Source organism: Babylonia areolata, chromosome 15 (genome assembly GCF_041734735.1).
Source record: "Babylonia areolata isolate BAREFJ2019XMU chromosome 15, ASM4173473v1, whole genome shotgun sequence".
Taxonomy (NCBI): Eukaryota; Metazoa; Mollusca; class Gastropoda; order Neogastropoda; family Buccinidae; genus Babylonia; species Babylonia areolata.
Window position 1 is genome coordinate 26,520,470 of NC_134890.1, and position 70,000 is coordinate 26,590,469.

General features: G+C 40.5%; 1 protein-coding gene across 1 annotated transcript; it reads right to left on the reverse strand.

Annotated features, from left to right (window-relative positions):
• Nucleotides 1–12,763: 12,763 nt before the first annotated feature.
• Nucleotides 12,764–59,219, reverse strand: LOC143290514 (low-density lipoprotein receptor-related protein 5-like protein). Its single transcript, XM_076600021.1, has 8 exons — nucleotides 59,028–59,219; nucleotides 50,543–50,715; nucleotides 47,325–47,400; nucleotides 45,211–45,379; nucleotides 44,326–44,453; nucleotides 18,032–18,194; nucleotides 17,328–17,440; nucleotides 12,764–15,812 (listed from the first exon to the last, which is right to left on the reverse strand). The coding sequence occupies exons 1-8, from the start codon at nucleotides 59,101–59,103 to the stop codon at nucleotides 15,727–15,729; spliced, it is 984 nt and encodes a 327-aa protein (XP_076456136.1). The 5' UTR covers nucleotides 59,104–59,219; the 3' UTR covers nucleotides 12,764–15,726.
• Between the last annotated feature and the right edge of the window lie 10,781 nt (nucleotides 59,220–70,000).

Here is a 70,000-nt window from a genome sequence, read left to right on the forward strand (position 1 = left end):
AGTATTTGCAGAGAAAATGTCAATGTTAAAGTTTACCACGGACACACAGACACACAGACACACGGACACACACATACACACACACACACACACACAACCGAACACCGGGTTAAAACATAGACTCACTTTGTTTACACAAGTGAGTCAAACAACACCTTGGCATTGCAAAGATCGCAAATATAACCCAGTCCCGATAACTCCGTGCCCATACACAACAACGGCAGACGATGACGTCACTGACTTGTTATCTTCCCATGTCCAGGTGTCGTGCTGTTGTTATCCGCTGACAGTCCGCAAACCGCAAGAAATTCCTCGCGGAATAGCCTAATGATTCTCTCACGTGCTCGCTACCGCAGGATCCATATCGTTTTCACCCGTCTTGACAAAAGTTGTTGTGGTTGTTTGGCTAATTTGCTTTGACGGTTTTTGTTTCTTTGTTTGTTTGGGGGGGGGGGGGGGGGGGGGTCTCTCTCTCTCAAGGCCTGACTAAGTGCGTTGGGTTACGTTGCTGGTCAGGCATCTGCTTGGCAGATGTGGTGTAGCGTATATGAATTTGTTCGAACGCAGTGACGCCTCCTTGAGCTACTGAAACTGAAACTGCTTTGACGGTGTTTGCATATCTGTTTACATTTTTTAATTCCGATGTGACAGGGGATTTGTTGCAAGTGTGTGAGATGTGTTATGTATTTAAGCAATTTGAATAAGGTCATCCGCATTGAGGAATGGACGCTGATTTCTATTTTCTGCTTTGTGTTTCAGTCATAAGAGAACGAGAGAGAGACAGAGAGAGAGAGAAGAGGGAGACAGAGGGCGGGGAATTGTGGGGGTGGGGTGGGGGGGGGGGGGGGCTGACAGACAGACAAGAACAAAAAGACAGAGACAGGGGCAGGCACAGAGAGTGAAGGTCGAGAGGTATCATTACATGAAATGATTGCAAGGAAGCCTCTCTCTCTCTCTCTCTCTCTCTCTCTCTCTCTCTCTCTCTGTGTCTCTGTCTCTCTCTGTCTCTCTCTCTCCCTATCTATCTGTCTCTCTCTATCTGTCTCTCTGTCTCTGTCTGTCTCTGTCTCTGTCTCTCTCTCTCTCTCTCTCTCTCTGTCTCTCTGTCTCTCTCTATTTATCTATCTATCTATCTCTGTCTCTGTCTCTCTGTCTCTGTCTCTCTCTGTCTCTCTCTCTCTCTATCTATCTCTCTATCTCTCTCTATCTGTCTCTCTGTCTCTGTCTGTCTCTCTCTCTATCTATCTATCTATCTATCTATCTATCTCTCTGTCTCTGTCTGTCTCTCTGTCTCTATCTATCTATCTCTCTCTCTCTCTCTGTCTCTGTCTCTCTGTCTCTGTCTGTCTGTCTGTCTGTCTGTCTGTCTGTCTCTCTCTCTCTCTCTCTCTCTCTCTCTCTCTCTCCATTAATAACAGACCCTTCCTTATAGAGTGGGAATCATTTTCATTGTGCTCCAAATCAGAGAGGAAGGTCGAGAAGTATCATTACAGGAAATGATTGGAAGGAAGCCTCTCTCTCTCTCTCTCTCTCTCCCTCCATTAATAACAAACCCTTTCCTAACCCTTTCAGCGCCAAGCTCGCATCTATGCACAGGCGTGGCAGAGTACCCATGTCACTGAAAGGTGACCATTCATTGGTCTGTTATCCATGAACCTACTGCTCTTAATGTTCAGTAGTAGGATAGTGCCATATTTTCTATACATCGCAGGGGGAATCCCCAGCTATTCTTAGCCACTATCTTTTCTGTGTTTATACCACAAGGGAAATTTTGTACTCTGAATTGACTGGAGGTGAAAGGGTTAAAGAGTGGGAATCATTTTCATTGTGTTCCAAATCTCTCTTTCCAAGTTTCAGTTTCAGTAGCTCAAGGAGGCGTCACTGCGTTCGGACAAATCCATATACGCTACACCACATCTGCCAAGCAGATGCCTGACCAGCGGCATAGCCCAACGCGCTTAGTCAGGCCTTGAGAAAAAAAGAAAAAAAAGGTGAATAAATAATAGATAAGCGTACATAAATAAGTAAATAAATATATAAATAGATAAATAAATAAATAATAATTATAATATGAAAAAAGGTAGTATTAAGCTTTGTATTAATGGAAGAGGGAGGGGGGGTGGGGGGGCAGGTAGGAAGGAGGAGGAGAAGGAGGAGGAGGAAGAGAAGACTGTTTGACTGTCACTGTGCCATCATGGTGAGGTGGAGATAGCATCAGGGATCCAACGCTGTCACCTGTGTCAAGGATCTACCCCTCTACTCTTCCTCCGATAGTCATCGCCAGGCAGCACGGCCACCTTATAGCAGGAAGCTGCCCTCTTGTGATACCGTCACAGTACACACTGTCTCCTTTGTCAGGGACACACACCGCCCTCCCCCATGCCCCTTAATCCCCACGTTCCGCGAATCCCTCTGGCTTGGCGAGGGGGGGGGGGAGTTGCGTACAAAGTGGGGATTAACTCTGTGCGGCTGCCACACACACACACACACACACACACACACACACAGCATATGATTGCAGCTCACGGCATGACGTCACGCGATCGTCACTGGTCAGCGTCTGTGAAGGGAAAAGTAATGTACCTGTACAGGAAGTGGTGTGTGTGTGTGTGTGTGTGTGTGTGTGTGTGTGTGTGTGTGTGTTATAAACCTGTACGGGAAATGATGTGTGTGTGCGTGTGTGTGTGTGTGTGTGTGTGTGTTATAAACCTGTACGGGAAATGATGTGTGTGTGTGTGTGTGTTATAAACCTGTACGGGAAATGATGTGTGTGTGTGTGTGTGTGTGTGTGTGTGTGTGTGTGTGTGTGTGTGTGTGTGTGTGTGTGTGTGTGTTATAAACCTGTACGGGAAATGATGTGTGTGTGTGTGTGTGTGTGCTATATACCTGTACGGAAAGTAGTGTGTGTGTGTGTGTGCGTGTGATATATATATATATATATATATATATATATATATATATATATATATATATATATATATGCATGTATGTATGTATAGGGAGAAAGAGAGACAGAGGGAGAGAATGAATGAATGAATGAATAATCGAATAAATCGTTATTTTCCAACGGTGGAGATATTAGCACACTGGCAGAGACACACAAACATACACACATATAAATGTAATCATACTCAATACATGTATACATGCACAAGGATAACGCACAGAAATGAAACGAAATGGTTTATTCAGATTTAGGCCTGAGCCCCTAACTGAAGGGGAAAGTCATATACCAATCAAACAATTAGTTTACCAAAAGTACACTTCTAAATATAAAAACTTTAGATAATTATTATAATGGACATTTCATATCATTACTGTAATTTCAGTTATAGCAATACGCAATCTTTTTTCAAGGCGTTGTAAATGTATAAAGCCACATTAGAGCAATACAGTTTCATTCCTGGATGACAAAAGCAAGCTGATTCTAAAGCGACATGGGTTATTATAAAAATTAGGCTGGATATATTTCAACTTTGAGTCATAAAGACAAGGACAACAAAACATGAAATGAATTTCATCTTCTTCTGAACCATGGCACAGGTGACACGACACTCTGTCATCTCTTCTTTCACTAAATCTAATAGCGATGGCAGGCAATGTCTGACACACCAAACCTAAATTTTGGTCAAAGCACACTTTACATGTCTGTTCATTTCAATCTGAATGTATGGTTCCATATTGCTTGTCAGTTTAAACATCCTATATTATTCAACACATCTGTCACTATTCTGAATGTGATTGTGCCAGTCTTGCCATCTGCGATCAACTATTCTTTGTTTAGAACACTTTATACACCGTGAAACAGTTTCAACACCCTGATTATCCTAGACATAAGAAAATCCATAACAGCACAAACATTTTCGTATATTTTGTAACCCAATCTTTTTTTTCCGTCAATGTCTAAATTATACGCACAGAGATTACGCAGAGAAAGACAGAGACAGACAGACAGACAGACAAACCGACAGACAGACAGACAGATTGGCAAGCAGGCAGGCATGCAGGCATATAGAGACAACGAGAGAGGTTGTTGTTTTTGTGTGTGTGTGTGTGTTTTGTTTTCGTTTATATATATATATATATATATATATATATATATATATATATATATATAAAACATTTTACGGGACAATACCGAACAATAAAACTGAGCAAAATAGCCCTCCCATACTAGGACTGGATCTGACTCATCATCATTTGTCACCAACATCAGCATGTCAGTCAACATTACACCTGGGCCTTTCGCCAGTACATTAGTATATTGGTTCAATCATTTGAGGCACGGAAGAGAGCCAACTGTGCACGCTGTCAATAACGTAATTTTCACACCTGACTGTTTTTTGTTTTGTTTTGTTTTTTGTTTTTTTTTAAAAGAAGCCTGTATTAGTTTTTATTTGTTTGTTTGTTTTATGGTGGGGTTTTTGTTTGTTGTTGTTGTTGTTTTGTTTTCGTTGTTGTTGTTGTTGTTGGTTTTTTTTGTTTGTTTTTTTTTGTTTTGTTTTTTTTCGTTTGTTTGTTTGTTTTTCCACAAGAAGTGAACATTAATACTCCAGTTGTTTTCAGAGTCTGTTTTTACATAATGACAATTCCAAACTAGGAATTCATCCAATACGACACACTCAAAAAAGGGATTCGGCAAAGGGTAGGTTTGTATTGCACTGCACATTTTTTGAAAGACAATAGAAAGTGTTCAACTGCAGACAAATTCATTGTCAAATGTTACTTCAATGACAATTTCATTCTCTTTCAAGGTTGCGGGGTGTCTTTCAAGAAATACACGAAAAGAGACAACAATCACTTTGCCAAACAACAACTTATATGACATGCCAATATCTTTCACGGTCATTCGTCATTTTTTCGTCAAAAAGACATCTTATCACCAGAACATCTTCAGAATGTCTCTTTCAAATAATCTGACAATCAAAGGCTGTCACATGGAATAATTACATTTCGAAATTTTCACAAAACACGGGAGATAAAACTAAATTGGTTTCATGTCCAATATTGCACGGATATTTTTGGAATTTCAGCAATATGAATTGTAGACAATCACTTTTGGTATTTTCTGTTTGAAAAAGAAAGTATAGATAATGTAAAATTGTGAACATGTATTGACATAATGTAACTTTCAGAAACGTTTACCAAATGCACATTCTTTTGTGCGATATATTCAGTGAACTTATTTATTTATTATTACTACTACTACTACTACTACTACTACTACTACTACTACTACTACTACCTTTTTTCATATTATAATTGTTATTTATTTATTTATCTATTTATGTATTCATTTACTTATTTATGTACGCTTATCTATTATTTATCAACCTTTTTTTTCTTTTCTTTATTTTTCTCAAGGCTGACTAAGCGCGTTGGGCTACGCCGCTGGTCAGGCATCTGCTTGGCAGATGTGGTGTAGCGTATATGGATTTTTCCGAACGCAGTGACGCCTCCTTGAGCTACTGAAACTGAAACAGAAACTAGAAAAGAAGAATGCAAAAATGGTTTTCAAGGGGAATATCTGCCGTGTCTTCTGTCAACTGAAAATAAAACACAACCTTTTTTGTCTGTTTTTTTCTTTGTTTCCCCTTAAACCTTCGTAGGAAATCGTGTAGTGGGTGTCCACGTGGCTTAGTGTTACGTGTGTTGAACTGAGGATGATCTATATTGCCTTGAAGTAAATGGGACATGTCTATGGCGTTGTTGTTTTTCAACTGTGGGCCTTTTCTTTGAGGATTCGTGAAATCTGAATCAGCACAGTGGAGATGACAGTCACGTTGTACACACAACGTTGACAATGTGTACAAGACAATACCAAGTGATTTGTTTGGTTTTTTTTTCTCTCTAGGGGTCAGTATACACATGAGTGCAGTTCAAGACGGTTTCACAGGTCACATGTCCTATCTGAAGAGTGAAAAGTCGCCACTGGTTGTGACAGTAGCCTGCCTTCTGTTTCTTCCAGTGTCGGTGGTTACAAATGGCCTCGTTGGCTACCAGATATGAGACGTGTACTGTTTCTCCCAATGTGGGTGGTTGCAATTGGCCTCGTTGGCTTCCAGACCTGTGCATGTCCTCTGGTCTGCGTGGTTCTGCCACCCCCCTCTCCCTCCTCCCCCTCCACCCACCCATACCATGGCTCCCACAGCTATGCTTCGGAACTGGCGCATTGCCATGGGGTTTGTGGCTTTTTACTGCATATCTGTTATGCATGTGTGGGGGGTATGTGTGAATGTGTGTCTTCATGTTTTACATTTATTTGCTTATTTATCATCATTGCTGTCTTTTTTTTTCTTTTTTTTTTTAATTTATTATTATTATTGTTATTATTATTATTACTACTACTACCTTTTTCTATATTATAATTATTATTTATTTATTTATTTATTTATCTATGTAAGCTTATCTATTATTTATTCCCACTTTTTTTTTCTTTTTCTTTTTTTCTTTTTTCTCAAGGCCTGACTAAGCGCGTTGGGTTACGCTGCTGGTCAGGCGCATCTGCTTGGCAGATGTGGTGTAGCGTATATGGTTTTTGTCCGAACGCAGTGACGCCTCCTTGAGCTACTGAAACTGAAACTGAAACTTGTGTCTTTTTACTGTCCAGTTCTTTGGGGTTGACTCACTTCTTTTCTTTTCTTTTGTAGCATTTCATTTTACTTTCTTATTTCTAGAAAAAAGAATTCTTCATTTGGAGGTTGCTTTAAATTTTTTCATTCTGTTTTTATTTCATTTTAATTAATCCACTGTCAAATGACAGAGTTCATTATAATGATAGCGGTGGTCCTTGCGGAGGTTGTTCTCTGTGTGTGTGTGTGTGTGTGTGTGTGTGTGTGTGTGTGTGTGTGTGTGTGTGTGTCTCTCTCTCTCTCTCTCTCTCTCTCTCTCTCTCTCTCTCTCTCTCTCTCTCTCTCTCTCCCTCTCTCTCTTATCAGATTTTTTTTCTTGGTGGCTTACCTAAGAATAATTTTCCAACTTTTCGTAAAGTTCATACCAGTCCAACTGAATTTTCAAAAGAGCGCAGCATGTATATGTAATGAAATATGACACAGCCATACAAACAAACTGAAGGGGACGGGGACGGACAGGCAATGATTAAGACAGAGATAGACAGACACACAGACATATACACACAGACAGACACACAGACAGATAGATAGGCAGACACACACACACACACACACACACACACACACACACACACACACACTCAAACTGGTTTAATTCAGTTTCCATGACACACACTGAGAGAGACAGACACAGAGAGAGAGGGAGGGAGAGATAGAGATAGACAGACAGACAGACAGAAAAAGTAACAGATTAATATGGAGACTAAAATAAAAGGGAACAAGAGAGGCAAGGCCTTCAAGACTCACTTGTGATACACTTTTTAAAAAAATCCAAGCTTTTTATGTATTGAGTATAATTTCAAAATGTAATGTTTAAGATGAGAAAGTTCAGTTTAAAGCGAATTAAGTCCCCTAGAATTATTACAGAGTAATTTCCCTTTTTTACTATCTGCACCAAAACGTTTGCAAAATAAATAAAACTTCCATGCTTAGCAAAAGAAGTTCCTGTTTGAACAAAAAATGATAATAATGACTGCTCTGGCTGTTGGGTCAGAATATCAGATCAAAGTGCCAAGTTTAGAGAATACAAAAAAATATAAATATAAGAGTAAATTCAGTTTGCATATAATTAGGCTTCATTCTTTATTTTTTGTGCCCATCCCAGAGGTGCAATATTGTTTTAAGCAAGATGACTGGAAAGAACTGAACTTTTCCTATTTTTATGCCAAATTTGGTGTCAACTGACAAAGTAGTTGCAGAGAAAATGTCAATGTTAAAGTTTACCACGGACACACAGACACAGACACACACACACACACACACAACCGAACACCGGGTTAAAACATAGACTCACTTTGTTTGCACAAGTGAGTCAAAAAATGGGGGGGAAAAAAAGGGAAGAGAAGTTAGAGGGAAGCAACTCTGCTTTCAGCGAGTGCATACGTTTCCCTTGAGTGGCATTTCCTTGTTATGAACGTGTGTTGTGTCGTCATTCCTGTCATGCATCTGTGTGTGTGTGTGTGTGTGTGTGTGTGTGACATATTTTCCACAGCCAGAAGCTGAAAGATGAATCAGTGAATTCGATGCTTTGGAAGATCTGGTCGTTCGTTCGTTCTTTAGTTTGACTTCTTTTCACTGTGAGTGATATTAGACGAGAAAATCTGGTCTTATATCTGGTAATACTCATGATTAACACACACACACACACACACACACGCACTCACGCACGCACGCAAGCAAGCACACACACACACACACACACACACACACACACACACACATTTAAATAAAAGTATAAATAATATTCAACAACCGGAATCTATCAATCAATCAAATACATTCAGTAATTTATTCAGATTAAGGCAAATTCGGGCATTATCAAACAGGATAAAGCTGAACGCTTTTATAACAAAGTTCAGCAGAGATGTTAAATGCATATGTGGAGAATCTGTTTCTAGAAAACACATACTCTTTGAATGTCAGAGTCTGAAATCGTTTTTACCAAACTTCTCGGAAAATTCTTTTGAATGTATTTTTGACAATTTCAAGATGCTATCTGCTATTGCAGAAGGTTTGCTGCATAGTCCAATTGGACATTTGTTATAGTTGTTACAGTTGTTTGATGTTAGCGTTTCCTTCTATATTGTGCCTGTTTCCCGTTTTTTAATGCTTTATTTTTTCCAGTGCTCTGTATCTTTCCCCACCACACACATACACACGCCCGCACACACACACACACACACACACACACGCGCGCGCGCGCGCGCGCGCGCACATACACACACACCATTTTTCACCCTCTGCCCAATACCGTTCCCTCCACCACGCCCCGCCCTCCACCCTCCCGCACGCCCGCACCTACCCCCCTTTTTTTTTTCTTTTTTTTTTTCCCCGTCTAATATCTCAGCTGCAGCTGCTGTAGTAATAGTAGTAGTAGTAGTAGTAGCAGCAGCAGCAGCAGCATCAGTAGCAGTAGTCGTAAAATAATGGGAACGGTAGTGAATTATAAGCGAGATAACTCGTCTATTTACACTGTACTTGAAAGATGTGATTATGTACCTTTAGGTGATGGAAACTTCGTCCTCGACCTCTACCTACTACTATTTCAGACGTGTGTGTGTGTGTGTGTGTGTGTGTGTGTGTGTGTGTGTGTGTGAGAGAGAGAGAGAGAGAGAGAGAGAGAGAGAGAGAGAGAGAGAGAAGAGAGAGAGAGCTAGCTCAAGTTCACTGCATTAGTCTTTATTAAAAGCTCATCGTGATGTCTGTGATTCCATTATTATGCCTCGTCTGCATGCCTCCTCTCCGTCTTCCTCTCCATCTGATTTTCGCCCTGTCGTATTTTCGCTCGGCATATTTGTTTCGGGTGAGCTTCCTGAGACTGTTTAGAGATGAACGTCAATGAAAAACAAACACAAAAACTAGTTATTGATTACAGGAAGAAGTGTTTCCAAGTGTCAATCAGATTGTCATCAAAGGAGAGATTTTAGAACAGGTCAAGATAGTGATGAAAATATCTGGGCGTAATTACTGACAACAAACTTTGTTGGAATGAACACTCAAATGCACTTGCAAAACAAACAAAAATAAACAGCTGAATGTGTTATCTCAGGAAAGCTCAACTTTTTCAATACATAGAATCAGCTGTTAGAGAAAAATATTGTTCTGGTGTTTCCAGTGTTCTGTAAAATGGTTCTGTGTGCTGGGTCGCGGCGTATAGATTTTAAACAATTTTAGACAACGAAACTCACCCCTTTTTCTCGGATTCTAACAGCAAACGGGTGGTCAGAAGCGGTAGGTTTAGAGCCCCCCGTGCATGAACATCCCGTTACACCTTGTCTTTCATTCCAACAGCCATTCGAGCACTCAGTTTTGATAGGCAACACACACACTGTTAAAGATATCCACTTCAGCTATATCTCTTCTTACTGTTCTTGTTGGACTTGTGTAAATGTGTGTGGGGCGGGGAGGGGAATGTGTGTGTGTGTGTGCGTGCGTGTGGGCGCGGGTGCGTTTTTGACTCACTTGTGTAAACATAGTGAGTCTATGTTTTAACCCGGTGTTCTGTTGTGTGTGTGTGTGTGTGTGTGTGTGTGTGTGTGTCCGTGGTAAACTTTAACATTGACATTTTCTCTGCAAATACTTTGTCAGTTGACACCAAATTAGGCATAAAAATAGGAAAAATTCAGTTCTTTCCAGTCATCTTGTTTAAAACAATATTGCACCTCTGGGATGGGCACAAAAAAATTAAAAAAAGAAGCCAAATTATATGCAAACTGCATTTACTGTTATATTTATAGTTTTTGTATTCTCTAAACTTGGCACTTTGATCTGGTATTCTGACCCAACAACAAGAGCAGTCATTATCATTTTTTTGTTCAAACAAAAGCATGGAAGTTTTATTTATTTTGCAAACGTTTTGGTGCAATAGTAAAAAAGGGAAATTAATCTGTAATTAATGCTAAGGGACTTAATTTGCTTTAAACTGATCTTTCTCATCTTAAACATTACATTTTGAAATTATACTCAATACATAAAAAGCTTGTGTGTTTTACTCTCGGTGTACAGTGCTTTCACTATGTTCATTCGCCCAAGTGGTCTTTTTTCGGAAAATACTAAAATCAATACAACGTGTGGACTTTACAGATCTATTGGCTGAGCCCTGAAGGTCATGGGCAAAAATCAATTGCGTACACATATTTATACACATTCAAAGCGCGTGCTCATATTCTTCGCGAACGCGAACGACGCCATTTTGTTTCAAGTTGTTGACCTGCCCGTTCAATCCTATATTCAATGGACGATACACGATAACATGTGATGGAAAGTTGGAGAAGGAGACCGTTGAATATTTATTCAGAGAAAGATTTGTGAACGCCTCATCACTTACTGGATTATGCCCCAAACTGCCATAAAAATATCCACAGAATCAGTAGGAATTTACAGTTAAAAATTGTAAACCATGCGAGTTAATACCCTTGAATTGATCACGATGAAACGAAAAAATTTCCAGTCTTGACTTTTCACTTCATACGACGTTTAGAAGTACTTGTACTTGGCTCTACATCTTATTAGTTTAACAAAATACTAAATTTTCATATCAACTTTAAAACTATAAAAATAGAATGAACATAAAAGAGAAATTGAATCGACCGTGTCGTACTACATTCCCGGCGGGTGTAACTAAACTTGTACATCTATCTAGATCTAGAGAAAACGGCCAAATGTTGCAGTGTGATTGCAGCGATAGCCACGTCTCCTTTACCGCGGACTTAAAAAGATTTGTTTATTGGCCTTAAAGATCTTTTGATTGCCCAAGATACACCAGAATAATATGATTGTACAGCGTTCTCATTGCGAATACCGCAACTGATTTATCGCCCTTTAAAAAAGTATGTTCAAATATTAAATTTTAGAACGTCAGTTAAGGAGCCACGATAGTGTAATGAATAAGAAAGTTTCTTCTCACCCGAATACGCGGGGTTCGAATCTGGTTAGGACTTCTTTTTTTTTTTTTTTTACCCGAAGCTTTATAATAACAAATACAGAACACATTTTAACGATTAGATTGTTTTTTTGTTGTTTTTTTAAAGTGTATCACAAGTGAGTCTTGAAGGCCTTGCCTCTCTTGTTTTTATTTATTTTTTATTTTTTTATTTTTTATTTTTTAAATATATTCGAGATGGAATACAAGGCGCGTGCATGTGGGAAAGAAAAAAACAGCATGTCAGAGTGGATGGTAGGTAGAGTGAAGGGTCGGAGTTCGGTGATGGGAATAGGGAGTAGGGGTGATTTTTTTATTTTTTTTTAGAATGTTATGAACAAAATTGTTTAATATTTTTGATAAGAATGGAAGCATGTATTGATATGAAAATGGTGGGTTACTTTTTGAATTTGCTTGCAGCTTATGGTCTTTTTTTTTTTTTTTTTTTTTTTTTTTTTTGCAGTTGATAAGATTATAGGGGTGTGTGTTTTGGGTGAACTCACTGTGCCTGCGGTTTTGAAGAATTTCTAATAATTTGGGGTAGGGGTTGTTTTGTTTTGTTTTTGTTTTTGTTTTTGTTTTTTTGTTGTTTGTTTTCTTTTGTTGTTGTTTTTTTTGTTTTTGTTTTTTTGTTGTTGTTTTTGCGTGTGTTTTTTGTTGTTGTTGTTGTTGTTGGTGTTTTGTTGTTTTTTTTTGTTTTTTTGTTTGTTTGTTTTTTTGGGGGGATGGGGGTGGGGGGTAGATCAACGTTTCTAATTGTATGTGATAAGATCAGAACATATCTTTTTCATGGCATCCATTCATTTTTTCTTTCTTTCTTTCTTTCACAAACTGCCATTGAATAAACTATAATATATAATAATAATTTTATCATAGTGTCTCTTCTTATTTGGAAATAGTGCTTCTTAGTTTTTCTTTAAAATACATATTATGATTTATTTTACTGTGTGATAAATCGCACTGCAAATTTTTGTCACTTTCATGTTTTAATTCAACCTTTTCACTTTGAAGTTAAACATTTGCCATGTTTGTACATAGGCTAGAATGTGGACGTAGAAATTGTGTGGTGTGACTGACAAACCTCTGAATGAACATGCAATTTCAAATCGGATTTATAAATATTATTGGACTGTGTTGCATTGTATTGTATTGTGCTATGGACTATACACAAATTATAACAAAACAAAAACAAAAAAATAAACATGACACAAAAAGCACATACAACTTTAATGTAAACAGAAAATCAATAATGATTACAAAGCATTCCGTATATGTAATAGCTTTATGGGTAAATAAAATCATAATCTGAACACATGCGCACAAAACGGTGTGAAAATAGGCTTTAGAAGCAGAAACGAAAGGTCAGAACCAAAGTACAAACGTACCGTAATTTAGAAAATGGGATAACATTCTAAAGACCACAATAAGACAGAATAAGCAATACAAATTTGCGTAAAAGTAATTTTGTCATGGAGTATCGAGATATTGTCCAATTTTGATATGATTCATAAAGCTAATGAATTTCGTCCAAATTTTTTAACGTATAGTTATACAACTTATGGTATAAAGTACAATCACACGTATAAGCCTCATGAAACAATATAATCACTATATGTATTTCTATTAAAGACAAAAAAGCCAACAACTATGAACAAATAAAATGGACTGATTAAAAAATGATCACTCACTGCTTTTATTTGGTTGGTTATATGAGTTTTAGCAACACCAGCAGTCAGCCCACATTCTGACAGTTGAAGACAGGACAGAACATCAATGAACATGCACGGACTTCGTTTCCGTCAGACAAGCAGCATCACACACGCGGCGTGCTGCTCGTCAGCAGGACTCTGAGCAGAACGAATGAGCACTGACGACAGTGTCGTCTGTCCTGGTTTTCCTGTCACCGTGTCAGCGTGACACAGTCATCTTCTTCTTCTTCTTCTGTGTTCGTGAGCTGCAACTCCCACGTTCACCCGTATGAACACAAGTGGGCTTTTACGTGTATGACCGTTTTTACTCCGCCATGCAGGCAGCCATACTCCGCTTTCCAGGGGTGTATGCTGGGTATGTTCTTGTTTCCATAACCCACCGAACGCTGACATGGATTACAGGATCTTTAATGTGCGTATTTGACCTTCTGCTTGCGTATAAACGCGAAGGGGGTTCAGGCATTAAGCAGGTCTGCACGTTATGTTGACCTGGGAGATCGTAAAAATCTCCGCCCTATACCCACCAGGCGCCGTCGCCGTGATTCGAATCCGGAACCCTCAGATTGAAAGTCCAACGCTTTAACCACTCGGCTATTGCGCCCGTCACAGTCATCATTTCCCGCTATATTCTGGCTCCTTCCGCTCCAGAGCACTTACCAACATACCATGACAAAAATCACCGTTCATCACCACCCCACCTCCCTTATTTCAACTAGACTTGATGTGATATAGACAGAGAGTGAGGAGAGCAGTTTTAGTTCAAATTACCTGTCCTTACTGAGTCTGCGTTTGTCCGTCAGTCTGAACAACAACCCTCCCCCTTGCCGCCCCCATCGCCTCCATCTCAACCGCCCCCCTTTTCGTTCGAATATACAGAAATGTCGATTTCTAATTAATAATAACAATCATTATTATGATAGAAATGATAATCATCCAAATGATAATAATAATATCATTTATTTTCAGTCTAATATCATCATCTTAGATGAACAGACTATAAATAAATAAACGAACGAAAAATGAACAAGAACATCACGCGCATTGTTAGCTCCATTGTACACCTTCTGTCAGCAGTGAAGCAGGGAGAGCAGTGGAGACAGGCTGATAGCTGTCAACAGTCATGGGCACCAGGATGTGTGTGGGGAAGCAGCTGTCAGGAATGTAGTGGAGAACTGGGTGTGTAGCACTCTGTCTCCCAGACAGAGGTGAAAATCCTAAGCCCGTGGAATGGAAATGTTCAGCTGACCATAAAATCAACTGACACTTGCAGAAATGTTGGCATGTGGACTTTGATAAGATCTATTACAATTGCTGGCCCTTTGTATTGCCAAACCGGCTAACAACACTGATTCAGAGCATAAAATTTCCGATCAAGATTACCTTTAAAATGCAGTCAGTTGGCATGCCATAAACCATACTGAACCAGAAAAAAAATGTTTTGAAGTACAAAACGTTTGGCAAAGAAAGCACAGAAACTGGGAGCCTTTCAAAAAGGTAAAAATCTGATTGGTGGACTGAATAAGATAACCATAAAGGACTTACAGTAATACTTGCATCTGTAATGGAATGGAAAAGTTCCACACAATAACTTGACACTGGAGCATAATTCACGAATAGCAATTTCTCAGTGTAGCGTGTTGCAGATAAAATATTTGTCACAACAAAACCTTCATAAGCAAAGCACACGTAAACAAAGAAAACGTCCTTAGCTATGCGTCATTTCATAAGCTCAGTCACATACAAAAATAAACACTATGCTTCCGAACTTTCTGAACTGCATAATGTTGTGAATTAGACACTATAGAAAAACAGGTTTAACGCAAATTACTCTCTTTTCAATCAAAAGCAGTGAAAAGTGGAATACCATAGAACGGACACGTATAATTGTTGGGACACTATATTTTCTGCAAACACTGCTTTTGGTGTCACAAAGAAGTGAAACTGTGCCTAATCACTTACAAATGACCGTGTTTTGGGTGGTTGTTTGTGTGTGTGTGTGTGTGTGTGTGTGTGTGTGTGTGTGTGTGTGTGTGTGTGTGTGTGTGTGTGTGTGTGTTTGTTTTTTTGTTGTTGTTGTTTTTTGTTTTTGTTTTTTGTTGTTGGTTTTTGTTCGTTTGTTTGTTCTGTTTCTTGAGTTCTACACAAGAAATTTAAGGGGTTGTATTCAAATCGGGGAACAATGATAATTATACAAGGGACAATCGACAAACAAATCCACAGCAGAACGTGTCATCCTCACTGAACGTCAATAATAGCCAGACACAAGCAAGCAAAATGCATAAAAAAAATTATAAAAAAACAAAACAAAAAACACCGTCATTGGCCTTTTAAAAAGAAAAAAAAATCCAAAGATAACGCAGAGAACTAAGAAACAAGCCAAAGAAACAGTTCAGCCCACTATTGTAGCACTACATTTCACAGCTCTGCTGGAAAGGGCCACAGTGTCCCCTCCTTCGCCGACGACTCAGTTGATGAGGATGGCGATGAAAACAGCGACAACAGCTGTGGTCCCGGTCCATCCAGCCTTTGTCAGACGGCAGCTTTGGGATCCTTCAGATGGCCGCGGAGTAGTGGTCAAGGAAATAGAAAGAGAAAGAACATTAAAATTAACTTCATAACCTATTAACTCTCTCTCTCTCTCTCTCTCTCTCTCTCTCTCTCTCTCTCTCTCTCTCTCTCTGTCTGTCTGTCTCATGTATGACACATATCAATTATAAACAAAAACTCATGTATAGATTGTCAATATATATACGCCTCTCTCCTCCCCTGTCAGTCTCTATGTCTCTCCATAGTCACTGTCACTATATCTGTCTGTTGTCAGCCTCCCCTGCCTTCTTTACTCTTCCCCTTGTCCATTCTTCCTTCCGCTCTCCACCACGCCCCTACCCTATTGTCCTCGTTGTTATTCATCTATCGCGATATTGTATTGTACATAAGTTCTATGTTTATGTTTGCACATGCTTATGCAATTTTGACGTTGGTGTTGTGAATTGACTCTCGCTTTTTGTTGTTGTTGTTGTTGTTGTTGTTGCTTTGTTGCTTTTTTTCCAATTATTATTTATGCCCAGAGGGCTGGATGTAAACAAGTACTTTGTGCTTACTCCTTTACCCTCGTAAAATAAAATTTCGTTCGTTCGTTCTCTCTTTCTCTCTCTCTCTCTGCCCCTCTCTCTCTCTCTCTGTCTTAATTGCAATCTGAAAGCAGTCGAACAGAAATCTCCAGGCTTTCTTCCTAGAACCACAGCAGCTTCTGGGGATCACACGACACAAGGACTTTCCCAGTCTCCTTGGTCAACATCAGTGCAGACCTGTTCACACTATAAAAAAAAAAATTAAAAAAAAAAACTTTTCCATTTTACCCTACACATGGACAAAATTTCAAATCATGCATATTAATCATTTGTAACCAATCTCAGTGTTCAGAGGTTAAACAAGCAAGAATAATGCGTCGCCCAGGAAAACACAGCACAATTGGCGGGGGATCGTATTTCTGTAAAACGCTGATCCTGTAAACCTGAGAGATTCGACCCACGAACGCAGAAGAATAAAATGGCTTATGTCTACATCCATCACAACAATGACTGGTGCTTATGAGACACAGCAAAACACAAAAGACAACGAGAATGAATGGCAGAGTAAGGCAGATCCAATGGTGGTGTTTTTGTTTTTGTTTTTGTTTGTGTGTGTGTGTGTGTTTGTGGGTTTTTTAAGATCAACCTAAGCTATTCTATTCTTAAACAGTTATGATCTGTCAAAGTTTGGTTGCATTATCGTGCTTTTGTTTTATCTGCCCCTTCTTATTTTTCTCTCTTTGCCTGTCTCTATCAGACAGACAGACAGACAGACAGATACACACACACACACACACACACACACACACACACACACACACACAGAGAGAGAGAGAGAGAGATGAGAAAAACAAAACAAATAAAGTATAGACATGGACTGGGGACTAGAGAAAATATAGACAAACGTTTTAGAAGAAGACGAAAGATGAGCGAGGAGAAAGAGGGGCAGGTATACTACACACAGGAAACAGACAGATGGTAGGTACAGTCTTACCTGAATAAGCGTGAATGTCGTTCAACCGACCTGGGTTCAAAGTCGCAACGACCCTCGCTTCTCTTTTCCCATCAAGCTTCATACGAACCAGCTGGCTTGAATATGTGTAGGTCCTGGTTAAAAATTCCGACAACGTTTTAGTACACAAGTATCATCTCTCTTGCTATCGCCATTATCATCATTATCATCATCATCATCAACAGCAGCAGCAGCAGCAGAAGCAGCAACATGATCTGATAATGACTGAAAGTAGCAGTATGCTTAGTCCTTCCTGTTGACGTGTGGTTGAGGTGATACAGCCATGACAGAGATTCAAGTTAGCATCGAAGAAGTGAAGCATAATTTTATTGTCTCATAAATGAACATGCAGATGGTTTTCATCTTAAAAAGCAATATTAAACATGAAATACGTGTGTATACATAAAAGCAAGCACATATTCAGTTTAAAACATTGTACTCAGTATAATACAGTAAATCCATTTGAAGACACGAGCCATCGAGTCGTAACATTGCATACGTCATACTGCACACTCACCTCGCACACTGCTACACACCATCAGAATGACAGTGCGCGGAAACACACACATACGCATCTACAAGCGCGCGCGCGCATGCACACACACACACACACACACACACACACACACACACACACACACAGTGGTTTTCCCATCATTACCAGCATTGATGTAAGGATCACTTACCCATCCTTTCCCCAGTCAGTGATGTAGAGAGAGTTCTGGTAAAGTGTCAAACCAAAGAAAGTATATCGAGAGGCTGCATGCAGCAAGTCTGTCCGGCCGTGCCCCTCCAGGTCACACGTCTCCACCTTGTCAGTGCCAGAGTCCACCCAGTACAGACGGTTGTCTGCAACAAACAAACAACAGTTTGAGACATCGCTGTGTTTCTGTCTTGATTGACAGCTGCGGGTAGTCTTCAAATTGCATCTTTCCATGCTGATGTTCTTTCTTTGGATTCAAAGATGACCATGGCTTCAAGAATCACATGGAAGATTGGTTGCTGCGGATCCGGGGGTGAATGGTGAGGCCAATGTGGGCCCTGAAGGACCGCCCACATGTGGAACACAAGTCAGTGGGTGCTGTTGTGGCAGTGGATGCTGCTCGGGCCTAGCGCACAGCATGCTTTCGTTGCGCCTCGGTGATGCACCTAGCTTCAGCTGCACGGAACATTCCAGTCTAATTTCACGAAAAAGATACGTAATTTAAAAAGAGCGATCCTTCATCCTTCTGGAAATTGTTAAAAGGCTCTGACAAGGCTAAAAGAGAAATTAATGATAAGATAACTTCTGAAGCATTTTTTAAACATTTTAAAAGTCTAAGTGAGAATGTTGATAGAGAGAAGGAAATCATTACGTCAGTAGATAGTAATGTAAACGATGTTGACAATAGCTTTTTGAATTGTCCCTTTACTATAGAAGAAGTAGGGAAGGTAATATCAGGTTTGAAAAACAATAAAGCATGTGGTACTGATCAGATTATTAATGAGTTCTTAAAGTCGTCTTCTTCAAAAATGATAGGACTGTTTACTAAATTCTTTAATGTAATATTGACCACTGGTAAGGTACCTGATGATTGGACAAAGGGAATACTCAAACCTATATATAAACAAAAAGGTGGTGATTCTGATCCTAACAATAACCGGGGAAATTCTATCCTAAGTTGCTTTTGGAAATTGTTTAGGAGTTTACTTAATGTTCGTTTGACGAATTTCATGGAGCAGAATGGAATTATTGGCAATGAACAAGCCGGTTTTCGAAGTGGCTTCTCTGTAATGGACCATGTGTTCACGTTACACTCCATCTTTGATTTCTTTCTTTTCACGAAAAAAAAAGATTATATTGTGTGTTTTTTATAGATTATGAAAAAAGCTTTTGATTTTATAGATCGTGCACTCTTGTGGCAAAAGATTTTGAAGTCTAATATTAATGGTAGAATCGTAACAGTAATACAAAACATATACGTCAACGCCAAGACTGGTGTTAGACAGGGAGAAAACCTGTCCCCTTTTTTGTTTCCTGTCTTCTTGAATGTTATGAAACATTTCATTAGAAACATCATGGGTGGTATAGAATTACTTAAACCTAATGCTGAGCAAATGCACATGTATGATTTGAGATTGATCAGTTGTTTAATATGTTCTTGTTACTGTATGCTGATGATACGGTTATATAAGCTGAATCTCCTGTATCATTGCAAAATGCGCTTGATGCTATACATTTGTATTATAAACAAAATAATCTTAAGATTGGTGTTTCAAAAACAAAAGTGGTAGTCTTTTCACCAGGGAAGGCAAGGAAAATCACAGAATTTATGTATAATAACTGTAAACTAGAAGTAGCACATGATTTTCAATATCTTGATTTGACTTTTAACTATAACAATAAATTTAAATTGGCACAGAAAAGATTGTTTGATCGAGCCGCAAGAACAATGTTCTCCTTACTTCGAAAATGTAGAAAATTAATGTTACCTTCAGATATGCAAGTTCAGCTGTTTGATAAAATGATAGCACCCGTTATACAGTATGGTTGTGAAGTATGGTGTCCGCAAATGTGTGATCTGGCTGTAAAGTTACAATTACGGTATTATAAAATGTTGCTGAGTGTTGGTAAATCCACCCCCACTTGCATGGTGTTTGGCGAGTTGGGACAACATCCTACTGATCTTCTCGCAAAAAGCTGAATGTTGAATTTTTGGTTTAAATTGATAGATGTTACGAATGCTGATAAATTCTCACGTGTCTTATATCGTTTTATGTTGAAATTGTATAATGATGATGTATACAAAGCACTTTTTCTCCAAACTGTAAAAAAAAAAAAAAAAAAAAAAAAAAAAAAACCATGCAGGACAATCTTGGTTTTAGTTATATTTGGATAAATCACCCAACTAAAACGAATTCTTTAAAAAAAAAAAAAATAAAAAGAAAAGAAAAAAAAAAGACTGCATGATCAGTATATCCAGAACTGGCATGCCGAACTTCATCAGAACTAACGATACATGAACTACAAAATGTTCAAAGAAAGATTTGAATTTGAAAAATACTTAATAATCCTCCCAGAACATTTATCTAAGTATACATCAAGATCGAGAACGCTAAACCATCCGTTGGCTTTAAAGAAAGGACGCATTCATTGTATTGAACGAGTAGTATAAGAGATGGGGGTTCTATATACAACTTTTTTGGGCGTATTAGCTTGTGTTAAGGCCCTCAAGCATAAAAAAAATTTAACCAAAACCTGTGTATGTTGGAGTAATATGACCCTCAAGCATAAAAAAAAATATATAGTTAAAACAAGTTATATGTGTATGGAGAGCCAAATCACAAGATAAAAAAAAAAATGGTTGGATATGTGTATGGAGGGGAGCGAAACGGTCATGGGGGTTCTATATACAACCGACCCCAGCCCAAAACCGCGCAATACCGCCCTCAAGCATAAAAACGAAAAACCGGCTTAAATATGTGTATGGAGAGCCAAATGGTCCTTAAAGAGAGGAGGTTGAGTCAACCGTTCACATAGTTTGCTTTTTTTTGGATGGTTTACCATCTTGAATATCAAATAGATTTTTCTTTAACAACTGAGTTTTGTGTTTCGATTTTATGTCTGTTTTCATTGCATTGAATTTTTCAACTTCAGCCAGAATGAGACTAAATTCTTCATCGCTTATTTTATCATCTTCTAATGCTTTTGAAATAAGATCATTTACAGTGTTCAGTTTTGACTCAGCCAACACGCGAATCTCGTTGTGCTTCATAGCTTGTGACATTATTTTTTTATGAATAAATTTACAAGTTAAACCAACCACACCAAGGAGACCAGCTCCCACTTCTATTCCAATAGCTACGGGAGCAGCGGCGACACTCAACAGTAATCCAACACCCGATGCCCCAAGGGCGATACTAAGAGTTGTCAGCGTTGTATCCGCGGCTGTAGCGATATTTACACCGCGTTTATATTTTTTATAAAATAAAGTTCTTTCATCACGCTCTTTTTCGAGGTTGTTTTTTATATTCGATATCTCTCGTAGGCGAAACTCCATTATTCTATAGTAATCATTTTTTTTTTTTAAATGATGGTAACAGGATGAGGAGAGTAGCGCAGTCTTTTAAGCTGAAGAGGTCCGATGTGAATAAAGTCGAGAGATATTTTATCTAATGATGGACGTTTGATGACACCTTCAAGCGAGAATTCTATAGAGGGATCGGGTTGATCAGATGGGTCAACCACTGGAATTTTGATGGTAATTCTCAAGAGTTTATTTTTAAGATTTCCAGGCCATTTTATCTGCAACCCTTTTAAAACTTCTACAAAATCATCTGGCACCCCACTAAGGAGTATATCTAAAACGACAGTTGACCCCTGAATAGGCGGCTCAAAATCAAACTCTTTAATTAACCGCAGTGTGCCAGTCTTTTTACCTCTCATACCAATAACATATCCAAAGTCGTCGCTGTTAACGACGATTAGATCTTTACGCGTATGATAGGAAGCCAACAGTTTACCACTATTTTGTATTTTTTGTAGAGCGTGATTTCTTCCAATACTAACATAGGGTTGTTTTATTTCAAAATCTAAATCCCAGTTATCCACCGGATAAGGTACCCATGTATCATCGTCGGAAAGAACAAGATGATGTGGTTTGTTCACAACAACACCGTCAACGTTCACGTCTGCAAGTTCGCTGAATTTGTTGACACCACCACCATTACTCGTTATTTCTTTTCTTTTGTACGTTCCTTCAGAAAGTTGGAAGGCGTACAACTGATTTTCTTTTCCCGACACATCAAATCCGTCTGTATCTCCGAGATCAACCAAACCGAGCGTAGTGCAGGGTTTGATATTATGTGTTCCTGGCCCTCCGGGATCAACCATTTTCTAATATTTATAGTATATTCTAAATATTCAAATTGGCGCAACGTAGTCTTCTTAAGGAAATATTTTGAGGAAGACGCAGCTGCATCCACAAACTCATTGTTTCCTGTTTTGTGGTAATACCTTCAAGCGAGAATTCTATATGACTACCCTGCGGTATAACATCATAGGGCATAGCATCATCTTGTTTTTCAATGGTGATTCTCAGGGGTTGATTTGCAAGATTTTTGGGCCATTTAATGTAAAACCCTTGAAAAACTTTTACAAAATCATCAGGCTCTTCACCGAGAATTACATCAAAAATAATACGGAAACGGAAGCCCCACAAACTAGTTAGATCATGAAAATCTATTCCTAATTCAGATTTATCCTTCGAGCGTTTCTTAAGCACATAACACCTCCCCTGGTAGTTTAGTAAATGTACATCCAACGCTCTTAAATCAGCGAACATCCAACCACTGTTTTTTATTCTATAATTATTTTCTTCTTCTTTGGTAATGTAAGGTGATTCAATTTTAAAATCTACCATCCCCTTGTCGAGGGGTTTTAGCTGCCATGTACCGTTTAAACGAACAAGTTGATAGGGCTCATCATTGACAACATCATCCTCACTCACGATATCACCAATTTTTACTTCTTTTCTTTTGTACGTTCCTTCAGAAAGCTGGAATGCGTACAACTTATTTTCTTTTCCCGGCACATCAAATCCCTCTGTATCTCCGAGATCAACCAAACCGAGCGTAGTGCAGGGTTCAACCATATCTTATATGTAATGTAATATTTAAATAATCAATAGAAACGGGATTATGATTTTCATCTACTATAGAAAGTGTTAAACGTGGTAAATCTCCGTGAGAAAGTCTTTTGTACTGGGGTGATGTCAACGTGGTTGTTCGACCACCCCCGCATCTTTCATTTTCTACTGAGATTGATTGTAACAACGTAGAAGGCAATCCGTTATAGAAATTATCGGTGGTATTAATTTGAGAGAGGTGAATGTAAAGTGCTTTATGTATCGCGAGCCGCGGATGCCTGTTTCCTATCACCATTATTCCCGGCGCGATGAGTTTTTGGGGGAACCCCAGAGTATGTGCAAGACGCTCAGAAAGTTCAATCGATTTGGTGCTCTTTATTCTCAGATAGCCACTCGGAGCGTGCAAGTCTAACTCTGCACCGTGGGGGGTGAACACTTCTTTATTCAATTCACACACATTATAATAACCATCTGGGATTATTATCTTACGATCGGTAGTAGTAAAGAAATTGTTTCCGAGCTCATCACTGATATTTTTCCAGTTGGGATAATAAGTTATTTCACGCAGCGCGATTTCTAGTCTTCCACTTTGATTAGATATGCACCGCGGTAATTCGTCTTTTTGAATATCGGTTGTTATTATATACATAGCTATGAATAAGAAAATTTACAGCTTCAATAAGGACGCGTCCTATACAACCGGGTATAAAGAAAAAAGAATAAGTTGTACGCGAGTGATCTACGTGAACAGCGAATATTCTTTTACCGCCAAGTTTCCCGATGTTTTTCAGTCTTATGCGAACCCCACTATGACTGGGGAGATGAATGCAGCCTGGCTTGCGTGGAGAAACAACCCGATAGTGTGGTGGCAGAATCAAATCAATTTTGTGGTATGGTGCGCGACCGCCGGGTGTGGAGTAACGGAAGAACATTTTCAAGCTTCTGATCCGTTTATTCGAGCCGTGTATAGGTTTCATTTTTACTATCAGATTCGGAGGTTATTGGACGAGTTAAAAATCCCGCTACCCACCGACCAAGCATTTAACATGTATTATAATCCGTTTGATAAAACAGTTTATCAGCGTTTGTGTGCCGAATTTGGGCAGAGGGATTGGAGACAGAAAATAGAAAAGCATGGCTTTGGTTTGGGAGAATTTATTCAGGCTGAGACCCCCGGTGGGGCTGCACGACAGGCAATGAGAAACAGAGGAGAGGGACCTGTGTTCTTTAGCCCCCACGATAAAATCAGACATACGGTGGACATCACCCGGGCTTGGACAACATTTATTCCTGATAAGGGGTTGGGTTTTACACATGCGGGGATAGTTCGTCTCAACGATAGCATTCGCACTTATGTGTGGGCTCTAATAGGGTCACAAGCGCAAACGCGCACGAGTATAACAACAAAAGGAACTGGATTTGATGCGCAAAAACAATTTTTAGCCAATGTTGAAGATGCGATTAATGCCCCCGAAAACCTACAAACGGCGATAAAAAAATACCAGGACGTTCTCCAGTACGCGAGATCCGAAGTAAACTTTGCATTTGGTGTTGGCCTTTATATGGCCCCATCTGATATGGCATTGAGGGTTGGTACACACATTAATTATAATAATAAAATTGTCATTGCGACAGAAGAACAGAATATTGGTGTTAATGATGGATTAAACGAACTACCACACATTGTACCACCTACCCAAAGTGTTCCACCTACCCAAAGTGTTCCACCTACTCAACATCCAAGTGTTCCACCTACTCAACATCCAAGTGTTCCACCAACTGCATACTATTTTGTTGCCCCATCAGGAAAAGCTCTTCAATGGTCTAGAGGTCACTGGGCTCTTGTGCCACCTTCTGATGCAGACTTGGCAATGCTTGATGCGAGTAATACGGTGCTCGATTATAAATCACACAAGCCTTTGACAACACCGAGGACAGGAGCGGGTGAAACGAGAGTTTTGTTAGGCATTCGCGGGTGGTTCACTCTTACCTATAGAAATAAAAAATTAATACAAACATCTCGACCAGGATTTGCAATAGCTACCGGTGCTGGTAATAGACCCTTTCTGTATGGTGCAGGTTCTTCGGATAACAAATTTAAACTCAAACCAGCGAAAGTATCGTACGAAGAAGAGCCAACAACTCACAAAGACTATAAAGTCGCTCTTACTTTAGGATTGATAGGTGGTATTTACTTTCTCTTCTTTAAATAATCAAACAGGAGGAGGCCAGCACCGAGCACGAGTGCCCACAGGTTGTTGGCTAACCACCCAACCGCTTTACCCAACGTGCTTAATAACCACGAAACAATAGCCCCAATGACTCCTGGGAGGGCATCAATCGCCTTTAAACCTAATTTTTTAAGTAATTCTCCCAAATCTTTAAGTCTTTTTCTTATCCAGTTGTCATCTTTTTTACCCGGCGGCGTGCCCCCTCCACCCGTGACGGCCAAAACGATAGTGCTGATAATCATACCAAAGGCAGTAAGAATGGAAACGATAGTAATGCCTTGTTCTCTAAAAAGCGTTCGAATACGTTCCGCTAGTGTTGTGTCCTCCTCAAGAATTCTGTGTATCGTTTCACGCATTCTGCTGATTTGAGATCGCAGCGCTTCTTTGTGTGTTGATATCGCTTCTAGCCGTGCAGCACGCTCGATGTTTAGATCGTCTAATTGTAAACGCAAGGGTTTGATTTCGCTTTCATCTTTATCAGCTAGTTCCGCAGACTGAATTCTTATTTTTAAAGTTGACATTTCTTCATCCAGGTGAGAGAGTTTTGAGAGGTTGTCAGAAAGATTACCACGCTGTCTTTGCATGGCTTTGTCTAAACCTTTGAGTTCACGAATATAACCACCCAGTTCATCGGTGAGGGGAGGATCATCTATAGTTTTAAGTACTTCATCAATTGTATTTGGCGAGAAATCATCCATCTCAATTTCTTCGCCCAGTTTGGTTTCAACCTTTTGGAGAGCCGCGACCGTTTGGGGTTTCCTCCTCCAGTCTACAAAACCAAGTTCCTCGCGAATAATATTTGCTCCACCAGGTTTTCCCGCTAGTGTTGAAAGTGCTAGGGGTTGTTTCGTGCGGACGTTAATGATATTAAAATCTGGATTATTTTTTAATCGTAGTGTACCTCTACTATCAAGTTCAAAATTGGTATAATTTCGCCCAACATCAGGCTGTTGTCCAAATGCATCATAGTAATCATCAACCGCGCTCTTTAATAATTCTGTTTGCAAGAAACCAGATTCTATTATTCCACCTTCTGCGAACCCTTCCGCCATCTCACCACCTTCCGCCATATTAAACTTATAATATAAAGTTATATCATTATATCTATATAAAACCAAAAAAAATGAGTGGAAGAAAGCTTAATCCAATGAGAAGTTTGCGGGAGCCGCGGGGGATAAAGGGCGTGCGGCAGACTGTCGTGATTACTAACAATCCGTCAACTATCGATCAGAATCAACAACTTCTTGTACGCTTTCCTAATTTAGGTGTTGATGATGTGATCGTTCCGGGGAGTGTTCGGCTAGCATTCAAAATTTCTTTGACTTCTACCACAGATGTGAACAGAACACTCGTTGATAATATTGGTAGAGCCATAGTACGTAAAACAACCATTCGCATTTCCGGTAATGAAATCATGAGCGTTGAAGATAGTGATGTATTTTATACTTATGGAGATCTTTGGCGAACTCGACAAGAACGAAGAAACGCCGTTTATCAAGGTATTGACTTAACTACACACCGTAATGTGACACGATTGCGTATTAACGCGGATAATGGAGATGACACTATCGCTAGAGATGCCGCCATTGCGGAGGCTTATGGTAATCGATTTTGTATTCCGCTTGATTTCGAATTGCTAGAATCTCATGCACCATTTTATCAGAGTGCTCTCGGCGATCGCCTGGAGTATGAACTTACCTTTAACGCTTATAGCAAGGTTATCCGCAGCACAGACCCGGATGCATCCTATACGATAGAAGGGATTAGTCTCGAGTTTGAGAAAGTCACACAACCCGAACTTGCGAGACAGATAGCCGGTTATTATTCAGGTAGGCTCGCTATTTTATTTGATAGAATACTACGACATCGTAAAATTCCTCTGGACAAATCTGACACACTCTGGAATATTAATCTCAACGTGCCGGCAAAAAGTATGAAGGGTGTACTGCTGTTGTTTGATGAGTATTACAATCCTAAGATCGATAAGGTTGAAGTGACGATCGAAGGTGTGCCCAATCAACTGTTTAGTCAAGGTATGCGTTCCTATCAACAATGGGATGAAATCAGAAAGTTTTTCGGAACGCAAAAACGCGACCCCGAAGTAGACAAAGTGGTAAAAGATTTAGAACTAGCGGATGTCACAATCGGTGAATATTTCACGAATAATTATGCTCTTTGGTTGGATATGCGCACCACAGATGATAATTCTCTTCACGGGAGTGGACGTCGTATCGAAAATGCATCTGAAGGCATTACGATTCAGATTCAGAAAAAAGCTGAAACGGCAGAACCGCTAAATGCGTATGTATTTGTAATTATGGATGGACAATTAAATATAGAAGATGGAAGATTTGTCGAGGCTGTTTACTAAAGAAGCACATTCCGCAATTATTTGCGGGCAAACTGGGTGTGGTAAGACCGAATTTATTTTAGATTTATTACAAACGACATATCGTGGTGTGTTCGAGAATATTGTAATTCTATGCCCTACTCTCGAATATAATAAAGCCTATCGATCCCGAGTGTGGGTAAGAAAGGACCGCGGGGTATACACCGTTAATCCCGGTGATAAACTTCACGAATGGCTTGGGCTGTTTTTTGAAATATTTGCCGGGGAGCCAACGTTGTACATCATCGATGACTGTAGTGACTTAAAGGCTCTTACTCAAAAGAAGCAAATGTTGAGTAAACTCGCATTTTCTGGAAGACACGCGAAACAGTCTGTGTGGGTGTTGACTCAGAAATACAACTCGGTTCTTACTGACCTTCGCGAACAAACAAAATGGGTGGCTTTATTTCACTGTAAGGATAGGGACTCGTTTGATGAGTGTTTAAGAGAAAACGATGTCATTCCAACACAAAATGAACGTAAAGAGGTTAGGAAATCATTGGCAAATACCAAACACTCCAAGTTGATATTAAAAACTGATCAACCAGTTGCATATAAAATTTGCTAGTAATAATCAACAGCTGTTTAACAATGCTTAACAGTTCCTTAGCACTGGTTAGCAATTTCTTAACACTGGTTAGCAATTTCTTAACACTTTTAGTCGTTGGATTTGTAGTTTTTTATTATTTTAAACTTAAAAGGAGATATATAGAATATAAGAAGAAGATGGACCAATTACTATCCGAGGATCCCAAACGCGACAGGCTTATGGCGGTGGTCTCAGCCGGTGGAGCAAAAGAATATTTAGGGAAAGAGTTTAGTGTTGATAAAATCGAAGCGATGAAAGATCCGGATATAGACAAGCTTTATACGAGATACGAAGCGAGTTTAGGATCGATGATTACAAAATCACTCGGTAATACAATTATACAACTGTATACCAGAGCAGTTTGTATGTATCTCCCAATTGATGACCAAACAAAATTAAATAGTGATCTCGAGCAAGATCCATTCCTGGGACATGCGCTTAACAGTTTTACTTGCGAACTATATCACAGATTTGGCATGTTCTTAGCTCCGCTCACCACAGCTGTAACTACTGTTAAACATTGTCAATTTAATAAATATAATGGAGGAAGTAACGAAACCGAAGAATCAGAAGAAAGTTGAAGCGGGTCGAAAAGGTGCTGCTGCTAGAAAAGCAAAACATGAAGAACTTCTCGAAAAACTTCGAAAAGCGAAAGATGAACAACAACAAGAACCATCATCATCGAGGAGACCAGATCACGTTTTTATCAATCCCTTGTACATTGCTGCTGCGATGATAATAGGTTGTGGTGTTTACATATATTTTAATCGGTCGAAAAAACCACCACCACCACCTGTGGTAACAAAACCCAACCCATTTATCATGTATTGAACATTAATTTGTACACTATTTATAAACAACAATGGCAACGCCAAATATAAACGGTAAAGAAATTGCAAACACTGTATACCACGCGGTTGTGGTCAGCGCATTGGCCGCTGGTTACTCGAGATTGACAAAATTAATATTTACGAAAGCCCCGACACCTAGACTGGCTTTCAACCTCGAAGATATCGGGATGGTCACTTTGGATATAGCCCTCGCTATGGCTACGAAGGATATGTTGGAAAAACAAGGTATTCTCCCACATGATATTTTGAAGTAATAATAATATCATCATTATAGTATGGCATCAGTAGCGTTACTCGTTGGTGGGGCAGTAGTAAACGCTTTAGCATTTACCGGAAGTAATTTTTTATTTAGTAAACTGGGGTCTTCAGACGCGTTAGAAGAACAGAAACGACACAACAAAGCGCAAGAACAACTTCAGGCAGCGACCGCAGAATGGCAGAAAGAGAGGATTCAACGTTTAGATTATATCAATGAAAAACTAAGACAACAACAACATGCTGTGAACACGTTTAAGGATGTGGATATGGCTATGCAAGAATATTATAAAGTGATGGGGGAGCCACTACCCCCTCTTTCTCAAAAACCCCAACTTTCAGATTTTTATACACCCTCAGAGGGACAAAAAGATCGAGAATACGTATTTATTATCATGACCATGGTCATTTTTGGTTTTGCGATTTCAAAATATTAAACATTTACTTTCTTAAATAAAATGGAAAAGATCTATTACAGCCCAAGCGGTTATTGGAAGGGTTATTCGGCGATTAAAAAACTCGCGAAAGCAGCCAAGGTGTCTGATGATGAGGCTAGAAAATGGCTACAAAAACAAGCTATATGGCAAATTTATCTACCCCCTCCAAAGTATATTCCGAGAGCAAAATTTGATATTACTATCCCAAATGAGGTTCATCAGGCTGACCTTTTATTTTTACCCTATGACAGAATCAGGCGTAAGACGTATAAGTATGCGCTGACTGTCGTTGATGTTGCGAGTCGATATAAAGAAGCTGAACCCCTAACAACGAAAGACAGCGTCGAAGTGGCGGCCGCTTTTTTACGTATTTATGACCGTAGCCCTTTGAAGTTGCCCAAACTTCTTCAGGTAGATCCTGGCCGAGAGTTCATGGGTGCTGTGAACAAAATTTTTTAAAAAGTAAGGCGTGGAAAGACACACAGAAGCCAGGCTATTGTAGAAAGATTTAATCGTACGCTGGCAGAACGATTGTTTAGTCATCAATATGTGGCTGAAATGAAATCGCCGAATCGATCAACAGAATGGGTCACTAGATTACCGGCTGTTGTGGCTGCATTGAATAATGAGGTGACGAGACTTATAGGTAAGAAACCGTCAGTCGCAATAAAGGCCAAATCGGTAGAAGCCGAATCCTCTGCACCGACTAAAGATGATAAAGGAGAGTTACCGCCTGATGCGCAAGTTCGGTACTTGTATGAGCCCGGTGAGCTCGAGGGTGGAGCTCGCAAACGAGCAACGGATCCCGTTTGGTCTCTTAAAGTTTATAATATTAAGCGTATGATGCCCGGCGATCCTATTCTTTATTATTTACAAAATGGTCCATCCAGAGGGTTTGTACACGAAGAGCTTATGGTCGTTCCTCACGATACAGAAATACCATAGTGCCCGTAGGCGTAAGATGTAATACCATCATCTAGCCAATAGCGTTTGGAATCGTACGGTGAGAGTGATGTCTTCATTTGCTTGATCGTGTACATCTTGTGCTTATACGATCTGAACGTTCTCATACTATTAGTAATTGAACAGATCGATCAATACACTCCTTATACATATCGGGTTCAATTTCATCTTTCACCACACATTTTTTTATGCCCTTGGCTTTCTTGATAACTGATCCATCATCCGCTACAACCGAATACATCTTTGAGCGCAAGCCGCAGAATTGTCGGATCGGTTTACATCCGAGCTCACTTTTCATGTATCCTGGCACTTTCTCTATCGATTTATCATACAATGGATGATCTTTTGGAAAATTACTGCGGTCATGTACATTATCATCCATACCAGCGATAAAATCCTCGCATTCTACGTGGAGAATGAATGAATCGGTATCAGTATATAACAACCTGCATCCATATTTTTTCTTGTAGTGGTTGTAATACAAATCATACATGAGATACTTGGATAGGTCGAGAATGGCCATCCCGATATAGATAGGTTTATTGAGCACAAGCTTATTTTTTTTGTAGTGAATCGCTAGAAGTTTCTCGTTGATGATCATATGATCGACATAAGCCGGTTTGTTTATTAGTTTGCGTGCCTTGTCCTCTTCATCTAACTTGAATAATTTGATATTCGTTCTCATTCTGATATTTTCCATAGTTTTACCAAATACCGAGTTGTTCATTAATTTATACAGATCTTTATCGGCATCGTTAGTAGCGGCTTGTCTCAGTTTGGTGTTCATCAATATATAGGGCGCCATCCAGGGACTTTGATTAAACTTTAACACTTTTGTGATTTTAGTTACTTTCATGCCAAGTTGCGTGTATAGTTTGAGATTTCTATAGTGAACGACATAACCAACCTTATTCCATAGATTCGGAACTAATTTTCTCGTTTCCTTTCTGCGCATCTCGAGTTTTTCACGAAGGCGTCGTTGATAGGGTGAGAGGTTTTCGAGTTTTATTTCTATTTTCTCAGGAGCTAGGGGATAATCGTTATGTTCGTCGTGTAATTCCTCAGGGTACTCGATATTACACTCCACAATATATCCCGTCTCATCATCGTCGGGGTGATTTAGAATCTTTTCGAGATTAGCATCGTTATCCCAGATAAATCCACCCGTGGGTAAAGCTTGTAACATCGCCCAACCATACAAGTTGTTCGCGTCGAGATACATGATATACGAATCCGTTTTTTCAGGCCTGTAATCTTTCATATACTTGTTATTAGCCTCCGCGTATCTTCTTACAGTCATACTGATTCCACCGCGTATTCCCGCCTCTATCATGTTATATTGTTCGATATCCGTCAACAGTTCGAGTTCTATTCCCGTACTCTTGAGTAAAGCATCCCAAGACATTCCGGGAAGCGTGTAATAATGAACAGGATCGAGATTATGAGTTCGCAAACACGTATTTCTAAAATTCTGGAACACATCGGCAAGTAACAGCACATCAGTGACTAAGTACAGATCGTTATAATCACCTAGATTCTTACATTTAAACTTCTTCCACACATTCTTGGCATGCTCGTGGTCACTTTCTGATATATCCGTGTTGTTAAGTTTACTAAAGAAATGACTTTTCTTTGGTAGTTTCGTATCTTCGTATTTACTCCAATCGGTAATATATTCGTACGGAAAGACTCCTTTTCTCGTAACGAGCTTGAACTCCTCCTCATCTGTGAAATGTTTGCGCGTTAAAAACTTCTTATCATCCGGAAGGTTCTTCGCAAGCTGGTCGAGACTCGAACTCAAGAATGCGAAACTATCTAAAAACTTCAACCTTCCCCAACTGAATGTGATGTACTTCTCTTTATTATTCGCGATACACGTAATTCTACCACCACCTTTGTTCGCGAGCTCCGAAATGATCGCGTGAGAGTCGTAACCTTTGAGGTTGTGAAATAATATCGACAACACAAATTCGTCGGGTTTTATTCTCAATTTAAGATTACACGATGCATGCGCGGCACCTCTATAGTTCCCTGTGATATGGTCATGATCTCTTACTTTATCATTTGCGGGTAGTTCCCCTCTACATATCCAACAAACTCGTTCGTTTTCAAACGATTTGTTATCTTTTTTGGTCATCTTTATTGGAACTGGTTTTTTCAATTCCTTGACAGTATGATAATATATTATTCGAAGTTTATCGAGAAAATGACTGACCGCATTCTCACCACGAAATAGTTGCGGTTTGTACGCCCTTCCATCAGACCTAACATGCACAAACCCGTATGACGAGATGATGTGTTCGCTTTCTTTGATGGTCTTATTCGAATCGGAATCGTCTTTTATTTCTTTACAAATCGCCTCAAAATCAGCATATATCACATCACTAACTTGCATTTGTTTTTGAAAATTGGTAAATTTGATCATTTTTGTCTTCTCTGATGGCATCTCAACACGAGAATAGTTCTTGTGGTTGATCTGCGCGCATCGCTTAATATGTTCTTCTAAAAGTTCTGATGATGTTGTACCTGTCAAGCAATACTCACAAAAGTACATTGCTGCTTTGTGTTTGTTTGTATTACTCAGTAGTCTGTTAAAATTCTTAATATAAGTATAATGTTGTCCACCATTTTCATTTTCTATAATAAGAAGTTTAATACGCTCCATGTTGGTGGGTTGTTTTGATATTCTTGCACGTTCAATCGTTTTATTTTTTAAATAGTATACATTAATAGCAATATTATTTTGAGTCTCAATCCTTGTAATTTGTTTTATTGGTGTAGGAAAGTCAATATTTTCAAAATTAAACCCATCATCAGAAGGATAGGAATAAGTTAAATTAGAATTCGCTTTTGCTGGAAACTTGTGTGCACGTAAACAATGTCTTATACATTGATCATCTTTATTTTTAATATTAATCACAGCTCTTTTATTTTTTAACCACTGTGGTGATTCAATAAAGGATCCTGGAGATGTAATAGAAACTCTATTCACCCATAAACTAAAGATTCTTTTAATGAACCATCCTGAACCTTCATTTGTAAAATTTTCTATTTTTAACAAAATCTGTTTTATTTGTTTTTCAATATCTTGATCATCAACAACATCAATAATACTTTGATATTCCGATCGAAATACAGCTACAGTAGTATCATCATTTTTAATTTGACCAAACTCCACCGTTAAAACAATATTTTGTTTGGTCAGTGGAATAGCTCTTTGGCTAATAGTGTCCACTTTACTCATCATAAACGAAAGCGGATCTATTTCATTTGGAAGAGCTGCAAGTTTATAATTTTTAATAATACTACCAAACTCCTCCGTGGATTCAGCTTTATGTTGTAGTTTACGTATATTTTTAATAAGTTCATCTTTTTTCATTCTACTAAAACCACGAATTTTGAGCTTTCGTGCAATATCTTTAAGCGTAGCATTGGTCTCCCCCTCCAAAGCATCAAACCCCAGTGCTTTAATCAACTCAGTTTTATTCATAGATTCATGATTAGGAATCTCTTTTCTTGAAGCGAGATCACGGTAATATTTTTCAGAATACCGTTGCACCATTTTTCTCTCTATATATACTATTATATTTTTTTTCTCTAATAGGATTTTTTTTTACAAGTTGATCAATCTCTGAATCCAATGATTACTCCACCAAAGGGTGGAATATACCCTCTTGAATAAGTTTCAAAAGGGTCAATTTCATCATCATCATCATCAGAAATATAACCCTCAGAGTCGCTTGAATGTTCTCCACAATCGGGTATAGGATCAATCTTTTTCTCCATGGGAGGAGGCTTCTCTTTTTTATGCTTACATTTACAACAAATAACATACTTCGTACGTACATAAAGGTTGCATTTTATACAAAGTACTGGAAGTGACATTCCTTTTCTATGACATTTAATATGATCTTTACAATAGAGCCCCATGCAAGCTCGACCGCATACTCTATTTGTTTTAACTTGGGGGTACTCACAAATGTTACGCGGAAAAGGCATTATTTTTTCTATATATACAATATAATCTTTTCTCTAATAGGGTGATCACAATCTTCGCGCGCGCGGGAAGCAGGCTGTGCGCGGGACCACTCCCACTACACACGCCGTGCGGTCGCTAGCACACACGGGGAACGGGGCGACCGTTTCGCTCTCCATACACATAACTGATTTTAACTAGATTTTTTTTCGTTTTTATGCTTGAGGGCGGTATTGCGCGGTTTTGGGCTGGGGTCGGTTGTATATAGAACCCCCATGACCGTTTCGCTCCCCTCCATACACATATCCAACCATTTTTTTTTTTTATCTTGTGATTTGGCTGTCCATACACATATAACTTGTTTTAACTATATATTTTTTTTTATGCTTGAGGGTCATATTACTCCAACATACACAGGTTTTGGTTAAATTTTTTTTATGCTTGAGGGCCTTAACACAAGCTAATACGCCCAAAAAAGTTGTATATAGAACCCCCATCTCTTATACTACTGAACGAAATGAAAGACTGTGTACTGAATGTAATTTGAATGATCTTGCTGATGAGTTCCATTACATATTTCGATGTTCTTTTTTCAGCCATCATAGAAAACATTTGTTAAAGCCATATCATAACAGAAACTCGAAAAAAAGCTTTAACTCTCTCCATACGAACGGCGAAAGAGACGACGTTAACAGCGTTTCACCCCAATTACCATCATCAAAATATTGCAAGCGGAAGGCTCTTATACTGCAGACGTGAATGTTGACAAAGAATACCACAATTCTGACGACGGAAGCTAAAGGTTGGGTCATTCAGACCCTCACTGGACATCCGAGGGGTCTGTGTAGAGGAGAAGAGAGGACTGGCCGTACTGAGTGGATTAAAGTTCTTGCAATTGTTTACGACAAAAAAGAAATCATCTTTATTGAAACTGTCTAAATTTATAAATATCATCATGCAAACTTTCTGAAATATTGCCATTCCACTCGGCTAGATTTCTATACACTCTCGGGTAGTTATTGTTTCTGCAATTTGCGTTATGTGAAATCACATGCTCTGTGTTCAAATAATACTGTAAACATTATTTCATTCACTTAATTACAAGTCCGTCATGTTCTGTGTAACGTTGCCACATACATTGTCGCAATGCATTGTTTACTTTTTTACCATTTTGTTTTTTTCCATGTGCTCCATGGAGATTTTTTTGAATAAATCTTGAATCTTGGCTCCTGTGGTGATTTTGCTGCGCCAAGCTGGACGGTCCAGGGCAAGTGTCTCCCACGTGTTGAAGTCGACACCCAAGTCTTTGAAGGACGCTTTGAGGCAGTCTTTGTAGCGTTTCTTCTGCCCACCAACTGAGTGCTTGCCCTGACACAGTTTTCTGTACAGCAGCTGCTTATGCAGTCGACTGTCTGGCAATCTGACCATATGTCCAGCCCACTTGGCTTGGGTTTTCTGCAAAAGGGTGTAGACACTGCAGAGGCCAGCTCGTTCGAGGACTTCCGTGTTGGGGACTTTGTCCTGCCACTTGATGTGGAGGAGTCTGCGGAGACAGCTCGTTGGCGTAAAGGAGGGTGGTAAGAACCACTGCACAGTCGACCATCTTAGTGGTAGAACTAATCCTCTCTGTTCCCAGACGTTCTCACGGAGTTTCCCAAAGGTGGCGCTGGCTTTGGCGATCCTGTTGTTGACTTCAGCGCGAGAGAGCGTGCTGCCCAGGTAGGTGAAGTTGTCAACTGCCTGGAGGTTCTGCCCCTTCACTGTGATGCGCGGCTCCTAGTATGACTTTCCTGGGGCAGGTTGGTATATAACTTCGGTCTTTTTGTTACTGATGGTGAGACCGAAGTTGTCGTGGGCTTGTGAGAAGTAGTTCATTTCATTCTGCATCTTCTGCCCTGTGCTAGCTTTGAGTGTGCAGTCATCAGTAAGCAAGAAGTCTCTGATGACAGTCTTTTCCACCTCTGTAACAGCCTGCAGGTGCCTGGGGTTCAACAATCTCATGCCAGGCATGTGCCTGACGTGGATATCTTCTTCGCAATCATGGAAGGCATCTGTCAGGATGGGAGAGAATACCATACTGAACACAGTAGGGTCGAGAACGCAGCCTTGTTTGACGCCGTTTGTCACTGGGAAGGCCTCTGACTTGTCTCCGTCATCCAGAACTTTCACTATCATGCCGTCGTGGAGCTGCCGGACGATTGAAATGAACTTGCTGGGCCAGCCAAACTTCTTCATGATCTTCCACAAGCCTTCTCTGCTGACCATATCGAAAGCCTTGATCAGATCGACAAAGGTCATGAAGATGTCACTGTTTTGCTCCTGGCATTTTTCCTGGAGTTGGTGCGAAGCATAAGTAATGTTCTCAATCCCACATTCAGCACAGAAACCACACTGGCTTACTAGGAGGAGACCTTGCTCAAGATGTTGGAGAAGGTGGTTGAGCAGGACACGGGCCAGAATCGTCCAAGCAATGGACAAGAGGGAGATGCCTCGATGGATGTCGATAGACTGACGGTTGCCTTTCCTCCTGTACATGAGGACTATACTGGCATCTTTCAGCTGTTGCGGGATCTGTCTCTTGTCTGTCCCTTGTTCCACATGGACTGGAAGAGTTCAGTCAGCTTTTGCATCATGGCAGGGCCTCCTCCTTTGTATACCTCAGCAGGGACTGCATCGGATCCTGGCGCTTTGCTACATGAGTTGCTTCACTGCCTTCCCGGCCATCTTCTGTGGGGAGGGTGTCGAGGTCCTCGTTCATCTCTACCTGGGGCAGGCGAGCAATGGCCTCGTCGTTAATGTTGGCATGACGGTTAAGGCCGTTGCTGAAGTGCTCAGCCCACCGCTCCGGTATCTGCTTCTACTCTGTCAGCAGCTGCGTCCCACCTGCGGTGAGGAGGTGTGAGGAGCTGGAGGACTGTGGTCCATATACAGCTTTAAGCATACCGTAGAAGCACTTTGTGTTATGGCTGTCTGTGTAGCCCTGGATTTCATCCGCCTTCTAGCTGGACCAGCTGTCCTGCATCTCGCGAAGTTTCTTCTGCACCTTTCTTCTTGCATTTGGCAAAGGTGACGTGGGGTCGTTCTCATGCACTATGAACAGTTGATGTTTCTATGTTATCAGTGGTTGTATTTCTTCATCATTTTCATCGAACCATCTTGGTTTCTTTGGGTTGCTGGTCCGAGATGTTCGAGGGCAGTAATATAGACAGTGTCTCTGAAGGCCATCCACTGTTCCTCAACGCTGGTCACGTCTTCCTGTGGTGTGTTTGGTAGTCTGCCTTCAAGGTCATTGGCGATTTCTTCTGGAACCTTGCTGCTTTTCAGCTTGGAGACATTCAGCCTCTTTACAGTCTTCTGACCTTGGGGTCTTCTCATGGGCACAATGTGAAGCCTGAACTTGGATGCAATGATGTGGTGGTCGGTCCAGCAGTCGGCTCCACACATGGCTCTCGTCACTCTGACGTCTAGCCTGTCCCTCTTCCTAGTGATGACGTGGTCCATAAGATGACAGTGCCTCGAGCGAGGGTGCATCCATGACTCTTGTTACCGGTGGGTAGGCGGAACAAGGTGTTGGTGATGAAAAAGGTCATATATGGCACACGTCTTAAGGAGCAGAAGGCCGTTGTGGTTACACTTGCCAGTGCCGTGTCTTCCAATGATCTCTTCCCAGGTGTCGTAGTCTGTCCCTATTCTGGCATTGAAGTCACCGAGAACAATAAGTTTCTCTGACTGTGGGACTGCTGAAATGAGGGCGTCGAGTTCTTCATAGAACTTGTCTTTAATGTCATCTGGGTTGGTCATGGTGGGAGCGTAGACACTAATCAGCATTGCACTTTCTTGTTTGAAAGTGGGAGCTGATGTGTCATCAGGCGGTCGTTGATTCCCTCCGGAAGCTTGGTGAGTTTACAGGCCAGGTGAGATTTGATGGCAAATCCCACGCCTGCTTCTCGTCGTTCAGTGCTGCTGCGACCACTCCAGAAGAACGTGTATCCACCACCGCGTTCTGTAAGCTGGCCCTTGTCTGCTAGGCGCGTTTCGCTGAGGGCTGCAATGTCCACGTTGTAGCGAGCTAGCTCCTTGGCAACCAGTGCAGTTCTTATCTCTGGTCTGTCTGCCTTGATATTATCCACCAGAGTTCTCACGTTCCAGGGGCCAAGGTTGAGTACCATCACTTTCTCCCCCCCCCCCACCCCCCACTCCGACCCTCCAGAACTACTGCTGCTACAGTCCAGTGGAGAGCGACTCAATGCCCTGGCAGCCTGTGTGCAGGTTTGTAACTTCAGCTTCCAGTGTATCCACACCTGCTGCTTCGCCACTCCCCCATCGCCAGAGGACTTGAGGTGTTGCGCGGTGAACTTGAAACCATAATTTGCGCTTGACTTGGATTAAAGTGAGGGAGAGTTGCACAGGTCGTCAGCCTCACTCTGTCGTCCGGCATATCTGGACCCAGTGGCAAGACATAGTCGAGACGCCTTGAGATAGATCAGGATACAGTAGATGGCCGGCAGTGTTCTGCATGTGTCTCACTGTGCCCTTTGAGTGCTCAACAGCGTGCTGCTGAGAATCGCCTTTCTACCTGTTGAACCCGTGCTGCTGAGAATCGCCTTTCTACCTGTTGAACCAATGATGGTTTCTCCCGCGCAGTCCGCCGAATCCAGGCTTTACACTCTAGATAAACAAGTCATAAATGTTTTGCATCCTGCAGTTGGGGCTGGTTCGTGGGCGCCAGTGCGTATCCACCCACCGGTGGGCCATGCACGCCACATGTTATGTACAGGGAGCCAGCAACCACCTCCCTTGAATACCAGTAGCAGAGATGAGCCTCTGACCTGACACTCTGAGTGGATAATGGATGCGAGTAAAGTAATCAAATCAAATAAAACGAAATCACCTTATTGTGTTCTTTTTCAATTTCGTTTCGACCGCCTGATAAAATTACAAAATTCCTATATAATTAGAGAAATAATGTCTGCCTTAAACCCACAATGATATGTCAGCTGCACAAGGCATTTTATGGTATGTCCTTCCTTATAGACACATATATCCGTTCATAAATTTTCGTAGCATAAATCATCAGTCGCAGGTCGAGATAACCAAGAATAAAGTGTACAATTTCCTCCTGATATGTTGCGGTCCCCATACTGTTTTTTCTTTAGAGATGCTGTGTACACAGCAGCAGCTGACACACTCGGCTTTGTACAGAGAAGCCACAAAGACTGGTTTGACGAGCTCCTGAACACACTGCATATACGGCATCAGGATCACATTTCCGATAAAGACTGCCAGAGGAAGAAGGACCAGTTCTTGCAAACCAGGCAACACGCACAGAAGAGGCTGCGTGAGATGAAGAACACCTGGTGGGAGAGAAAGTCCGAAGTGCTTCAGTCCGCTGCTGATGCTCACGACATAATGACCTTCCATGATGGTCTCCGAGCTGTGTATGGGCTGAGAGTTACAGGATCAACCCCTGTCCGAGCCTTGGACCGGACCACCCTCCTAACAGACAAGAAAGACATCCTTGCCCGCTGGGCAGAGCACTTCAACACCCTCCTCAACAGGGACTCTTCCGTATCTGAGGAGGTAATTGCAGCCCTCCCACAGCTACCAGTCAATGACTCGCTAGCTGCCCCTCCCACCAAGGCCAAGACCCGGAAGGCCCTGAAGCTGACAACGTCAGGAAAAGCACCAGGAGCGGATGGAATCCAGGCTGACATCTACCAGTATGGAGGCGAGGTGCTGACAGACAAGCTGACCACCCTGTTCCAGTCTCTGGGAGAGAGAGGAGGTCCCCCAGGATTTCAAGGATGCTTCAATTGTCCACATTTACAAACGGAAGGGATGCAAAACACCCTGCGATAACCACCGTGGTATCTCTCTCATCTGCATCACCAGTAAGATCTTTGCCCGCATCATACTGAACAGACGGGTTGACCATGTCTCCAACACAGTCATCCCTGAAGCACAGTGCGGCTTCCGCTCAGGCAGGGGAACATGTCACATGGTGTTTGCCGTACGCCAAGTGGAAGAGACGTGCCGTGAGCAGAACAAGGAGCTCCACATGGTCTTTGTAGACCTGACTAAGGCCTTCGACATGGTGAACCGCCGTGGTCTGTGGAAGATACTCTTAAAGTTCGGTTGCCCAGAGAGCCTAATCCAACTGATTGCGTCATTCCACGATGGCAGGCGAGAGTACAGGAAAATATTGACATGTCGGATCCGTTCCCTGTGGTAAATGGAGTGAAGCAGGGCTGCGTCCTGGCAACCACACTGTTCTCCATTCTCTTCTCTGTCACGCTGATTGACGCCTTCCAAGACTGTCATTGGGGCATCTACATTCAGTTTCGCACAGATGGAAAACTTTTCAACTTGCGGTGAGTCCACGCCAGGTCCAGGGTGTTTGAGGCACTGTTGAGAGAGTTCCTCTTCGCTGATGACTGTGCACCTGCTGCACACACCCATGAGGACATGCAGTTCATTATGGACAGGTTCTCAACCTCTTACAGGCGATTTGGACTCACCATCAGCCTCAGCAAGACTGAGTCCATGTACCAACCAGCTAGCTCACAGAATGCCAGTGCCTCACCCCCCCCCCCCCCCCCCCCCCCCCCCCCCAACCCCCCACCTGCAATCAAGATCGATGACACAGAGATCAAGTCAGTCGACAAGTTTTGCTACCTGGGCAGCACCCTATGCAGCAACGGAGCCCTTGATGCAGAAGTGACGCTGCGCATCACCAAGGCCAGCTGCGCCTTTGGCAGACTCAACAACAGGCTGTGGAACAACAAAGGCATCAGGCTCAGCACCAAAATCAAAACCTACAGAGCTATTGTGCTGACCACCTTGTTGTACTGCTGTGAAACATGGACGACGTATCGCCGTCACATTCAACAACTTGAGCAGCTTAACCAGAGATGCCTACAAAAGATCCTCGGCATAAAGTGGCAAGACAGGGTCTCCAACCTCCAGGTCCTAGAGAGGAGCGGCCTGCCCAGCATCGAAAGCCTGCTGATCCAGTGACACGCTGTCCGCATGACAGACAGCAGGATCCCCAAGATGCTCTTGTATGGCCAGCTGAAGGAAGGCCACCGCGAACTTGGAAGACCCTGCAAGCGCTTCAAGGACACCTTGAAGACAAACCTCAAAGCCTGTGACATAGACATCGCTTCTTGGGAAACTGATGCCTTTGACCGCTGTCACTGGAGGATCATGTGCTCTGGTGGCATAAAGATGTTTGAAAACAAGAGAACGCTGGCCATTAAGGAGAAGCGTGAGCGAAGGAAGCAGGGCTCAACTTCTGGAGACGTTTTCCCTTGCAACACCTGTGGGAAGTGCTGCGCATCCAGAATCGGCCTTTTCTCCCATATGAGGACACACACCGACAGATAAGCCTGCCTGCCTACTCATCCGTCGGCCTGACGGAAGACTCCATCACAGTTGTTTGTTGTTGTTGTTTTTTTGTGTTTTTTTTTTTTTTTTTGTTGGTTGTTTTTTTTCATGATGTCCATTTTGATTGGTTATGAAGGTGGTCATTATGAGTACGTGTGTGTGTGTGTGTGTGTGTGTGTGTGTCTTTGCTTGTACCTGTTTTGAGACATCATTCATCATTATTGAGGGAACAAACGTCTGTTTATCCATGATAATGAATGCGTATTGATTTTCCTCAACAAATAAAGTTCATCTCATAGAGCTGACGTTTTTATAGATTATTCCTATGAATATTCTGATCTGAATTTGGGATAAAACCCTGTTCAGTTCCAGAATTTATATAATAAGCAATTCTGAATCATGCACATGTTGCCTAATAAATGCATATTTTTCTCCTCCAAAAGTATTTCTTAAATGACAGCAATGATAATTGATTGTGAGTACAGTATGAAGTGTGTTTCGTCTTCTTTATGTGAATCTGCTCTGTCAAAAACGTGTGAATCATCTCTGACATAAACGTGTCCATGCAAATAATGTTTATAGGTTAAAATGGTTGCCGTTTATGTGCTTTTGTTTTCTTTCACAGTCTATAACGTAGATATAATCATGACGCAATGCAACGACGTCATCTAAAAAAAAAAAAAAAAAAAAAAAGATTACGTGACATTGGTGGTGATTGTTGCTGAACGGCCCGTGACCTTCTTTCGATCCTGCGTGTGGATCACGTACTTCACTGTACTGTGGAACTAGTGTTGTGTGTGGATCACGTACTTCACTGTACTGTGGAACTAGTGTTGTGTGTGGATCACGTAGTTCAATGTACTGTGGAACTAGTGTTGTGTGTGGATCACGTAGTTCAATGTACTGTGGAACTAGTGTTGTGTGTGGATCACGTAGTTCACTGTACTGTGGAACTAGTGTTGTGTGTGGATCACATGGTTCACTGTACTGTGGAACTAGTGTTGTGTGTGGATCACGTAGTTCAATGTACTGTGGAACTAGTGTTGTGTGCGGATCACGTAGTTCACTGTACTGTGGAACTGGTGTTGTGTGTGGATCACGTAGTTCACTGTACTGTGGAACTAGTGTTGTGTGTGGATCACGTAGTTCACTGTACTGTGGAACTAGTGTTGTGTGTGGATCACATGGTTCACTGATGTGGAGTGATGGCCTGGAGGTAACGCGTCCGCATAGGAAGCGAGAAAATATGAGCGCGCTGGTTCGAATCACGGCTCAGCCGCCGATATTTTCTCCCCCTCCACTAGACCTTGAGTGGTGGTCTGGACGCTAGTCATTCGGATGAGACGATAAAACGAGGTCCCGTGTGCAGCATGCACTTAGCGCACGTAAAAGAACCCACGCCAACAAAAGGGTTGTTCCTGGCAAAATTCTGTAGAAAAATCCACTTCGATAGGAAAAACAAACAAAACTGCATGCAGGAAAAAATACCAAAAATTTTTTTTTTTAAAGGGTGGCGCTGTAGTGTAGCGACGCGCTCTCCCTGGGGAGAGCAGCCCGAATTTCACACAGAGAAATCTGTTGTGATAAAAAGAAATACAAACTGTGGAATTAGTGTTGTGTGTGTGGCTCACATGGTTCACAGACCTGTGGAATTAGTGTTGTGTGTGGGTTTTGTTAATTAATATATTTTATTATATTGCATTTGGATATGTGTTTTCTTTTAATGATTGATTGATTTAATAGTGATTTTTTTTTTTAAACTCGCACAGTTGTCAAGACTGTTTGATTTGTGCGGAAGAGGAGTGAAAGAAAAATCTAATTTTTAAAACTCCCTAAATGCGATCATCAGCATAAACTGATCTGCTTCAATCTCATGTTTTCATGTACCCCCCCATGGGGTTTTCTGAAATAAGCCTGTCTGATCTTGTCTTGTCTTGCTCCTCTTAGTACCGCCTACGTGTGTTTGCATATCTCCACCTCCCCACTTGACATCTTTGTCCAACCTATCATTGCTGTGTGATATTGTATTGAAGTCAGGTCAATTTCATCATCTCCAAAGAGAAATTCACACGTGGTTGTGTTGTGCAGAATCACATACCAAACGTAAAACATGCATTTAAATGGCATATGCGTGTTTAAGCAACCAAGAGATCATATATAAATCAATTAAGGTACATTCCAAACCACTCATCCACACCTCACTCGACATGGGCGGAATTGCCGATTTCAAACATTTCTGGTTTTTCTTCTCTGTGTCTCACTGTCCCACCACATACTTGGAACATCCAGAGCCAAGGCATTGGGGGCAATGAGTCCAGTATTGACCAGGGTCCTTCTGTCACTGCCGTCATAGTTGGCTCTCTCTATCTTAGGGGCCTCTCCCCAGTCCGTCCAGAACATTACACTGCACACACACACACACACACACACACACACACACACACATATGAAATGCACAGACAGACAAACACATGTGCACTATCCATGAATACACATACAGACACACATGTGTATACATACTCCCAGGATTGACGCAATGTGGTCTGACCTCATTTTCACATATTCACAAGAAAAAGGGGTTTAACTTGAACTTGTTTTGACTTCGTTGATCGGAGCGCGAAAGGGTACCCATGTGCCAAGGGATGCAACTGCGGTGCTTCCCAATGTTTTTCTTGGAAACTTGTAAAAAAAAAAAAAAATTAATTCAGCACACACCGTAGAACATTTTAAGACTAGACTACATCATTCCTGGAGGAGGGTGGGGGGTCCATGGTAAATCCCACGCCCTTGCAGACAATGATAAAGCAAAAGAAAGAAAGGAAGCCTTTTGTACCTTCCCATTGAATTTCTCCACACAGAAGGGCGGACCAGGCAGCCAGAAAAGCAGCACTTGATTTGGAAGGCTCAGTCATTCAGATTCAAACTCACAACACCATTTTTTTACAGTGTAAAGACAGTTGAAGCAGATAACCCTTACGCGTTCTCAAACAATTTATGTGTCTCCAACTTCAGCCGATTAAAAACTTAATCTATGATTTTCTTTGAATACTTTCCGATTTTTTTATCTTCAAAACAACACTGAGTGCTTGTGCGGAAAACAAGCAGATGTCTGTCATATAGACCTACCAATGTCTATCACTGACAATTAATTATGTGCTCACCTGCTTCCTGTGTTGAGCACGATGGCTCGAGGTTCATCAAGACTGCTGTTAATGATGGTGCGGTGAGTAAGAGTGTCAATGGTCACAGTGCCGATCCGGTCTCTCCCTGTATCTGTGTAGAAGATTTGTCTGGACTTGGGATCCACGGCCAGTCCATCGAAAACTGAATCTACACAGCAACATCGCACACAGACACGGGAGGTTCACAGTATCCTCAAAGACCATTCCCTTAGCACTCTGAGAAAGCAGTCCACAACAAGATGCATGCCCTCACCTATCAACCCATTTTTGCATCAAACAAAAACAAACAAATGGGAGACTGAAACAGTTACATGATGACGTGGCAGGTATCAATAGCAACAGTACTGATGGTGTGTGTCCATCGAGATCGATGATGACCATCGTTGTCATCCAGCTGGGGGATGGGGGGAGGGTGGTGGTGGGGTGGGGGGGAGGATGCTCATGAATCTATCTGTGAATGCGCAGATGGCTGAATAGTCAAATCTGCGCACGAAGTGTTCGCTGACAGTTGGGGCAGACAAAGACAGGCATACCATTGTCAGGGAGCTTGTTTGCCCGTGACATTCTGGTCTGCCTCTTCTGAACAGCTGCAGCAGTCCTGTTGGCCTCGCACAACTTGGCGCCTTTGTGCACAGCAGCGCGCCATTTGTCACGGTCCACTGCAGATTCCTCCCAGGAGTCAGGGTTGATATCAAACGCTTTCAGAGAGACTTTCAGAGTATCTCTGAAGCGCTTCTTCTGACCTCCGTGTGATCTCTTCCCTTGTTGCAGCTCGCCATAGAAGAGCCTTTTGGGCAGCTGATGGTCTGGCATGCGCGCCACGTGTCCAGCCCAGCGAAGCTGGGACTGCATCAGGATGGTGAAGATGCTGGGAAGGGTGACTTTTGCGAGCACCTCTGTGTCTGGGGTCTTATCTTGCCACTTGATGTTCAGTAGCTTCCTGAGGCATGTTGTGTGGAAGTGGTTCAGCTTCTTGGCATGTCGTTGGTACACTGTCCAAGTTTCGCAGGCATACAGTAGTGTGGGGAGAACTACTGCTCTGTAGACCTTTAGCTTGGTCTCAAGACTAATGCCTCTTCTGTTCCAGACATTTGCATTGAGTCTACCAAAAGTTGCGCTTGCTCTTGCAATCCTGACGTTCACTTCGTCGTCGATGGTCGCATTTCGTGACAGTGTGCTGCCAAGGTATGTGAACCGCTCCACCGCACTGAGTCTCTGACCGTTGACTGTGATGTTGGGCTCAACGTAGGGTTTCCCTGGGGCTGGCTGATGGAGAACTTCAGTTTTCCTCGTGCTGATGGTAAGGCCGAAGTTCCTGCTGGCAGTGGCAAACTTGTCGACGCTGAGTTGCATGTCAGCTTCAGATCCAGCGTTGAGGGCACAATCATCAGCAAACAAAAAGTCTCTGATGATGTCTGTCATGACCTTGGTTTTTGCTTGAAGCCTTCTGAGGTTAAACAACTTGCCATCTGTTCGGTACTTTAGGCCGATTCCAACATCGCCATCTCTGAAGGCATCAGTAAGCATTGCAGAGAACATGAGGCTGAACAGCGTTGGAGCCAGGACGCAGCCTTGCTTGACACCATTTGTGACAGCAAAAGGAGCAGATGTTTCGCCTTTGTCCTGGATTCGAGCCTGCATGCCTTCATGGAATTGGCTGACCAAGGAAATAAATTTCCGAGGGCATCCGTACTTGGCCATGATTTTCCACAGTCCCTCTCTACTCACGGTGTCGAAGGCCTTAGTGAGGTCGACATAGGTGGAGAACAGATCAGCATTTTGCTCATGACATTTCTCTTGCAGCTGCCTTGCAGCAAACACTATGTCGGTGGTTCCGCGCTCTTTCCGGAATCCACATTGATAATCAATATGACGATGAGCAATAAATCAGAACAATTCAAGCTGCATACATATTGTCTTGGTGATCGCATTATTTTTGTTTCACAATGCGCCAACGCGGGTGTGTGAAAACATGTACGTGTGTGTGTGTGTGTGTGTGTGTGTGTGTGTGCGCGCGCGCGCGCGCGTGTGTGTGTGTATGCAAATGTGTGTGAGTGTGTGTTCTCACCAGCAACGATGCCATGTGTACTTACCATTTCCGCCGTGAAGCACTGTCACCACACCATTGCCATTCAGAGATGATCGTTGGATACGTTTCTCCGACCCAACCTGATTCAGATTATTTCATCTTCAAGAAGTGTGCATCATGTGTGTGCGCGCGCGTGTGTGTATGCGTGTGTGTGCGTATGTGTGCGTGTGTGCGTGTTTCAACCATATTGGTTACTTTGATAAGTTAATAGGAAAAACATTGTCAAAACAAAATCAACAATGAATCGTGAAATTTATAATGTTATTTGTCAGTTATTGAAAGTTTTAAGGAAGGTCAGAATTGAAACCGATAATGAATAATGAGGTTTACCAATAAAATGTTTTATCATAGCTCAATAATCAGTTATGAAAATTACATCAGCAAATGACAATTTCAATTATTTTATGCATACATTCTTCACACACACACACACACACACACACACACACACACACACACACACACATATATATATATATATATATATATATATATATATATATATATATATATATGTGTGTGTGTGTGTGTGTGTGTGTGTGTGTGTGTGTGTGTGTGTGTGTGTGTGTGTGTGTGTGTGTAGCCGTGTACCTGAGTGGTGTTTTGGGGTACGGTACAAAAGAACTAATAATTTACTGAATTAAAGGTTAGACAAGAATCCCCGCGCGCACAGGCCAGGAACATATAGAGGCCAGTCACAAAAGGATTTTTCTATTGTGTTATTTACAATAGTTATCAGAAGAAGAAGAGATAAGGAAGAGAAATAATGAGAGAAGACAGTGTACTGGTGACGCACAAACAAATGTCATAGAGCACAACATGTCAGCGCAAGTGAATAGTAAAGCACATGTATACATATTACATGGAAAGACTATCACTCAGTTTGTTATAAGCAACAACATACGATAAGATAATGCATATGTGTGAAGACCAAACAACTTACATCATATGACATTTCTAATACATTTAAACAATGCAGTTAAAGCGATTGAGGTTATGCCGACTTAGTGAAAGTACACTGACAGTGTAGATTAGGTGAAGCCTATACTGTGTCAAAGTCACTCAAATGAATCAGTTTATCATGTTGCAATATACTATACTGGAGTAAGCCGTATAGGAGACAGCATGATGACTAAATTACAGTTAACAGACTGATACATGTCAGGTGGTTTTAACCAATAACTGATATTAATCCAACATTATCTTGTAATCTAGACAGAATAATATATACAATCAAATACACATAAACGTACATGAGCAGCTTCCACGGCACACACACACACACACACACACACACACACACACACACACACACTATTTTGTCTTCAGCGCGTCAAGTTTTATACGGAAGAAAGTAGAAGTTATTAATCTTGTATAGCAAGCTGAAGAATTCGGTATTTTTTCTTTAATAATACGTTCGGGGAGTAATGTCCCTTTCTGTTTTGAAGTCTTCCATCGTTTATGAAATCGACCCCATGCTGTTTTTTCTAACATAGTGTATGCTTCTTTCACGGAAAGTCGGACAAGTATTTTTGTCGATTTTTCTGAATCTTGTGCTCCTCTTTTAGCTGCTTTATCAGCAGTTTCATTGCCATTAATGCCCACATGAGAAGGCACCCAACAGAAACTGACATCAATACCTTTAATCCTGAAACAATGTACCAAATGAGTTGCCTCGATAACTAAGCCAGGTTTTGTTTCAAGTCTAAATGATTCTAGAGCATAAAGTACTGATTTGGAATCAACAAAGAATGCTATTTTCAAGAAAACTGTTTGATGGCTCACCAAGTAGCTCAATGCTTGTATAATAGCAACAAGTTCAGCCGTAAAAATGGAAAGATTCTTTCCAATAAATTAAGATTTTTCAACTTTAAAAGCGAGAATAGTAAAAGCCGCGCCAGTATTTTTGTCATCAAGAACAGATCCATCTGTAAATATATGGAGATGATTCTGGTATTTTTCTGCTATGTGTATTCTTGCAGTACTCGTCGTGATATTGATGTTTTCTTCTTTTTTTTTTGTTTTGTTTTAGAATAGTTGATATCAAAATCTGCTTTCAACATTTCCCAATAAGGAATAGGAGTATAAGATGGTTTTATAGCTAACTCGTTCATGTTAATACCAGATTCTTTTAACAGATTTGAAACGTAAGTTGCAACTGTTTCTTGTGATGAAATAGCTTTAGCTCTTTTCGGAAAATCAGTGTCAGATCTTACTGTTAGTTCGTCAGCAATGAAATTTTCTGTCATAGAAGTGTATCTTACAGCGAATGTTATATGCATTGTGGTAAGCAGTTCGGCTTGCATCATAGTTTGTTTCAATGTCAGCAGTTATGTATCTTCTTGCCCAAGTATTTCACACAGAGTAACTATTCTGCAGATGATTTGGGGGAAGTTATTTCTAACGAGGTTCTTTTTGTAGAACTTTCAAAGGCATTAGTTCATAGCCCTATTTCTACATTCCTTTAATGTACTTCATAATCATGTTAATGGTTTCAGTTATTATCATTATTGATATGTTACTGTTAAAGCTAATTTCATGTTAGTTATGCATTTCTTAGTAGTTTTCTACCTTTTCTGTTTTATTCTGACTTCTCTTTCCCCTCTCTCTACCCCTCCCCACCCCTTTTGTTTTTAATTTAATTTAATTTTATTTTATTTTTAATCGTCTAATATCACTAATAGTGAAAAGACACTAAACTAAAGAACGAACACACACACACACGCACACACACACACACACACACACACACACATACACACACACAAAACACACACACAGGCACACTTACTTGTACAAGCACACACACATACGCCCATATCCTCCACCCCCAACCCCACACACATTCATGTGTAGAAATAAAACAATAGAAAAACCCTTTTGTGACTGGTCTTCTATATGTCTCTGGCCTTTGCCAGATCTTTTCTGTCCTTTCATCTGCATACTCTGCAATTCAGCAAGTCAGTCATTCTTTTATACCGTCCCCTTCATAAAATACCACTCGGGGTGAACACGGCTACACATACATACATGCATACATACATACATACATACATACATGGAATAAACTTAAATAAATGCAATATCAACTGAACTAGAATCATGATTACAGCAGACGTACCTACAAACCAACTTTAATTTTACTCTCAAGCCAGATTCAAACAGTTTAGCTTGGGAACACTCTGAGTACAACAAGATTATTTTGTCCACATGTCTACGTACTTCTGTCCAGTAGATCATCTGATCAACGGTGTCAAAGTCTACAGCTACGGGTAGGTACAGTTGTGTTGAAAAGCCGATAGAACTGCTATCGAATGTCGAAGGATCCATGCGGAAAATTTTGCCTCCGGTGGCGGATCGAGGCACTGACCCCGTGATGAGGAAGAAGTCACTGGCTGTAAACAGAAGACGCATTCTGACTGATGATGACATGAAAACAACAACAACAACAACAGCAACAACAAACAACAGCAACAAAAACCTGAAAGCATTTTCCCTTTTTTTTTCTTTTTTTTTTTTTGAATAATTATCTGTCCAATGAGATAATTACCTTGAGCTTTGCGTTTTGACATTAGTTTTCCCACATTCACACGTGTTTTAGTAACCATAATGAAAGAAATAACAGTTCAAAATAATCTAAAATTGTCCCTGCACATATAATTAATCTGATACTCAGTCTAAACAAGACAAAATACTAACAAAAGCGTATGCACAACTCAACAATGCACAAAAGATTGAAAGTCAAGCACTCAAAATCATTAGATGCTGATGTCAGCGTCGGTGTCATTTTCACAGGTTGTAAAATATATACATGATACAATCTTGTTTGAGTTTTTGTTGTATTTCATGTATTTATTTATAATCTGTTCATCTAAGATGATGATATTAGATATTAGAGTATTTCATGCATTCGTTTAGCACAATATCATTGTCATCATCAACTGCCTCTCCCACTCCTCCAGTTCTTATTCTCTGTCACTGTTTTAATTTCAATTTTTTAAACTGCACCTTCCACATCTAGAGAAACACCCCTTTCATTACTCCACAGGAGGGTCAAGAAACACTAGGTTTATTAACTTACTCAGTACGGCCAGTCCTCTCTTCTCCTCTACACAGACCCCTCTGATGTCCAGTGGGTGTCTGAATGACCCAACCTTTAGCTTCCGTCGTCAGAATTGTGGTATTCTTTGTCAACATTCACCTCTTCAGTATAAGAGCCTTCCGCTTCCAATATTTTGATGGTGGTAATTGGGGTGAAACGCTGTTAACGTCGTCTCTTTCGCCGTTCGTATGGAGAGAGTTAAACAATGTAAAACAACACGCGAACTTTTAAATAGGAATCCAGTGTATTATGAATAAGATCAGTTTATATTTTTTCCAGCGTCCTCCGGTAGTAAACGTCAACTCGGGACTCTTTCGGAGCTAATATTTCCACATATCTTGTTTTATATTTTTTGTATATGCTTTATAGCGATACTTTTAAAAGGGTAATGTCCTGTTTTAGCGTCGAAATTATTGCTCCTATTGGCAATCTTTTCATAGTTTGTGGGACCAAAAACGGAAAAAGCAAGATGGTGGCACATTAGTTTAGTGACCGATTTCACATCAAAACATAGTAATATAGCATTCAAACTAAGAGTCGAAATCCACTGAAAATGGGTTACAACATCGACTAATAGTAATATCGTTTCATACATGCACAAAAATGCCGGTAAAATAGGTTCCCGAACACAGGATTTAACTAAACCAGACAGAACAGCAATCCATAAATGTGGACATTGTAACTGCTGTCTTTGTTACTATTCCGACAAGACCACAAGTCACACAGCAACACATAAATGATGATAGTATGAGCACTGACGTATTCATCATCTCACTAATTCCGACACAGAACTGTTGCAGTCAGTCAAGCAGTTGGGAGCAACCATCCACTCCAAACTGATCGCGGAAAGGGACAGGGATGATCACGGCAAGCTGACACACTGGAAGACAGGCAGACGTTTCCTGTATATAAAAGTTCCGAATGTTCCCCTGCCCAGAAATGTGGACATTGGCCCTTTTAAAGCCAGCCTGTACCACAGGGAGCAGAAGACCCTTCAGCGACAACAGCAGGCGGAGTGTCGACGGTGCCTGCAGAAAGGACACACAGCGGCGGACTGCCCAAACCCGGTAAAGTGCAGGCAATGTCTGAACGATGGACACAAAGCCGGGGATCCAACGTGCAACCTTGTTGCAGTGGAACCAACTATCAGACATGAACAGACAGACAATAGCAAAACAGAAAACGCAACACAGAACAAACAAACTTGCAGCACCACAGTCAGCCCTGGACAAGACGACAGATTGACAACGGTCTCTAACAAACAAAACCAAAACAGCACTGATGACGGAAAAACAACTCGATCCAGACAAAGGACAAGACAAACCACGCTAAAGACATACAGGCGGGAGGGATCGGGATCCGTGAAGCGTCCACGCTCCAAGGGTTCCGTGTCACCCCACGCAGACAAACAAGCCAGAAGAACACAGGACAACAGTGGTGGAGAGTCTGACGATGGCAGTCTGTACTGTGAACCAGCAAGCAATCCCGATTGACTTTCCCCCGTCCCCCCTTTGCTCCCTGGAAACGGTCACAGCTATGATCATGGACCTTGAGTATGGCTTACGATTTGTGTACTGATTTTATAATGAATCGCTTATGGGAAGAAATCATGCTTTGCTAAATGGATGTTATTAGACTTTGCTCCGTTAATGCCAGAGGGCTGAATAATAAATTAAAGCGGAAATCTATATTCAATATCCTCAAAAAACAAAAAACGTGATATTATCTGTATCCAAGAGGCTCACATTACAAAGAAAACTGCAGATTTGTGGGAAAAGGAATGGGGTGGGAAAATCATATATCACGAAGGGACAGGTCATTCCAAAGGGGAGATGATCATGATATCAAGACACTTTACAGGAAATGTTCAACTTGTAAAAGAAATCGATAGATTATTAATTGTTTCAGTTGTCACAGAAGAAGTAACTTTCACCATAGCTAATGTTTATGCACCTAATGAAAATGTTGAGAAACTCTCTTTTTTCAAAACACTCCAGAATACACTGAAAGATTATGCTAATGAACGATTACTGATAATGGGTGATTTTAACACAGCAATCAACACTGAGCTGGACATAATTTCGGGTCATCCCCATCCAAAAGCAGACATCGCTGGTCTTAAAGAAACAGTTGTTGCCCTCAGTGTTCAGGATGTCTGGAGATTACTTCACGAAACTGAGAAAGACTACACCTGGTGTAGATACAACCCATTCATAGCTCGCAGACTCGACTATGCTTTTGCTAGTCAAGATATGTCGCAATACATTGTCAGTTGTAATAATATGTTTATCTCTAATACTGACCATAAGGCAGTTATTACAGAACTTACTTTTTCCAGGTTTGAAAGAGGTCCAGGCTACTGGCATTTCAACAATTCATTTTTGAAAGATCCTCTTTTCGTACAGTCAATGAACAACTTTCTTGATCAGTTTATGGATGAAAATGGAACAGTAAACCAAGGTAAGTCAATAGAATTATGGGAATTGTGCAAAATAAAAATAAAGGGGTTTTGCATACAGTATGGTAAAAATAATGCATGCAAGAAAAAAAAATGAATTAGTATTACTGAAACAGTTATGAGCTTGGGAAAAATGGATTGAGGAAGGAGAAAAAAGTACAAAATTCTTCCTCCACTTAGAAAATTCTAGATCAAATATGAATGTTATGACAAGTATTTGTAAGAACAATGGAGAAATAATATCTAACCAAATGAAAATATTAGAAGAACAAGTCAGATTTTATTCAGATCTCTACAGTCAGACAACACTAACAAATAACACTACACAAGTAACAGACGATTTCTTGAAAGATGAACAATTCACAAAGTTAGATCAAGATGAAGCAGCATTATGTGAAGGACTTATTAAAGAAGAAGAAGCCAGCAACGCATTGAAACAAATGAAAAATGGGTCGTCTCCAGGTAGTGATGGGTTAAGCACTGAATTCATGAAATTCTTCTGGATTAAACTAAAAAAGCTTGTAACTAATTCTTTCAATGAATCGTTTGCAGACGAAGAAATGTCTTATACACAGAGACGTGGAATAATCAAACTTTTACACAAAGGAAAAGAATCATCACGTAATGAATTAGATCACTGGAGACCAATAACTCTAACGAACACAGACTATAAAATAATGGCAAAAGCCCTTGCAAACAGATTAAGTAAAGTTATATATAAATTAATTAATCCGGACCAGGTTGGATACTTGAAAGGAAGAAACATTTCATCAATCATTAGATCCATCGATGATGTTATAGATTATCTGAACCATACAAACGAATCAGGATATCTCCTCGCCCTAGATTATTACAAAGCATTTGACTCAGTTTCACGAGATTTTCTGTTGCATACATTTAGAGTATTTGGGTTTGGTGAACAATTTGTAAAATGGGTTAATATTTTGAATAAAAATACATTTAGCAGTATCAATCATGGAGGATGGATTTCACGGCCCTTTCCCGTTACATGTGGCATCAGACAGAGATGCCCATTCTCACCCTTAGCTTTCATTTTAGCTGTAAAAATACTGGCAATCAAGATTAGAAACAGCAATATAAAAGGAATAAAACTTCCTACTAACAGACAAATTGACAAGCAAATGAAAATAAAACAATTAGCAGATGACACAACTCTTTTTCTGAAAAAGCTTACAACATCATAAATGATTTCTCCACATTCTCAGGCTTGGTATTAAATCAAAAGAAAATTAAGGCCATGAAACTGGGGACAGGTTGTGAAAACCAAAACCTTCCTTTTGAAGTAACAAAAATGATAAAGATATTAGGTATCTACTTTCAAAATGGCATCAGAGCCCAAAACATCGAAAAGAATTGGGAGGGGAGAGTAGAAAAGATAACAAATCTGATAAAGACTTGGAGTCGTAGAGATCTAAGCATACATGGAAAAATAGTAATTGTGAAATCTCTTCTGGTAAGTCAGTTTACGTATGTTATGCAAGCAATTGGTTTGCCAGACCATATTCTTACGAAAATAAACAGAACTCTTTACAAGTTCATTTGGCAAAGAAAACACACAAACAGAAAAGCATATGAAAAAATTAAAAGGAAGGTAATGGAAGGAAATTATGACTCAGGGGGATTAAGAATGATAAATATGGTCAGTTTACAAAAGTGTTTTTATCTGCAATGGGTTGGAAAACTTTTCAAAACTGCAGACGAAAACTGGAGTTACATCCCAAAATGGCAGTGTAAGCAATTTGGAAAATGGCCAAAGGTTCTCGACGTAAATTGCAGACCTAATCAATTAAAAGCAATTGACAATATTACAAACGAATTCTGGAGAAAAGTTCTCCGTACCTACTTAGAAACCAAACCAATAGAATCAGCAGAAAACGTACATTTTCACAATTTTCAAAATCAACTTTTGTGGAATAATAGTCTCATACAATTTAAGAAAAAAAGTATTATTCTTTCCTAATTGGTCTAAGATTGGAATAGACAGAATTATGGATATGATTAAAATAGAAGATAAAAGACCATATACACTGGAGGAAATCCAAAGGAAAGTACTTCAAAACAATGCTGTCACTTATTTTGAATATCATGCTTTGATGAATGCTATTCCAGCAGAATGGAAAGAATGGATCAGACAGGCAGACACACAAATTCACACTTTGACAAATGAAAGACATTTTGCAAACAACTTTAATGATAAGCCAAAAGTAATATCAAAATATTTAGATAATCAAACAAATGACAGAGAGACAAGAAATCCGTGTGCATGTGGATTCTGGAAAAGAAAATTTGGCATTGAATTAAATAAGGATATCTGGCTAATCCCTCATTTTGCAACAAAAGAAGTAAGACTGCGTGAACTGCAATGGAAGATCCTCCATAACATATACCCAACAAATATTTTGCTACATAAAATGAATGTGACTGATGACAATAAATGCACGACTTGCAAAGATGTGGTAGATTTTATTGAACACTTCTTTTTTGAATGCCCAAATGTCAATAATTTTTGGAAAGCAGTTGAACGTTATATAAGTAGTAACATTTGAAAAAAAGTACAATTGACAGTAAGCGAAGTCTTGTTTGGTTTTCAAAACAAAGAAATTAAAAACTGTACGGTAAATACTATAAACAGAATAATACTTATTGGAAAGATGTGCATAAGTATTGCCAAGAAAACCAAAACAACATCTCCAATCTTAGTAATTTTTGAACAGCAAGTCTCACGTCGAAAAATACAGTTCATATAGGTACAGAATAAACATAATGCTTGACAACATTGATAATGCTCTGCATATACATGGCACATACCTAATTGTATATGAAGACTGCAATGATGTTGTTGACTAAGGTAGTAACAGCAATAATTATGCATCTAATTAATATCATTATCATTCCTCTTCAGCTCCTCCTCTGAGTACCTGTTGTTATTATTATTATCATCATTATTGCTATTTTGACTATTATTGTTGTTGTCGTCATCATTGTCTTTTGAGAAAGAATTGGGTGAAAATGTCACATACAATGCACACTAATGCATAAAGAAACCCAGACATACGTATGCACATGCAGAATATTAAAGCACGCAACAAAGTCCATCATTAGAAAACCCACACACAAGAGAAGCATGAATGGGACTATTCTTATCTCCTTTTTCTTTATCACACAAAATGTTCTTTTCTTATTTTGCTCTGCTACCATCAATATTACTATCATTATTACTATGATTAGTATGATTTTTGTTGTTGTTGTTGTTGTTGTTGTTGTTTTTGTTTTGTTTTTTTCTTTTTTCCGGTCAATGAAAAAAGCCACGTGCAGAGCACAAAGAAAAAAGTATTTTAAAGGAAAAGAAAAAAAGGGACCCCCCCCCCCCCAAAAAAAAAAGAAAAAGAAAAAGAAAAAAAAGTTCACAAAAAAAACCCAACGGTAACGATAATAACAAATAACTACATATGAATAGGGGAGAAAACACAAGTTTTCCTTACCGATAGAAATTAGTCAAAAGACCAATGTGTATTTGAGGGTCTTTTTGCTTTGATTGATCTACACGATGGGCGTCTTCAAGTAAGGTGCGTCGCATGCAAAATGACGACAATTCTATGTGAGTTCACACATGTCTCTTTGTGAAGGTCAAGGTATTCGTGTCAGGGTTGTGTCTCATCAGGGCCGTAAGTCTCCGTTTTCATGTGCTCACGTTGAGCTTTGCAAGTTGTCAAATGATGTGCCCACCTCCATGTCTTCTTCGTTTCGCAGACTATGATTTTTACGACTTAGATTTTTGTTTTGTTAAACCTTATATTGCCTTGCTTGTTCAGAATCTATAAATATGACTCAAATTGTTGGAAAAAAAGAGCTCCATAATTTAAAAAATAAATAGAGGCTAAAGAAAAAAAAGGAAAAAAGAAAATAAATAAATAAATCAGTAATACATTGATATAGCATTTCTTTAAAAAGAATGTGAAGCCATCCGTCACATAATTTATCCATATTGTCTCAAGAAATGTTTATTTATTTACTTATTTGTTTATGTATTTATTAAGATGTTTCACTTCAGCGCATATTCTTGAAGCTCTATGCATTTTACATCATGTCATTGCCAACATTGTTGCATGTTTCCATGACACTTTTCATTTCTCTTTTCCTGTCCATTTGCAGGTAACCCTGTATAACGACCACCGCAGAAAGATGTTGATGAATGAATGTAAGATTTGTGGAATGGATGGGTGAATGATGGGGAATTAAAAAATTGTTGAAAAAACAAAACAAAAAAAACAACAACAAAAAAACCAACAAAACTTCCAACCAAACCATGACACAAAAAAGCAACACATAAACAGACTAATGTTCATACAAAATAGGCCCATAGCTTTTTTTCTGGTAATTTTCCAACCAGTTCAACATGAACATTTACGTAAACCTTGCTGACTCGCGAGGATAAAAGCACCTTTTGGCATGTTGTGCTGAGGCTTGTTTAATGCCAAGTATACTAACACTGAAAAATGATACACAAAATTAGACAAGAGAGAGAGAGAGAGATCGAAATCGAAACTTTTTAACAAAAAAGATAAAAACAAAGAACAAATAAATGGCATAGAAAATAAACTGTTCTCCACAAACTAACATACTATGCATACACGTGGAGGAGAGGTGGAGATGGGGAAGGAAAAAGGTAAGGAAGGAAGAAATGCGAAGGAGAGAGATGAAACACTGTCGAAAGAGAGAGAGAGCGGGAGAGAGAGGAGGGAGGGAGCAAAGGAGATAGACACACAGGCAAGGATATTGAAAATACATCATTTGTTTTTAAGTCACAGTAATTTCAAGGATTCGTAGAACTTAGCCCCAAGATTAGATGTTTATGATATAGACTTTTGAAGACACTGAGACTGGAGTTTATATTGTGTAGATGAAATAGGATTCCATGAACATCCACATGAGTGCGTCACACACACGCACGCACGCACGCACACACACACACACGCACACACACACACACACACGCACACACACACACACACACACACACACACACACACACACACACACACATAGAAGGAGAAAGAAAAATATACTAAGATGACAAAAGCAGAAACACAGCAGACATTTTCAAACAACAATATGGCAGTGGTTACCGTTAACACTGTTAGCCAGAAATGCCAACACCAAACCAGTCAGTATCATCTTCATCATGAAGAAAACAGCTTGCATCGAGAAGCTTTTCTTTCTTTTCCCCGGACACAGATTTTACTGTTGTCTTTTTCACCAGCGAGCCAAGAAATCCTGCCTTCTGGCGTGGTGACCTACTCAGTATGACGATTGTTCCTGGTCTAACATACCATAAAGGTTGGGCTCAATATCATTGGACGACTAAAATAGCCAGTGGGTTACAGGCTGACATATGATAGCTTTGAGGTAATACTACCAAAATAGCAAGTCTCGTGGGTTCCGGAAGAGTATGGGTGAGGTAGAAATAGGGATTTGTGGAGGGGTGTGGTTTTGTGCGTGTGTTGGGACACGGGTGCCGTGTTGTGGTGCAATGCACTCAGTGATGTTTTGCCGTGTTGGGAGCGTTGAGCTGCCGCCGTTTAGATTGAACAGAATGGTTTCAAGTCAAGTCAACTTGATTATCAACAGAGAGAAATTCATGTGTGGTCGTGTTGCTCATGCTCACAATACAAACATAAAATATGCATTCAGAAGACGTGTACGTGCTTAGACAATCAAGAGATCACATAAAACTACATTTCGTTAAAGATTCAAGAACAGTGTATATATTGAGAACATTTAACCGTATTAAAAGCCTTGAGAAACATGTACTTGTTCGAATATTTAAAGAGAAAACTTCATTGAAACATCTAAACACCTTACATATTCAAGAGCAACAAACAGTATTAAAAGCAATCGCCTAAGAACAATTTAGTTAAAACATTAAAAACAATAATAATATATCTCTCCTCTGCCTCCCTTCCCCCCCCCCCCCCCCCCCCCCCCCCCCCCCCCCCCCCCCCCCCCCCCCCCCCGCTCTCTCCTGACATTTACTCATATAATTCCCTCTTGTCCTCACCGCCACCAACACTGCGACACGACAATGCACATGAGTTCGTTTCTATTTTTCAGTTTAAGTAGCGATTTGATTGATAATTTCAACTGAGCTGGGGACAAAGCTCTTTCTTCCATTCACGACAGTTTTATATTTGAATGCACGGTAGCCTCTTCCTGACAGGATATGGGATCGGATTCAGATAAGTGTTCAAGTGCTGAATCATCTGAGTATTTGATTAAAGGTGTGGAGTTACTTCCTTTGCAGTCATTTGCATACAACGTAAGTAAAACAGGAGATAAAACAGTACCCTGGCGGTGCGCCAGTGGAAATGGTCCAAGAAGATGAAATAGTTCTTTAGAACCCACACATTGGACAAGGGAAGAGTGTGGATGGGTCAGTGTAAAACCACCTTTGATGTGTGTTCAAGCCAAGTGTTCTGAGTCTAAATCTGGCTATACTTATTCTATGCCATTTATTTGTTATCGCCCGAATATATTTCTCTGGCAAGAGCATACTTAAAAAAAAAAAAATTAAAAAATTAAAAAAATATGTTCTTCACAGCTTTCCATTTTAGAGTGTCAATTTTGTTTATATGAAGCAATTAATCTCTCTTTAAATTCCGAAAAAAAAATTTTCTTCATATCCCACTCCCTGAGACATCCATATAATCCCAAATCCATGCATAGTTTAAGAAATCTTCTTCACAGTGTATGACCGATTTTATTTCCCTTTGTCCTGCTCAGAAATAACATTTCATATTGCTGTTTACAAGTTCTTGATACAGTCAACCTATATAATTTCAACCAATACCTTATACAGTTAACATCTGGTTGGATGTATAAAGGGTGCCTACCAGTTTCTCCATACATTACTGTATTTGAAGCATGCACGGGAACCTGTTTAAGCGTTTGATGACGAATGTGTGCATTTTTCCTGATTCTCTGTTTCCCCAAAAATTCTGCACCATAAATAAGGGTTGGCTCAATCTGTGCCGAATGTGTCCAGAATATACATGATTCAATTGAATTCAGTTTGCGCAAAGATCTTAGAATTTCCATGACCCCTTCTTTCCATTCCTACATGTCTCTATGATTATACTTTTCAAACTCAGCTTCGTTGTAAAAAGTATACCTAGATATTTATAAGAATTTGATACCTTTAAATCTGCAAAACCGTAATTCCATTTCTCGTGCCGAGAGAGGTGACCACCCTTTCTAAATACAATTACATTAGTTCTGTGTAGATTTACAGTTCAGGATAAACGGTCTCCTTCTCGTTTCAACATATTCAATGGATTTTGAAGTCCTACGGCTGTACTGGACAATATAGAGGGAGAGAGAGAGGGGAGAGAGAGAGAGAGATGGGGGGTGGGGGGGGGGGGGGAGGGAGAAAGAAAGAGAGAAAGACGGACAGGCAGATAGACAGAACAGACAGAGGGAGGGAAGAAAGGAGAGAATGGACAGACAGACAGATAGAGACAAAGAGAGAGAGAATGGAGAGACAGAGAGAGCAAGACAGAGAGACACAGAGAGAGAGAGACAGAGACAGAGAGAGAAAGGAAGAGATATATAGAGAGAGTTATATCTATCTTTCCAAGGTGACTGATAGGCAAACCGAATGTTGTTGTTGTTGTTATAATCATTGGGTATTTTTTTGTTTTTATCTGGTCTTTGTCTTCTGATTGAACTATCATATGGCAGTGAATACAAAGCACTGGCAAAGAAGCAAAAAAACAAACAAACAAACACAGAAGCAAAAAACAATTCTAAAAAAAGATAGATAGGAAGAAAGAAGAAAACAAAGAAAGAAAAAGGCCATTTGCCCTAGGCGGCTCAAAATACAGTTTGTGATCAGTAGTGACGGAAAGAAGAAAGGCCATTCGCCCTAGGCTGCTCAAAATACAGTTTGTGATCAGTAGTGACGGAAAGAAGAAAGGCCATTCGCCCTATGCTGCTCAAAATACAGTTTGTGATCAGTAGTGACGGAAAGAAGAAAGGCCATTTGCCCTAGGCTGCTCAAAATACAGTTTGTGATCAGTAGTGACGGAAAGAAGAAAGGCCATTCGCCCTAGGCTGCTCAAAATACAGTTTGTGATCAGTAGTGACGGAAAGAAGAAAGGCCATTTGCCCTAGGCTGCTCAAAATACAGTTTGTGATCAGTAGTGACGGAAAGAAGAAAGGCCATTCGCTCTAGGCTGCTCAAAATACAGTTTGTGATCAGTGATGGTGTGTGTCCATCGAGATCGATGATGACTATCGTTGTCATCCAGCTGGGGGATGGGGGGAGGGTGGTGGGGGGGATGCTCATGAATCTATCTGTGAGTGTGCAGATGGCTGTATAGTCCAATCTGCTACGAAATGTTCGCTGACAGTTGGGGCAGACAAAGACAGGCATATTATTGTCAGGGAGCTTGTTTGCCCGTGACTTTCTGGCCTGCCTCTTCTCAACAGCTGCAGCAGTCCTGTTGGCCTCGCACAACTTGGCACCTTTGTGCACAGCAGCGCGCCATTTGTCACGGTCCACTGCAGATTCCTCCCAGGAGTCAGGGTTGATATCAAACACTTTCAGAGAGACTTTCAGAGTATCTCTGAAGCGCTTCTTCTGACATCCGTGTGATCTCTTCCCTTGTTGCAGCTCGCCATAGAAGAGCCTTTTGGGCAGCCGATGGTCTGGCATGCGCGCCACATGTCCAGCCCAGCGAAGCTGGAACTGCATCAGGATAGTGAAGATGCTGGGAAGGGTGGCTTTTGCAAGCACCTCCGTGTCTGGGGTCCTGTCTTGCCACTTGATGTTCAGTAGCTTCCTTAGGCATGTTGTGTGGAAGTGGTTCAGCTTCTTGGCATGTCGTTGGTACACTGTCCAAGTTTTGCAGGCGTACAGTAGTGTAGGGAGAATTACTGCTCTGTAGACCTTTAGTTTGGTCTCAAGACCAATGCCTCTTCTGTTCCAGACATTTGCATAGAGTCTACCAAAAGTTGCGCTTGCTCTTGCAGTCCTGACGTTCACTTCATCGCCGATGGTCACATTTCGTGACAGTGTGCTGCCAAGGTATGTGAACCGCTCCACAACACTGAGTCTCTGACCGTTGACTGTGATGTTGGGCTCAACGTGGGGTTTCCCTGGGTCTGGCTGATGGATAACTTCAGTTTTCATCGTGCTGATGGTAAGGCCGAAGTTCCTGCTGGCAGTGGCAAACTTGTCGACGCTGAGTTGCACGTCAGCTTCAGATCCAGAGTTGAGGGCACAATCATCAGCAAACAAAAAGTCTCTGATGATGTCTGTCATGATCAGTAGTGACGGAAAGAAGAAAGGCCATTTGCCCTAGGCTGCTCAAAATACAGTTTTTGATCAGTAGTGACGGAAAGAAGAAAGGCCATTTGCCCTAGGCTGCTCAAAATACAGTTTGTGATCAGTAGTGACGGAAAGAAGAAAGGCCATTTGCCCTAGGCTGCTCAAAATACAGTTTGTGATCAATAGTAACGGAAAGAAGAGCTTTGATAATGGCAATATTGAGAGATGAAGTTTCACAGAAATATTCTTACCGGCAGAGACCCAGACAGACAGGCAGAGATGGGGGAGACACTGATATAGATAACTATGACTTATTCAAGAAAAGGCAATAGTCCTATTTGAAGGGGATAATTTACAGTAAACATTAGGTGCTAAACACATGTCCGCTAAATATATATACATATGTATATATGCGCGTATTTCAACACACTGTCATTTCACAACACGGTATACCTTCTTATGAAGGACTTGAACATATACAATATAATAATTCGAAATACATACATACATACATACAGAGACAGCAGGGGTCGCGATGGAACAGGGACAATAGCACATGTTACAGAACTAAAAGATGGAAACAAATCATTACTCAACAGGTGCACGTCAGAAATGTTTGTTTCTTTTCCCTTTTTTTTGTGTTGTTTTGTTTTGTTTGTTTGTTTGTTTGTATTACATTCATATCTCCCTTAACGTAGAGCAGAGTATATTCAAACAGGATTTCGCCGAGACCCCCACATCGGGGTGGTAGTGAACTAAGTAATTCTCTCACTCCTACCTCTCTCCACTTCCTGAATTGTAAGGGACAAATGGGTCATTCATCTAGAAATTTTAACGCATTACAAGCCAATTGTTCGTGCACATAGACATGCTCACATTTGCATAAACAATATATATTTTTTTTTCTTCTTCTTCTTCTCCCCTCTCCTTGCATACGTGATCTCCCAGCCGTGTAGCCACACCTCTTTCACTGTAGACACGGGGGGCGGGAGAGTTTCCTCTCATTCCTTCCACACAAACAACACAGCAGTTTTTTTTTCCCCGTTTGCTTGTTTTTGTTGTCATTTTTATGGTGTGTGTGTGTTCGTCTTCATCTTCAGTTTAATATCTTTCCACTTGAAGTGATATTAGACGAGGTAAAAAAACAACAACAACAACAACAACAAAAACAAAACAAAAAAAACAAAAAAAAACACCGTGGAGGTAGGGGTTGTGGGAGGGGGGTGGGGGTAAAAGTGTGTGTATGTGTGGAGGGTGAATAGGGAGAGACAACGCTAGGGAAAATGGAAACGTTATAAACGCCAACATCAAACAACTATAGCAAATGTCTTATTGGACTACGCAGCAAACCTTCTGCAACAGCAAATAACATATTGGAATTGTTAATAACACATTCAAAAGAACTTTTGGAGAAGTCTGGTAAAAAAAAAAAAACATTTTAGATTCTGACATTCGAATATTATATGGTTGCTAGATATATGTTCTCCACATATGCACCTAACATCTTTGCTGAACTTAGTTATAAAAGCGTTCAGTTTTATCCTGTTTGATAATGTATGGATCTGCCTTAATTTTATTGAATTACTGTATGTATTTGACTGATTGATAGTTCCCGGTTGTTGAACATTAATTACACTACGGTTTAAAGTTTTGCCGTTTTCCTGGTATAATTCTGTGACTTTGTTCCACGATGTTTTTTTTCTAGTATTCGATAACCCTCTTGTACAGACAGAGGCACATAAAGTTCTATGGTTCCCTGTTCGTTTTTTGCTCCTTTTCTTGCAGCACTGTCAGCCCATTCATTGTAGAGAATACCAAGATGTGAAGGAACCCAGCAAAACGTAATATGTGTTCCTTTCAAGCTTAAAAGATGTAAAATGTGGCTGATTTCTATTATGATTTTGGATTTGTTCTTACAATTTGATGAGTTTAAAGCACATAATACAAATTTGGAATCAACGCAAAATAAGACTTGTAGAAGGCAAATTGGAAGATCAAGAATATGATTTAGAGCCATAAGAACAGCAATAAGTTCAGCAGTGAATATTGAACGATTTTTACCAATATAGTATGATCTTTCCGTTTTCTGTTTTGGTATAACGAAAGCTGAACCTGCTTGGCCATTGTCTAATAGTGAGCCGTCCGTGTAGATCTGTATATGATCACAGTATCTATTTTGAAGGTGTACTCGGACTTCCGTTGCCATGATATTCGGATTTTCATTCTTTTTCATGTCAGTGTGATTAACATCAAAATGTGCTTTATTCATCTCCAAGATGGGGTATGGACTTATGGTCTTCTGTGTGTCTACGTCTTCTGAATTAATTTCAGACTTTTCGAACAGGTTTGACACAAACGTGCCAATGGGTGTTAAATAAAATATGTTTTTAGCTCTTTGGGGGAAGTTGTTTTCGGATGTAATTTTTACTTCCTCTGATGTATAATTTTCAGTTGTTGAGCTTCTCAATACGTATTTAGCACATGCGAGGTTTCGGTATTCATCTAAAGGTAGTACTCCTATTTCTTTTATGTTCCGAAGGTCGATGCATGGAAAGGTACACCAAGGGCAAGTCTATATGCTTTACAGTCTATGCTTTGAAGTTTCTTTAGCAAATATTTTGGAGCATTGAAAAAGACTTCTTGTCCATAGGATAGTTTGGATCGAATAAGTGATGATGATAAATGTTTCAAAATCGTTGTATCTTGTCCCCAGTACTGTTTACTCACAATTTTGAGTAAGTTTAAAGATTTTCTTGCTTTTGTTGTTACATATTCAATATGGCTATTCCAAGTTAGTTTTGAAGTAAGTATCAATCCTAAAAACTTAACAGTATCTTCATACTGAATTGTCTCATTTTCAATCTTAAGTGTTGGTAACTCTTCTGGGTTTGTACCATTGTTAAAAAGCATAATGTGTGTTTTTCTGATGATAATGTAAGACCATTATCATCAGTATATCTATTTAATCTATCTATTTCTCTTTGGTACATTTTCTTGAAAAAGTTTAAAGCCCTTTTGGATGTATTCCGTTTCATAGTTACATTCATCCACATACATATATCATCTGCATATTGCACTAGGATCACATCTTTTGATAAGTGTTTGGGTAAGTCGTTCAACAAGATATTAAATATAACAGGGGCAATAACAGAACCTTGGGGTAATCCCATGTGAAGAGTCTTAGGATTCGAGTACGTATTCCCGACCCGTACCTGTATACTTCTTTCACTCAGGAAATCTTTGATATAATTATAGATATGTCCTGAAAAGCCTACAGATTTCAGTTTAAAGAGCAACTTTGCATGCCAAACTTGATCATAGGCTTTCTTCACATCTAAAAAAAAGTTGCAAGAACGTTTTTCCTTCTAGCGAATTGTTGTTTTACATGTGTTGTAAGTTTTACCAAATTATCAATTGCAGATCTACCTCTCTGAAAGCCTGCTTGGTTAATTGGGATAATCTTATTTTTATGACAATAGTACATCAGCCTTCTCAAAATTATTCTTTCCATTAGTTTACCAGTATGTGATGTTAGTGCAATTGGCCTGTAGCTACTCTTATCTGTTTTGCGTTTTCCTTGTTTATGAACTGGTATCACAATAGACTGTTTCCATTGTGCTGGCATTAAACCATCAACCCAGCACTTTTGAAAAATCTCAAACAATAAAACAACAAAATTTTCTGGTAAATGTCTCAGCATCTCATTTGAGACTGCATCAAGTCCTACATATGTTTTCTTTTTAGGGAGGGATACTAATGCTTCTTTAACCTTGTTGAGTGTGAGTGGAGCATGGATGTACTGACTGTTATCAGGACTTGGATCTGTATAATCATTTTTGCTCTCCTCTTCGGTTCTGTGTTTTCTGTTTTTATGTGAGAGACCTTCCAATCACATAGACTCTGAGAACATTTCTACAAATGTTTCTGCCTTTTCTACATTGGATGGAAAATCTATGTCTTTTATCTTAATATGACAAGATGGCAAATTTACACCTTCTTTCATTTCATTAAATTTTTTCCATACTTTTTTAGTATCTTTATGATCAGAAATCTCCTTATTACAGAAGGAAGGCCAATATTGTCTTTTTGCCTGTGCAATGACCATGTTGCTATGATGGTTTGCCTTTTTCTTTTCAATAAGATTCTCTGGTGATTTGTTGTTCAGATAAGTTATGAATTTAGATTTTTTTATTATCTACTGCTGCTTCACAGGCTGGTGTACACCAAATATTTCCTGAATGCTTGCCTGATTTAAGTGAATTGTATTTTGGAATTGATATATCGGCAGCTTGTAAAATGGTGTCAGTAAAAAAGGAATATAATGTATCAATATCTGCGGTGTTTATGAACTCTGTGTTATAGCTAGCAAGCATACTTTCGAATTTCTCCCAGTTTGCATCTTTATAGTTATATCTTGGAACTTTGTCTTTTTGAAACTCTGAAGGTCTTTGAGTTTCATTAAAAGTCATGATGATCGGTAAGTGATCACTTCCCAATGTATCTTTATATGTCGTCCATTTACATTCTGGATACAACGTAGGAGATATGAAAGATAGATCTATGGCAGATGCCCTGTGAGTGACAATACCAGGGATCCTGGTAACGCTGCCATCATTTAAAAGGCTTAAGGAGGAATCAACAATATTTTCTACAAAGCGGTTACAAGTAACTGATACACAATCTTTGTCCCAAAAAGGAGAATGGGCGTTAAAATCTCCCCCAATCAACCATTTTTCATTATCCTGAATATTATGTAACCATTCTGTATTTACTTCGTTAGGGCCTCTTGGCAAATACACAGAGACGATACGTAGTGTGTGTGTGTGTGTGTGTGTGTGTGTGTGTGTCTTCCCTCTGTGTGTGTGTGTGTGTGTGTGTGTGTGTGTGTGTGTGTGTGTGTGTGTGTGTGTGTGTGTGTGTGTGTGTCTTCCCTGTGTGTGTGTGTGTGTGTGTGTGTGTGTGCCTGTCTGTGCATTTTATGCCTGTCTGTGCATTTTATGCCTGTGTGTGTGTGTGTGTGATTGTGTGTGTGATTGTGTGTGTGTGTGTGTGTGTGTGTGTGTGTAATTGTGTGTGTGTGTGTGTGTGTGTGTGTGCGCGCGCGCACATGTGTCTATCTGTCTGTCTGTGCATTTCATGTGTGTGTGTGTCTGTCTGTCTGTGCATTTCATATATATTTCAGGTCAGGTCATTAGATCTGTTACTGGTAACCTGTAATCCAGTACAACCTGTTCAGGGTCGGGTTGCCGGCGACTAAACCGGCACTCCCACCGCTCCCTTCCGGGACTGGTGAGGCGGGTGGCTAGACACCCTTATGGAATTAAAAACGAGATCCATAAAAGGGCGTCGGCTCAGGAGAGCCACTGACGGCCATCTAGCTCCACCGTGCTGTGTGCATGCCACACGCAGATGGCCCCCGGTGTGTGTCTACCCATGCATGCGAAGTCTGGATCCGGCAGAATCTGAGGAAGAAACCTATCGGTTCAACGGAGAGGAAGGCGGTTACAGCAACGCACTGTGGAGTGCAGAGAGCAAGATGAGACACCGAAAGGATATCTTGGTCATCCACTGCATCCGTGCTCATCCTCCAGTCGTGTCGACTTAGTCTTGCCACTGGAAATTGGTGAACCCGGACGAGAGAGTGAGGTCGACGTTGCGCAACTCCTCTTCACTTTAAACAAACTCATCGCGCAAGTCATCAGTCATCCTTAATGACCTTTCATCCTTCATCCTTTCATCACCCCCAAGTCCTGTGGCGACAGGCGAGCGACGAAACGACAGGTGTGGGTACACTGGCAGTCGCAGCCGCAGACCTGCACACAAGCGGCTCAGGCCATACGGTCGTTCTTCATCGACAGGAGCAGCGATGGAGCTCGGCAGCCGTCTGAGCGTCTGAGCAGCCCTCTTTAGGAATGCACTGCTCACCTCCCTGGCATGAGGAAGGGGCTAGAAAAGGTGCCCTAAAACTTGCCTGCTCCATATCACCCTGGCCAGCATACCGCGGCTGGCGGGAATCCCTACATCAGCGGTCGAAACAAAGAGAAAGAAAAGAAAAAAACAAGGATCGTTCCTCTCACCATTGGTGCTTGGAACATAAGGACTCTCCTGGACAGAGATGACGCGGACAGACCCCAAAGGAGAACGGCACTAGTTGCATCCGAACTCGCCAGATACAACATCGACATCGCAGCCTTGAGTGAGACTCGGCTTGCAGGCGAAGGCGAGCTCTATGAACGGGGATCTGGTTACACCTTCTTCTGGAGTGGACGAGGAAGCGAAGAGCGACGTCAGCCGGCGTTGTTTTGCAGTAAAAACAGCACTTGTCAGCAAGCTAGCTGGAATCCCAAAGGGAGTCAACGATAGGCTTATGACCATGAAACTCCCACTGGCATCTGGCCAGAAGCACCTCACCATTGTCAGTGCATACGCCCCAACCATGACCAACCCGGGTGAAGTGAAGGCGAAGTTCTATGAGGACCTTCACTCTGTCATTGCTGCTATCCCGAAAGCAAACAAGCTCATCATTCTTGCGGACTTCAATGCTATAGGTGGCTCTGACTACATCTCCTGGGATGGAGTGATTGGAAAGCACGGCGTGGGCCACTGCAACCCAAATGGATTGCTTTTGCTTCAGACCTGTGCGGAGCACGAACTGCTGATAACCAACACAGTTTTCTGCCTCCCTACCCGAAACAGGACGTCATGGATGCACCCTTGCTCAAAGCATTAGCATCTCTTAGAAGGTCATGACAGACATCATCAGAGACTTTT

What these genes read in the sequence shown, in the direction of transcription:
- LOC143290514 (XM_076600021.1), bottom strand. Translation starts at nt 59,103, where the DNA reads ATGCAAGCTGTTTTCTTCATGATGAAGATGATACTGACTGGTTTGGTG. An exon ending in GTGCTCAACACAGGAAGCAG is followed by an intron (nt 44,454 to 45,210) that starts GTGAGCACATAA and finishes GTGTGTGTGCAG; the next exon opens with TGTAATGTTCTGGACGGACT. An exon ending in CGACATTCACGCTTATTCAG is followed by an intron (nt 15,813 to 17,327) that starts GTAAGACTGTAC and finishes GGCCATCTGAAG; the next exon opens with GATCCCAAAGCTGCCGTCTG.